Source organism: Oncorhynchus clarkii, chromosome 27 (assembly GCF_045791955.1).
Source record: "Oncorhynchus clarkii lewisi isolate Uvic-CL-2024 chromosome 27, UVic_Ocla_1.0, whole genome shotgun sequence".
Lineage (NCBI taxonomy): Eukaryota > Metazoa > Chordata > Actinopteri > Salmoniformes > Salmonidae > Oncorhynchus > Oncorhynchus clarkii.
The window spans coordinates 16537108-16609196 of NC_092173.1; the positions used below are offsets into that span (position 1 = coordinate 16537108).

The 72089-nt window shown below is 44.0% G+C and overlaps 2 protein-coding genes across 3 annotated transcripts in view; both read right to left on the reverse strand.

Moving 5' to 3' along the window:
- Window positions 1-12511: 12511 nt before the first annotated feature.
- LOC139385949 (periostin-like) lies at window positions 12512-55622 on the reverse strand. 2 transcript variants are annotated; one of them, XR_011628993.1, is made up of 23 exons: window positions 55350-55622; window positions 54077-54175; window positions 35702-35766; window positions 35087-35244; window positions 34655-34819; window positions 34209-34355; window positions 33849-33990; window positions 28853-29065; window positions 28397-28531; window positions 26301-26449; window positions 25832-25968; window positions 25037-25167; window positions 24617-24747; window positions 21445-21547; window positions 19165-19232; window positions 18691-18736; window positions 18533-18565; window positions 15272-15483; window positions 15057-15153; window positions 14647-14709; window positions 14384-14422; window positions 13615-14202; window positions 13429-13556 (listed from the first exon to the last, which is right to left on the reverse strand). XR_011628993.1 is itself a non-coding variant. In XM_071131258.1 (22 exons), the coding sequence occupies exons 1-22, from the start codon at window positions 55463-55465 to the stop codon at window positions 14159-14161; spliced, it is 2493 nt and encodes an 830-aa protein (XP_070987359.1). In that variant the 5' UTR covers window positions 55466-55622; the 3' UTR covers window positions 12512-14158. The 2 variants fall into 2 exon arrangements, 1 of the variants encoding a protein (XP_070987359.1); XM_071131258.1 differs by having other exon boundaries at window positions 12512-14202.
- Window positions 55623-62650: 7028 nt separating this feature from the next.
- Window positions 62651-72089, reverse strand: part of LOC139385645 (short transient receptor potential channel 4-like) — a 17437-nt gene continuing 7998 nt past the window's right edge. The window contains exons 8-18 of the mRNA XM_071130876.1: window positions 70841-71022; window positions 70535-70689; window positions 69240-69379; window positions 67212-67355; window positions 66744-66916; window positions 66103-66298; window positions 64918-65112; window positions 64206-64247; window positions 63785-63874; window positions 62755-63592; window positions 62651-62677 (exon numbers count right to left, since the gene is read on the reverse strand). Of these exons, the coding sequence (XP_070986977.1) occupies window positions 63008-63592; window positions 63785-63874; window positions 64206-64247; window positions 64918-65112; window positions 66103-66298; window positions 66744-66916; window positions 67212-67355; window positions 69240-69379; window positions 70535-70689; window positions 70841-71022 (1902 nt within the window). The 3' untranslated portion in view covers window positions 62651-62677; window positions 62755-63007. The remainder of the gene's footprint in view (window positions 62678-62754; window positions 63593-63784; window positions 63875-64205; window positions 64248-64917; window positions 65113-66102; window positions 66299-66743; window positions 66917-67211; window positions 67356-69239; window positions 69380-70534; window positions 70690-70840; window positions 71023-72089) is intronic.

A 72089-nucleotide genomic window follows, 5' to 3' on the forward strand; every position in this document is an offset into this window, starting at 1 on the left:
ACTGTCGCAGCTGCCCAGAGTGTCAACTCACTGCCCCGAAAGCACACTTCCGGAACCCTCTGGTCCCCCTGCCAATAATCAGGGTGCCCTTTGAACGCATCGCCATGGACATAGTGGAACCCCTGGTAAAGACTGCACGAGGACACAGGTACATCTTTGTAATAGTGTACTATGCCACTCGGTATCCCGAGGCCATTCCCCTACGGGCGGCGGTGTCCAAGGGAATCGCCAAGGTACGGAGTTTATGTCCCGCCTCATGAAAGAGTTGTGTGCCCTCCTGCAGATCAAGCAGATCCGGACCTCTGTTTTTCACCCGCAGATGGATGGGCTCGTCGAGCGCTTTAATAAAACGCTCAAGCAGATGCTGCGGCAGGTCATCGAGCAGAACAGGAAGAACTGGGACCAGCTACTACCACACCTAATCTTCTCAATCCGAGAAGTACCCCAATCCTCTACTGGGTTTTCCCCGTTTGAACTCCTCTATGGGAGGAGGCCACGCGTCCTACTGGACTTCGCCAAGGAGGTGTGAGAAGCCCAACCGACCCCCTTATGCAGCGTGGCAGGACACGTGAAGAGGATGCAGGAGCGGATGACAGCCATATGGCCAGTCGTGAGGGAACATATGGAGAAGGCCCAACGTGCCCAAGCCCAGGTCTACAATCGGGGAGCCCAGCCCCAAGAATTCCAGGTGGGAGACAGGATGTTGGCCTTGATCCCCACGGCTGAAAGTAAGTTCCTGGCAACATGGCACAGACCATACGAGGTGATCGAGAAGCTGGGACCTGTCGATTACCGTGTATGGCAACCTGGGAGATGGAACCACGTGAACCTGTTGAAGAAGTGGCATGAGAGGACAGCCTTGGCCGTGTTAGGGTCGGGACCCAGGACGCCAACGGTACCAGTGAAGGTCCCGAGCAATGAAGACCTCGGCCCGGCCAAGAAGCAAGAGCTCAGGGAGCTCGTCGATCGGAACACGGTGGTCTTCTCCGAGGTGAAACGGTACTAAAGCGGCCATGTCGGATTCCGGAGGCCCGAAGGGAGGCCGTGAAACAGGAAGTGGAGGCTATGCTGAGGATGGGGGTCGTGGAAGAGTCCCACAGTGCATGGTGCAGCCCATCGTGTTGGTGCCCAAACCGGACGGTAGCCTCCGCTTCTGTAATGATTTCCGGGGGTGAACGACATCAGCTTGTTTGACGCATATCCCATGCCGAGGGTAGACGAGCTCATCAACAGATTGGGAAAGGCCCGGTACATCAGCACCCTTGAACTGACCAAAGGTTATTGGCAGGTACCGTTGGCAGCCTCCTCCCGGGAGAAGACAGCGTTTTCTACACCAGATGGGTTGTATCAGTACCGGGTGCTCCCGTTCGGTCTCCACGGAGCCCTGCCTACATTCCAACGGCTGATGAACAGAGTGCTTCGACTCCACCAGCAGTACGCAGTGGCCTATCAGGATGATATCATCATCCACAGCCAAGGTTTGGAAGAGCACCAGGAGAGGAAGGTTCACGCGGTGTGTGACTGGCCCGTTCCACACACCAAGACACAGGTCAAGTCCTTCCTTGGACTGGCAGGATACTATAGCCAGTTTATCCCCAACTTTGCGGCTAAAGCTTCCCCCCTCACCAATCTAACCAGGGCCCGCCTCCCAAAAACAGTGAAATGAACGGACGAGACAGAAGCGGCATTCACCAGTCTGAAGGAAGAGCTGTGCTCCCATCCGATTCTCTTAACGCCCGATTTCCAGGTGCCGATGGTGGTCCTGACGGACACAAGTGATAGGTAACTAGGGGCCGTTCTGTCCCAGGTACACAAGGGGGAGGAGCACCCCATCATGTACATCAGCCAAAAGCTGATGCCTTGTGAAAAGAAATACTCTATTGTGGAGAAAGAGTGTCTAGCGGTGAAGTGGGCACTAGACACTCTCAATATTACCTGCTAGGTACCCACTTCACCCTGGTCACGGACCATGCTCCCCTGGTCTGGATGGCCAGGGGAAAGGACACAAACGATCGGGTCACCAGGTGGTTCTTGTCCCTTCAACGCTTCTCCTTTTCTGTTGTGCACAGGTCAGGGGCGAAGCATGGAAACGCGGTTGCCCTATCGAGAAGGGAGACAGACGTTGCACTGATGACCGTCCCCTCCCCGACAGAGCTAAGGGGGGGGAGGTGTACTGCAGGTCAGCCACCTGGTAACTAAGATGGAGTATACATCACGAGGCGGTGGCTCCATCTGCTGGACGTGCCAGGTCTCGACGGGCACTCCGGACAGGACTAATTGGGGCTGATTGGGAGCTGGTGAGTAATCAAGGGCAGATTGCTCACTAGCTGGGCGAGGCCCATTAAGCTGCCAGAAGGGCAGCACACAGGGAGAGGACTAGGGGAAGTGAGGTGACTTCCTTGTGGTTGGATACGGTTACCCGAGCTAAGCCGAGGGAGTTGAGTTTGTGTGCCCGACAGGATTCAGGAGGGCCCGGAGCCCAGGAGAAGGTAGAGGATCTCATGGGGGAGACCTGTTCTTTTCTTTTTGATGTATTATTTAATAAACACCCTTGAAACCGAGCTAATCATACTCTGACCTGGTCTGATCTATGTAAACGTCTTGATCAAACCCCCTCGTCTGCCACAATATATAATACTGGATTAAATAATGATGTAGTAATAACTGCTTACTGTACCTCTCTCCACTGATCTCCACAGTGACCTGCTCAAAGGGTTCCAGAACTCTGCACACTTCCTCCACCACTTCCCATTCCTCTTGGGTCAGAGCATCAACAGGTGCCTTGAAAACGGCCAGGGTAGAGATGATGGCATCCTTTGACTCAAGAAACACATAAATATATAAAATGTTGAATTCCACCTGTAGTGCAGTCTTGTTTAGGCCTCAGCTCAGGCATCCCCATCTGGCGTGGTATAAACTTTAGTTTTTCAGCATCTACTGTGCTCCTGTGGAAGTTTTCCACAGCTGCTTTCACTTTGTCCACAGTGGGCTTCATCAACTTCAGAGCATCTCTTACTATCAGGTTGATTGTGTGAGCAAGACATGGATGATGGGTCCATTTAAACATTTCATTGATTTGGTTATGTTAGCTGCATTGTCGCTAACACAACAGACAACTTTTCCATCTACTTGCCATTCTCTGGCCACTCTCAACAGTTCCTCTGCCAAGTTCTCTGCGGTATGTCTGTCGCTGAACTCAAAGTAGTCCAGAAGACAGCTAGGCATCGACAAATCTTCAATGAAGTGACATGTAACCGACATGTAAGAAGTTGTTACCCTTGATGTCCAGCAGTCAGTGGTAAGGCAAACTGCAGTAGCTTTTTGGACTCTTTCCTGCACTGAAGTCTGTGTGCTCTCGTACAGTTGTGGAATAAGTGATTTTGAAAGGGTTTTCCTGCTTGGAATTGTGTACATTGGATTTAGACTACTGCTATAATTTCTAAAACCTCTGTCCTCCATGATCGAAAAGGGCTGGAAATCGGTGGCAATCATTTTAGCCAATGCAATATCAATTTGGCATTGTTTTGCTACAGACATAGACTTTGGCATAAACTTGTCAACAGAAGACTGTGTTACTGTGGGTCGCGGAGTAGGCCTACATGACTGAGTGGATACATCTCCACTTGTGGAGGTGCTGGCTCCACCACTATCACTAGCAGGCCCTCTAGTTCCTCGAAGCTCCACTACAGCTAGCTTCACAGTTGGGTGCACAGTTAGCATATGCTTGTGCGTAGAACTGGCTTTATATGAGATTTTGTTTTGGCAAATTCTACGCTGTGCTCTAACATTGTCTACATTATTCAAATACATCCAAATGCTACTGTGCTTCCGACTCATTTTCCATCTGTATTCACAGCTGTCCTTCCTCTCTCCTCGGCTGCTAAGTGTGTGACTGTGAGTGAGTTGGCTCGGCTCTCCCTCACGCATCTTAGGTTCATTGGTTGACACTGCGTGTCTGACTGACAGGAACAACAGGTGAGGCTGTTAGTCTGAGCAGACAGTCAGAACGAATGTGTGTGCGCTTGAGCATTTAGGCCTATATTACTATTTTATTTTTTCGTTCTTTGAATTAGTTAATTCTATTCATTTAAATCTTTTGATTATTCATATCTTAATTGTTTTATATTGTTATAAATAGATTTGGCTCTTCTGATATGCACGCCGGCTCCCAACGTTCACCTACAAGAGCCGGCTCTTAGAGCCGACTCGTTCGCGAACGACTCATCACTAACACAGTCACACACAGACTCATACATAAACACTGTCCCTCTCTCCCCTTACTTTTCCCTGGCCTCTATTTCTTACATCTCTCAGAGAAAATGACAATTTTCGTGGTATTGCTTTGTGCACTGACTTTACTGAACTCTGGAGAAAACGAACATTATCGCTGGGTGAGTATATCTGACAATGTGCTCTCCCGACCATTAGACATTTTGTCTGCGGGAATTCGCTCTTTTTCACTCTGTCCACTTGTCCGAGTGCCGATGCATTTGTGACATGATGTGAACAGTACTTGGGTCACTACCAAAGTCTAATGGTTTTAAATGACTGTTTTGTATTGTCTGGAAACTCACTTGTAGAATTCGCTTGCAGTAGGTCTCTTAAAAAAGAGAAGCCGGGAAAGGTTATTAAACAGAGGTGCCTAGTTATTCTTCTTTTGTTGATATCAGGTAACGGGCAACCTAACCCTGGCCCTGATATGCAATGTCTTCAAACCCCCTCTGATTTTAAATCTAGATCTGGTTTTGGTATTTTTCATTTAAATGTACACAGCCTGTTGTCAAAAATGGATGGGGTTAGGATTTGGGCTAAATCAACTGATGCTGATATAATTGTGTTTTCTGAAACCTGGCTCAGCAAGCCTGTTGTTGATAAGGATATTTGTATAAATGTTTACAATGTGTATCGCACTGATCGGGTTAAGTAAGGTGGGGTGGTGGCTATATATGTAAAGACTAAATTCCTTGTAAGTGTGGCAAAGTCTGAAACTTTTTGTAAACAGTTGGAATTTCTTGCTTTGAATATTGAGGTTTCAAATGGGTCTCTATAACTGTGATTGGCTGTTATAGACCCCCTCTGCTCTCGGTGATGGATTTTCTTCTCTGATGCACCTCATGTCTAAACTTCTTTACAGTGTCTTGATTGGTGATCTCAACTGGTGTTGGTTAAAGCCGGTGTCTGATGAATTAAAAATGTTTTGTAATTCTATGAATCTTACCCAGTTGATTAACTCACCCACTCGCCCAAATCTCAAATGTCCAGATAAATCTACCCTGATTGATTTGATATTGTCGCGTTCTGACCTTAGTTCTTTTGTTGGGTCTTTGTTTTAGTATGGTCAGGGTGTGAGTTGGGTGGGTTGTCTATGTTAGTTTTTCTATGATTTGCTATTTCTGTGTTTGGCCTGGTATGGTTCTCAATCAGAAGCAGCTGTCCCTGATTGAGAACCATATTTAGGTAGCCGGTTTTCTATTGTGTTTTGTGGCTGATTGTTTTCTGTATGGTGTGTGTTGCACCTGACGGAGCTGTTTCGTTTGTTCTCTTTTGTTACTTTGTATTTAGTGTTCAGTTCAGTTTATTAAAAGGATGAACACTTACCACGCTGCGCATTGGTCTGACATTTCTGTTTCAAATATTTTTTATTATACACACACAAGAATGGTGTATACAAGACAGGTATACAATTCTTACAAGGACATGTAGAAAGAAAGAGGGTAGATGTCCGCCCCCCCCCCCCCCCCCCCCCCCCAACTGCTCGCAGGCAGGACCAGCACATGCTGCCCAAAGGTAAATTAAAACATTACAATTTAGAGTGCGTTAATAAGTACAAATTCACAGCGCCGACTCGTCCATGTAGGAGAGGAAAGGCTGCCAGATTTGATCAAATTATAATTTATTGTTCAGAATATATCTAATTATTTCTAAGTGTACAGTGTTTGCCAATTCACTGAGACATAATTTGGTAGAGGGCGCTTCGCTCCTTTTCCAAAACAACAAGATTTGTTTTTTGCCGAAATGAGACCGTAAGAGATGAGTTGTTTTTGGGGGTTGGTTAATCCGTTTAGGGAGTCTCCAAAACTTCAGAGAGGATCCCAAAAATTCCACACCAATAACCAAGCAAGCTAGAGCATAGGGCAAAGCAGTGGAGTAGTGTACCCTGTGCAGCCTGACATTTATCACATGTAGGGGATGTATCAGGAAATATCCTATGCAGTTTAGTTTTGGAATAGTGTAATCTGTGTAATATCTTGAATTGTATGAGACGATGTCTGGAATTAATGGAGCATGTGTGGATATACTCAGGTACCAAACAAATTGATCACATCAAGAATAGCTGGGATACTAGCCTGGGGTTCTGTTACATAGAGGAGGATATCATCTGCATATAGGGAAATCTTATTTAGAGTATCTTTAGTATTATAGCCGTGTATTGCTGCATGAGATCTAATCGTCTGAGCGAGCGGTTCGGTAATTAGGGCGAAGAGCATAGGCGACAGCGCACAACCCTGCCTTGTCCCCCTGTAAAGGTTCAATCGGGGCGACAATGATTGGTTAGTGAGTATTCTGGCACAGGGGTTCCTATATAAAAGCTGGATCCAATTTATGAACCCATGTCCAATATTACATTTCTGTAGGACCTTGAATAGATAGGGCCACTCAACTTGGTCAAAGGCATTTTCGGCGTCAAGAGATATGACGGCAAGGTCCACGTTGGGTAACCTTTGAGAATACATAATATTGAAGAGGCGCCTGAGATTGAAGAATGAGTTTCTGTTAGGGAAAAGCCGGTCTGATCCGAATGGACCAATTTGCCAATTAAAGTGCTAAGCCTGTTAGCCAGAGTTTTTGCTAAAATCTTTTGGTCTGTATTAAGGAGAGATATTGGTCTGTATGACCCTACCTCTTCTGGATCTTTACCCAGGGTATCCATCTGGGCCCGGGGTCTTGCCACTCTTTAGAGATTTAATTGTTTCTCGAATTTCATCAAAAGATATTTCCTTATTCAGGAAGTTAGAATCTTCCTGGTTCAGGGCAGGAAGATTACAGTCCTCCAAAAATGTTTGCATAATTAAGGGGTTAGGATCCGCTTTAGATGTATATAGAGTCTCATAAAACTGCCGGAATCTGTCATTGATGTTTTTGGGGGAAGAGAGCAATTCCCCAGATGCAGATTTAACTTTGTGAATCATTCGGTCACTCACATTTTTTTCGAAGTTGTCTGGCGAGTAATTTGTGTGGTTTGTCACCAAACTCAAAATATTTTTGCTTGGCATAGAGAAAGGATTTAGCAATTTTAGCTGAGAGAATATTCAAATTTTAAAGAGGTAATTTTTTTATGTTTCTCCATAGATGGATGGCTAGCATTCTCCCTATCCAGTAAGTGAATTTGTCCCTCCAGTTCTTCCAGTTTTCCTCTGTTTTGCCTACTCCTGGCAGCCTGAAATGAGATGATACAGCCTCTCAGATAAGCCTTAAGTGTTACCCACAATAATGCTGGGGAAGTCTCTGTGTTGTCGTTGGTATCAAAGAAAAATGTAATTTGGTCTTTAAGATATTCACAGAATGTTGGTTCTGTGAGGAGCTGAGGATTCAACCTCCAGACCCTCTCGTTTGGTACAATGTCACCCAATCTCAGGGAGAAGGTGAGTGGACTGTGGTCCGAGATTATAATATCATGATACCTCACATTACAGGTATAGGGGAGTAGTCTAGCATCCAACAAAAAGTAGTCAATTCGAGTGTAAACATTGTGAACATGAGAGTAAAAGGAGTATTCCCTACCCGTAGGGTTAGTGATCCTCCATATATCAAATAGGTTCAAATTTTTTATGTAGGTATTCAAGAATTCGATTGTATAGAAGATAGGGGTTCGCCGGGTAGAGGATCTATCCAAATATTGGTCTAGCACACAGTTAAGGTTCCCTCCAATGACCAGGTTAGTATGGGAGATATCTGGAATCAGGGCAAGGACTCTTTTGAAAAAAGTGGGGTTATCAATGTTTGGCCCATAGATATTTAGTAGAGTTACCGCAATAGTGGTTTTATGTAGAAAGGGAATTCCTTTCCATACCAGAATCGCTGTGCCTCTCATTTTGGCAGAGAAGTTAGAGTGATACACTTGCCCCACCCACCTACACTTAAGTCTGCTATGAGAGTTATTCTTCAGATGGGTTTCTTGCAAAAATATAATATCAGACGAGAGTGCTTTCAAGTAGGCTAGGACCTTGCCTCTCTTAATTGGTTCGTTTAAACCCTTGACATTCCATGAAGTGAATGTAAGCCCCGCCCTCCTCTCGTTTGTAGTTCCTATGGTGGCCTGCATAACATGTAACTTGATAAAAAGGTAAGAAAGCGCACCAAACCATCACGATCAGCATATGTAGCACCTACACCCGAGCAGTATCCAACCCACCCCTCCCCCTGCAAGCACCTTTACTTCCCACCCTGTTCCCCTAATTTCCACAACACTTACCCCCCCCCCCCCCCCCCCCCCGCCCATCAACCCACATTTAACAGCCATGCACAAACAGGAGAGAAAAATAACGATGTTTAGTTTCCCGAGCCACTTAGTTATCACTTTTTCCTTATGGCAAGGTGCTCCATCATGCTGGAAAGTGCATTGTTCATCACCAAACTGTTCCTGGATGGTTGGGAGAAGTTGCTCTCGGAGGATGTGTTGGTACCATTCTTTATTCATGGCTGTGTTCTTAGGCAAAATTGTGAGTGAGCACACTCCCTTGGCTGAGAAGCAACCCCACACTTGAATGGTCCCAGTATGCTTTACTGTTGACATGACACAGGACTGATGGTAGCGCTCACCTTGTCTTCTCCGGACAAGCTTTTTTCCGGATGCCCCAAACAATCGGAAAGGGAATTCATCAGAGAAAATGACTTTACCCCAGTCCTCAGCAGTCCAATCCCTGTAGCTTTTGCAGAATATCAATCTGTCCCTGATGTTTTTCCTGGAGAGAAATGGCTTCTTTGCTGCCCTTCTTGACACCAGGCCATCCTCCAAAAGTCTTCGCCTCACTGTGGGTGCAGATGCACTCACACCTGCCTGCTGCCGTTACTGAGCAAGCTCTGTACTGGTGGTGCCCCGATCCCGCAGCTGAATCAACTTTAGGAGACGGTCCTGGCACTTGCTGGACTTTTTTTGGGCACCCTGAAGTTTTCTTCACAACAATTGAACCACTCTCCTTAAAGTTCTTGATGATCTGATAAATGGTTGGTTTAGGTGCAATCTTACTGGCAGCAATATCCTTGCCTGTGAATCAAATCAAATTTCAAATCAAATGTATTTATATAGCTCTTCGTAAATCAGCTGATATCTCAAAGTGCTGCACAGAAACCCAGCCTTAAACCCCAAACAGCGCAGGTGTAGAAGCACGGTGGCTAGGAAAAACTCCCTAGAAAGGCCAAAACCTAGGAAGAAACCTAGAGAGGAACCAGGCTATGAGGGGTGGCCAGTCCTCTTCTGGCTGTGCCGGGTGGAGATTATAACAGAACATGGCCAAGATGTTCAAATGTTCATAAATGACCAGCATAGTCAAATAATAATAATCACAGTAGTTGTCGAGGGTGCAGCAAGTCAGCACCTCAGGAGTAAATGTCAGTTGGCTTTTCACAGCCAAGCATTAAGAGTATCTCTACCCCTCCTGCTGTCTCTAGAGAGTTGAAAACAGCAGGTCTGGGACAGGTAGCACGTCCGGTGAACAGGTCAGGTTTCCATAGCCGCAGGCAAAACAGTTGAACCTGGAGCAGCAGCACGGCCAGGTGGACTGGGGACAGCAAGGAGTCATCATGCCAGGTAGTCCTGACGCATGGTCCTAGGGCTCAGGTCCTCCGAGAGAAAGAAAGAAAGCCCCCGACACATAAACTACTGCAGCATAAATACTGGAGGCTGAGACAGGAGGGGTCAGGAGACACTGTGGCCCCATCCGATGATACCTCCGGACAGGGCCAAACAGGAAGGATATAACCCCACCCACTTTGCCAAAGCACAGCCCCCACACCAATAGAGGGATATCTTCAACCACCAACTTACCATCCTGAGACAAGGCCGAGTAAAGCCCACAAAGATCTCCGCCACGGCACAACCCATAACATTCTGGAGTATATGCAAATTGCCATCATACAAACTGAGGCAGCAGACTTTGTGAAAGTTAATATTTGTGTCATTCTCAAAACTTTTTGCCACGACTGTATATGACAATGATGAATTGTTTCAATGAGCACTTTGTATCATCTGGTAGGCTGTTTGATTCAGTGTTCTCTGTCTCTGTACAACCCTGTGTGGATGAACCAGCAAGAGCTGGTCAAACTTTTAGCTTTTTGCCATTCTCAGTGCAGGAGGTACATAGCCCTGAAATCCTTAGATCAGAGAAAGCCTGCAGGTCCTGATCTTCTTGATCCCTGCTTTTTAAATCTGGCAGCTGATTTCATAGCTGAACCACTTACATATCTGTTCAATCTAATCCTGGAATGTAATGACATTCCAAAGATCTGGAAATCAGCATTTGTCCTATCACTTTTAAAAGGGGGATTATAATAATTATAAGCCAATCTCAAAGCAGTCACCCCTGGTAAAAATACTTGAATCCCTTGTGAGTGAACAACTAAAAGAGTTTTTAAATACTAACTCTATTTTATCAATGTACCAATCGGGCTTCAGGAAGAAGCATAGCACAATTACAGCAGCCATGAAGGTTTTAAATGACATCACTGAAGCCCTTGACAAAAAAAACAGTGCTGTGTCTCACTTTTTATTGATCTCTCTAAGGCTTTAGATACAGTTGATCATGCTATACTGAGGCAGAGATTGTCGAGTGTAGGTCTTTCGGAACATGCAGTTGCATGGTTTGCTAACTATCTGTCTGATAGAACTCAGTGCACTCAATTTGATGGGCTCATGTCTGTCAAATTGTCTGTCTGTAATGGTGTGCCCCAGGGCGCTGTACTTGGTCCCCTCTTATTCACTATTTATATAAATAATTTAGACAACAATTTGTAAAATGTGCAACTTCACTTTTATGCTGATGATACTGTAGTTTATTGTTGTGCCTCATCTCTCACAAAAGCTTTCCAGAACTTGAAGAGTGCTTTTTATACTGTTTATACTTTTTATACTGTTCAACATACCTTTTGAAGTTTTTGAAGCTTATATTCAATACTTACAAAACTAAAATTATGGTGTTTTCTAAAGCAAAAAAATATATCTCTGAACCTTTCACCTATTACTATTCAGGGCAATGAGATTGAGACTGTAACATCATATATATATCTTGGAATTTTAATTGATGACGGACTCTCTTTTTTAAATTGCATGTTTACCAACTTACAAAAAATTTGAAGTTGCGATTTTATTTTATGAATAAGGCCTGTTTTTCTTTTGAAGCCAGAAGGAGGCTAGTATCAGCTACATTTATGCCTTTACTAGACTATGGGGATATTTTATATATGAATGCTTCTGCTCAGTGTTTGAGATCAATTGATACCCTTTACCATGGCGCATTGAGATTTATTTTAAACTGCAAAACACTTACGCACCAAAGCCATTTTGGGTTTACTGCCATTTTATTTGGTCATTTTTATTGTTCAGACTTATGGTCGGGTCACCCATAAAGTTACATATTGCAGCTAACGTCAAATGCATATGGTGGTCTGATATGGTGTATTGATGTATTTGATACCATTCCACTAACTCCGCTCCAGCCGTTACCACAAGCCCATCCTTCCCAATTAAGTTGCCACCAACCTTCTGTGGTGAGTACAGACAAATAACATTTTTTTCTAAAAGAGTGTAGGATCCAGTGAAAGGAACTATTAGTGCAACTGTTGAACCGTATAGCCATAAACACTGGCTTATTGTACACTAACACTTGGCCTCTGTTTGTAGATCTGCAGCCAGATCGAGATAATAACTTCCTGATCTGTATTCCTGCCAGAGCAATACATCTCCTGTTCTGGGATCAGCTGGTTGTGGTTATAGTCTGGATAGAAGCAGATAGTTGACGAACCAATCATATAGCAAGTACGCTATGGCCCTACAAACACAAAAATGTAAATCTGGACCTCGAAGCCAGTTCTACTTCTGATTTTCATCCTTCCCCTCTAATCAAGAATTGATTTAGAACTGGGACAGCAGGTGGGTGCAATTCATTATCAGGTAGAGCAGAAAACCAGCAGTACTCTGGACCTTCTGAATGAGACATGAGGCCCCCTAAATGCAACAGTCAGATTTTGGGGGATTTCTAAATAATGCTAATTTAACCATTCTCCTATTTTTTTTAATGCAATTTGTACTGCTACTGTACAGTGGTATATATAAAAATAAAAGCTTATTCCAAATTCAACTAATACCCCCACCTCTGTGTCATGGTTTAAAAAAAAATCTCATGTGTCTGTACATCCCGGGACAGTCCCCTATCTCAGCCCCTTTTTAGGTTTCCCAACTTTTCGTTCTACATAAAAAGTCTAAGAGTGTAGACCAAATGACAACCGCAGAATGTCATTACACTTTTTGGAGTTTAATAACAGATGTCTATTTCCATTCATCAAATGGTGCGAAGAACCCTTAAAGTCTTAAAGTCTAAACTCTTAACCCTTAAAGTCTAAACTCTTAACCCTTAAAGTCTGACATTCGGGGGTCTCTATTTTTTTTACTTTACCTCCTATGTGTGCACAAACTTCCATGACATTTTTTTATGGGCCTAATAGTAAAGACGTCATTTAATGGTGTTTTTTACTTATTTACTTTTAAGTTGGCATGACCACAACCAGTCATGATGTTTTCATCTTATTGTCAAACAAATCACTTAAAAAAGTAGGCGACCTGCGCATGTTTATCCACTCCAAAACAGTTCCAGCATCCAAACAGTGCACAGTGATTTAATAAGTTGAAAACATCATGATTGGTTGTGTTCATGCCAAGTTAAAAGGTAATAAATAAAAAATACTGTTAAATCACGTCTTTCCGTCTTTTTTTTTATGAATGCGCAAGCGAGTGCACACAGGAGGTCCGGTCAAAAGAATAGAGACCCCTGAATGTCACGGTATCAATCACACACACTGATATTTGACATTTGCTTTAGATTTAGCTTCGTTCTCACTTTATGAGTTTCTCTTTAGAGGGAGCTAGGTTAAAGTAACAATTCTAGCAATGTCAGACTCTTCTATAGTTTTTAGGAGATCTAAAAAACAGACAATCCCTTTTCCCTCCTCAAATAACTAGCGTTATACTAAGAAAATGGAATTCATTAAGTAGGCAGGGACCTACTGGCACAAATTAGATTTGCTTATCATACATCTTCTTCGCAAATTGAGTAAATGTGATTCTAAAATGTAACTTGACTTTATTTCCTTATAGTGATGAACTACTAAAAAGTTTTCCAACTAAGGTTTTTCTCCTGGCGAATGATGCACTTCATATCCAAGAATATACTTTATTGAAAAAGGTTTAAAAACTGCAGTAAAACAAGCTATTGAGAGAATAGAGTATGAGAAAAGTTAAGTTTGTCAGAATGTTGCACATTTGAAAGCAAAGACAAGATCAATATCTGAATGTTTAGCTAGGTAGAATAACAGTCAGGCAGAAAGAGAAAGCAAACACACTACTGTGACATTCAAGTCAGATCAGAGCTGAAATTACATCTGGTAGAAAAATATAAACATTTGCAGAAGTACAGTCAGAAAATAGCAATCACATTTGTATTTTATTTATTTTTATGTGAGCACCACAAACTTGATATTATGCAGAGGTAAATTTAAAAAGTTCCCAAAAATTACTAAAACTTCCCAGAAATCCTGTTGTATCACCTCAACCAATGGTCAAGGCTTCCAATAGCTTGGTTTTAAAGATTATTTTGCTACCTCTGGCTAGCTTTTAATCTTTAATCTCTAATATACCCCCAAAACCCACAAATATGTGTACACTATTTACATATATTGATGGCTTTTAGTTATCTTTAGATACATTCACCAATGATTTGTGTTTTGTTTAGCAAATGTCTTTACTGGTCTCACTAAGTTCAAGTTCTGTATGTCTACACACACACGTCATTTGGAGTGTAGCGCTTGTATGGGAGACCATTCATTGACATTATCTCTGCTGTTCCTCTCTGGTTGCTGGTGCATCTTCAGTCACCTGGTCTGTCCATGTTCATGCTCTTTGTTCCTTTGATCTGACATTCCTTCTGGGACCAGCTAGGAACAGAGACATCAGAAAGATCATCATACACTCAAACTCATAGAAATAAAGTTCCTAGAATGGACATTCCCATTCAAGTCAATGTTCTTGGTCATTCTATGTATATGGTCGCAATCACAGCTCCTCATAGGATGATATTGCCAATCATTTGAATCCCTCCAAGGAATAATGTTTTACCTGGAATTCTCCTGCTAATTACTGGTCTTGGGTTTCCCACTGTGAAGACAAATTTACGACGTCAAATATCCCAGGGTGGAAATGTGACAGTTAGTTTGAATCCTGTTCATCACTCTCTGCTTCACACTATCTGCTAAACCCAGATTCTAACATAACCTGTCACATGTCCACCCAGTGACATGCATATTCGTGATTTTCAATGAAACATTGCATTATTTCCTCTATATTAAGTTATCTTTGACCAGAGGGGTGATGTTACTGACCTTTCTGCTGGAGGTTTGCGATACCAATGCTGGAGCCACTGTTGCTGGCTGAGTACTGAGGACCTGTGGATGACATCATAATGAAACATTACATCAGTCTTCACATAGAAACATCATGTTTTCACAGAGGGGCAGCTGTAGGAGTCATGAGGGGGGTGACGTACAGTAGAGGGGATTCAGTACAAAAGACTCACATCTGCAGACCTGTGTCTCACTTCAGCAAACCAAACACACCCTTCTTTGTTTCATGCAGTGCATCAATACACTATATAGCAACTGTAGACCAAAACAGGCATAGCATACTGTAGCCTACAATACGTTTATTTTACTAGATGTTACTATGTACCCAGAGTTCTTCAGACCTCATGGACAAGAGTCAATAAAGACATGTGTGTCTGTGAGGTACGTACCTGAGACCACTCTCGTAACTTTGGTGACCTTGGGCTCTCCCTCGATGACTCGAGTGACCTTGGTGAACTTTGGCTCACCTTCAATGACCCTGGTCACCTAGTAATCATAATCATGTATTAGATTTATGTAATGCTTTTCCCGATTGCTAAAAGTGATTTGGTGGGTACATGGCTGGGTACAACAGTTGAAACATGGGTTGTTACATTGGTGTTACCTTGGTGATGGTAGGCTCTCCCTCAATCACCCTTGTCACCTTGGTGATGATAGGCTCTCCCTCAATCACCCTTGTCACCTTGGTGATGCTAGGCTCTCCCTCAATCACCCTTGTCACCTTGGTGATGGTAGGCTCTCCCCCAATCACCCTTGTCACCTTGGTGATGGTAGGGTCCCTTTCAATAACCCTAGTCACATGGGTCACATCAGGAACTTTAGAAAGAGAGAGAGGACAACAAGTTTAGCAACTGGAATAAACAACAACAAAAGCGTAATTGAAGAACATGAAGTTTGAAGGGCACACTAGTGAGATCTGAAGGATCGAATTAACTTAGAAACTCTAGACTCCACAAACTACAGACATGTAGTGTGTCAGTGGTTCCTCTACTCCTTCTTTAATAGAGATGACAGTTTATAGGTTTTATCAAATTAGACTGAATGGCAATATTTCACAGACTCTAAAAGGATTCATATGACTGGAATATTTTACATAATCAAAGGAATTGTGGATATGTGCTTTGCGGATACTTTCCAGGTAAAGGCTTTCTCCATGACATCAGTTTTCCCCTTAGAATTGCAACTACACTACCGGTCAAAAGTTTTAGAACAGCTACTCATTCAAGGGTTTTTCCTTGTTTTTACTATTTTCTGCACTGTAGAATAATAGTGAAGACATCAAAACTATGAAATAACACATATGAAAATCATGTAGTAACCAAAAAAGTGTTAAACAAATCCAAATATATTTTATATTTGAGATTCTTCAAAGTAGCCAGCCTTTGCCTTGATGACAGCTTTGCACACTCTTTGCATTCTCTCAACCAGCTTCATGAGGTAGTCACCTGGAATGCATTTCAATTAACTGGTCATCTGTTTCACCTGTCCTTATGATTGTCTCCACCCCTTCCAGGTGTTGCTGATTTTCCCCAGTGTATTTATCCCTGTGTTTCCTGTCTCTCTGTGTTTCCTGTCTCTGGTTTCAAGTTAACCAGCGGTTTTTCCCCATACTCCTGCTTTTGCTGTTCTCCTTTTCCTAGTCCTCCCGATTTTGACCCTTGCTTGTTCTGGACTCTGTACCCACCTGCCTGACCATTCTGCCTGCCTTGACCACGAGCCTTTCTGTCACTCTGTATCGCCTGGACTCGGATCTGGTTTTGATATTTTGCCTGCCCACGACCATTCTCTTGCCTTACCCTATTGGATTAATACATATTGTAAGACTCCAACCATCTGCTTCCTGTGCATGCATCTGGGTCTCGCCTTGTGTCATGATAGTACTTTCTTATGAGTTCATTTGTGGAATTTCTTCCTTCTTAATGCATTTGAGCCAATCAGTTATGTTGTGACAAGGGAGGGGGTATACAGAAGATAGCCCTATTTGGTAAAAGACCAAGTCCACATTATGGCAAAAACAGCTCAAATAAGCAAAGAGAAACAACAGTCAATATGGAAAATTTCTAGAACTTTTCTTCAAATGCAGTCGCAAAAACCATCAAGCGCTATGATGAAACTGGCTTTCATGAGGACCGCCACAGGAATGGAAGACCCAGAGTTACCTCTGTTGCAGAGGATAAGTTCATTAGAGTTACCAGCCTCAGAAATTGCAGCCCAAATAAATGCATCACAGAGTTCAAGTAACAGACACATCTCAACATCAACTGTTCAGAGGAGACTGTGTCCATCAGGCCTTCATGGTCGAATTGCTGCAAAGAAACCACTACTAAAGGACACCAATAAGAAGAAGAGACTTGCTTTGGCCAAGAAACACAAGCAATGGACATTAGATCGGTGGAAATGTGTCCTTTGGTCTGATGAGTCCAAATAGGAGATTTTTGTTTCCAACCGCCGTGTCTATGTGAGACACAGAGTAGGTGAACAGATGATCTCCGCATGTGTATTTCCCACCGTGAAGCATGGAGGAGGAGGTGTTATGGTCTGGGGGTGCTTTTCTGGTGACACTGTCAGTTATTTATTTAGAATTCAAGGCACACTTAACCAACATGGTTATCACAGCATTCTACAGCAATATACCATCCCATCTGGTTTGGGCTTAATGGGACTATCATTTGTTTTTCAACAAGACAGTGACCCAACACACCTACAGGCTGTGTAATGCCAAGAGTGTGCAAAGCTGTCATCAAGGCAAAGGGTGGCTATTTGAAGAATCTCAAATATAACACTTTTTGATTACTACATGACTCCATATGTGTTATTTCATAGTTTTTAATGTCTTCACTATTATTCTACAATGTAGAAAATAGTAAAAATAAAGAATAACCTTTGAATGAGTAGGTGTTCTAAAACTTTGGACCGGTAGTGTATCTCTTTCAGAATCTTGACTAGAGATAATTGTATAAACAGTTAACTTGAACTTCTGTGCATATTTCTCTTTGAAGTCAGGAATTAACCACACAAATCAAAGGTCAGGATTAAGCCCAATAAAGAAGGGTTATTTTACCCAGAACAGATAAAAACCTTCCCAGGTGTCTGCTACGATGGCAAGTATTTTATTGTTGCTGTCTGTACTGTAATTATCTGAACAGACATAATGGTTTTTCCTCTTGGACGTGGGTCATGAATTTCATTGAAGGCCGATATCCTCCCTATCTGAACTGTGCCAACTATTCTATCAACTCTTGTAGCACAATGTCTTCAAGTCATTCCAAGACTAAATGTGAAATATCATTTACAATTATATACACTGAGTGTACAAAACATTACATGACATAGACTAACCTGGTGAATCCAGGTGAAATATATGATCCCTTAATGATGTCACTTGTTAAATTCACTTCAATCAGTGTAGATGAAGGGGAGGAGACAAGTTAAAGAAGCATTTTTAAGTCTTGAGGCAATTGAGACATGAATTGTGCATGTGTGCCATTCAGATGGTGAATGGGCAAGACAAAATATGATATGGTATTAGGTGCCAGGCGCACCAGTTTGAGTGTGTCAAGAACTGCAATGCTGCTGGGTTTTTCATGGTCAACAGTTTCCCATGTGTATCAAGAATGGTCCACCACCCAAAGGACCTCCAGCCAACTTGATTTAACTGAAACATTGGAGTCACCATGGGCCAGCATCCCTATTGAACGCTTTCGACACCTTGTTGAGTTCATGCACTTACGAATTGAGGCTGTTCTGAGGGAAAAAGGGGGTGCAACTCAATATTAGGAAGGTGTTTCTAATGCTTTGTACACTCAGCGTATTACACAAAGCTAAGATTTATGCATGAAGAATGTTGCTTCGATCTGTAACTTACCTGACTCAATGATGCGTGTGATGATCGTCCTCTCTAGAAGAAACAGAAGACACACAGCAGTTACTCACTGGACAACAACAAAGTTACAAATAAATGTAATTTCAATGCAAAAAGGTACAGCGGACATGTAAGACTTGAACAGATATAGTTGAACTCACTCATGAATGTGAGGGGGATTTCCTTATAGCTGTATCCTGACACGAACTGCGAATGAATGGAAAGAAGGATTAGAGGCTGTAAACCATATTATTGTAGGTCTGTGTACACATCGTTCTGCTCAACTCCAATGCAGAGGGCAACAATGAACCTTCAGATGCACTGCTTGGGTTTTGTGAAGGCAGGAGAAATGCCTTCCTCTATTATGTGGTGGGTACTGTATTTGCTCAAGGCTTTACATGACGTCTTGTCATCTTAAGGTAATTTTGTAACAAACACTTAAAGGTTAATCTCATCTTGTTAGCTCAGGGTTCTCTGGCATTGTAGTCATTTTCCTAATCATAATAACCTGTCTGGCCTTGTTCAGTACTGTAAGTAATGCTGTGGCACGATAGTCATGTGGGTGTGGCCTATTGTCCTGGTTCATTATATGGGCGTGGTCTGTTCCTTTATGTGGGTGTGGCCTGGTACTGTACCTTGATCTCCATGTACTTGATGAGTCTTCTCAGCAGCCCAAGCAGGTCAGAGTTTCCAGCAGGCAGCTCTACAGGACATTAGAGTACAGGGTGTTAGACATACTGGTAACACTTTATACTAGGGTTCATACAGCACAGTACAGGGTGTTAGACATACTGGTAACACTTTATACTAGGGTTCATACAGCACAGTACAGGGTGTTAGACATACTGGTAACACTTTATACTAGGGTTCATACAGCACAGGGTGTTAAACATACTGGTAACACTTTATACTAGGGTTCATACAGCACAGGGTGTTAAACATACTGGTAACACTTTATACTAGGATACATACAACACAGTACAGGGTGTTAGACATACTGGTAACACTTTATACTAGGGTTCATACAGCACAGTACAGTACAGGGTGTTAGACATACTGGTAACACTTTATACTAGGGTACATACAACACAGCACAGTACAGTACAGGGTGTTAGACATACTGGTAACACTTTATACTAGGGTTCATACAGCACAGGGTGTTAAACATACTGGTAACACTTTATACTAGGGTTCATACAGCACAGGGTGTTAAACATACTGGTAACACTTTATACTAGGCTACATACAACACAGTACAGGGTGTTAGACATACTGGTAACACTTTATACTAGGGCACATACACCACAGCACAGTATAGGATGTTAGCCATACTGGTAACACTTTATACTAGGGTACATACAACACAGTACAGGGTGTTAGACATACTGGTAACACTTTATACTAGGGTTCATACAGCACAGTACAGTACAGGATGTTAGACATACTGGTAACACTTTATACTAGGGTTCATACAGCACAGGGTGTTAAACATACTGGTAACACTTTATACTAGGGTTCATACAGCACAGTGCAGGGTGTTAGACATACTGGTAACACTTTATACTAGGGTTCATACAGCACAGTACAGGGTGTTAGACATACTGGTAACACTTTATACTAGGCTACATACACCACAGTACAGTTACAGGGTGTTCAACATACTGGTAACACTTTATACTAGGGTACATACACCACAGTACAGTACAGGATGTTAGACATACTGTTAACACTTTATACTAGGGTTCATACAGCACAGTACAGGGTGTTAGACATACTGGTAACACTTTATACTAGGGTTCATACAGCACAGTACAGGGTGTTAGACATACTGGTAACACTTTATACTAGGGTACATACAACACAGTACAGGGTGTTAGACATACTGGTAACACTTTATACTAGGGTTCATGCAGCACAGTACAGGGTGTTAGACATAATGGTAACACTTTATACTAGGGTTCATACACCACAGTAAAGTTACAGGGTGTTAGACATTCTGGTAACACTTTATACTAGGGTACATACAACACAGTACAGGGTGTTAGACATACTGGTAACACTTTATACTAGGGTTCATACAGCACAGTACAGTACAGGGTGTTAGACATACTGGTAACACTTTATACTAGGGTTCATACACCACAGTACAGTTACAGGGTGTTAGACATACTGGTAACACTTTATACTAGGATACATACAACACAGTACAGGGTGTTAGACATACTGGTAACACTTTATACTAGGGTTCATGCAGCACAGTACAGGGTGTTAGACATAATGGTAACACTTTATACTAGGGTTCATACACCACAGTAAAGTTACAGGGTGTTAGACATTCTGGTAACACTTTATACTAGGGTACATACAACACAGTACAGGGTGTTAGACATACTGGTAACACTTTATACTAGGGTTCATACAGCACAGTACAGTACAGGGTGTTAGACATACTGGTAACACTTTATACTAGGCTACATACACCACAGTACAGGGTGTTAGACATACTGGTAACACTTTATACTAGGGTACATACAGCACAGGGTGTTAGACATACTGGTAACACTTTATACTAGGGTTCATACAGTACAGTACCGGGTGTTAGACATACTGGTAACACTTTATACTAGGGTTCATGCAGCACAGTACAGGGTGTTAGACATACTGGTAACACTTTATACTAGGGTTCATACAGCACAGGGTGTTACCCTGGCAGTTACCTCTACATACATACATTAGCATACATACAGCACAGGGTGTTAGATGTACTGAACCATTCAGCACTGCTAACTATGTGTATTATATCAATAAATGATTCACTGCACAGTGCGTCTCTCAACACATGACAATATAATCAGGGTATAATCAGTTTCTCCAACAGAGGAGATGGCAGTCTGAGACGTTTGAGTCAGTCTTACCACCAGGGTAGAGGAGGGTTTTGACAAAGTGAATGACTCCATTAGTGGCCATGATATCGTGTTCAGGGACCTCAATAGTGTTCACTCTGATTGTGTTGTTAGCCTGGAGGAGAGGAGTAGAGAGGATTAAGATCCAAACACTGATGAGCTGATGAGTACAAGCTGGCAATGCACCATATGTTTCTCATTTAGGTTGGCATTGATGACATTATATACAGAACATTTGCAACAGTTGTGGTGTTGTGGTGTGATCATAACATACAGGAACTCAAGTCCTTTTGTTCACCTGACCTAGAATTCCTTACAATCTCTCAATTCTCTTCGATTATGATGACAGTCGTGTATATCCCCCCCAAGTAGACACCTCGACGGCCCTGAAAGAACTTCATTTGACTCTATGTAAACCACATATCCTGAGGCTGCATTTATTGTAGCTGGAGATTTTAACAAGGCTAATCTGAAAACAAGGCTCCCTAAATTATATCAGCATATCGAATGTGACGGCAAAATTCTGAATCATTGTTACTCTAACTTCTGCGATGCATACAAAGCCCTCTCTCGTCCTCCTTTTGGCAATCTGACCATGACTCCATTTTGTTGCTCCCAGCCTGCAGACAGAAACTAAAACAGGAAATGCCTTGCTCAGGTCTGTTCAACGCTGGTCCGACCAATCTGATTCCACGCTTCAAGACTGCTTCGATCACGTGGACTGGGATATGTTCCGGATAGCGTCGGACAACAACATTGATGTACAGTATATGCTGATTCGGTGAGCAAGTTTATTAGCAAGTGCATCAGTGATGTTGTACCCACGGCAACTGTTAAAACCTTCCCCAACCAGAAACCGTGGATTGATGGCAGCATTTGCGCAAAACTGAAAGCGTGAACCACTGCTTTTAATCAGGGCAAGGCGACTGGAAACATGACCGAATACAAACAGTGTAGCTATTCCCTCCGCAAGGCATTCAAACAAGCGTCAGTATAGAGACAAAGTAGAGTCGCAATTCAACGGCTCAAACACGAGAGGTATGTGGTAGGGTCTACAGTCAATCACGGACTACAAAAAGAAAACCAGCCCGGTCGCGGACCCCGATGTCTTGCTCCCAGACAAACTAAACATCTTCTTTGCTCGCTTTGAGGACAATACAGTGCCACCGATACGGCCGGCTACCAAATCCCGCGGGCTCTCCTTCACCGCAGCCAATGTGAGTAAAACATTTAAACGTGTTAACCCTCGCAAGGCTGCCGGCCCAGATGGCATCACTAGCCGCGTCCTCAGAGCATGTGCAAACCAGCTGGCTGGTGTGTTTACGGACATATTCAATCAATCCCTATCCCAGCCTGATGTTCCCACATGCTTCAAGAGGGCCACCATTGTTCCTGTTCCCAAGAAAGCTAAGGTAACTGAGCTAAACGACTATCGCCCTGTAGCACTCACTTCCGTCATCATGAAGTGCTTTGAGAGACTAGTCAAGGATCATATCACCTCCACCCTACCTGACACCCTAGACCCACTCCAATTTGCTTACCGCACCAATAGGTCCACAGACGCAATCGCAATCACACTGCACACTGCCCTAATCCATCTGGACAAGAGGAATACCTATGTAAGAATGCTGTTCATCGAATACAGCTCAGCATTTAACACCATAGTACCCTCCAAACTCGTCATTAAGCTCGAGACCCTGGGTCTCGACACCGCCCTGTGCAACTGGGTCCTGGATTTCCTGACGGGCCACCCCCAGGTGGTGAGGGTAGGAAACAACATCTCCACCCCACTGATCCTCAACACTGGGGCCCCACAAGGGTGCATTCTCAGCCCTCTCCTGTACTCTCTGTTCACCCATGACTGCGTGGCCATGCACGCCTCCAAATCAATCATCAAGTTTGCAGACGACACTACAGTGGTAGACTTGATTATAGAAGTTGGATTAGCTAACACAACGTGTCATTGGAACACAGGAGTGATGGTTGCTGATAATGGGCCTCTGTACGGCTATATACGTAGATATTCCATTAAAAATCTGCAGTTTCCAGCTACAATAGTCATTTACAACATTAATAATGTCTACACTGTATTTCTGATCAATTTGATGTTATTTTAATAAACAAAAAATGTGCTTTTCTTTCAAAAACAAGGACATTTCTAAGTGAGCCCAACTTATGAACGGTAGTGTACATTTTTTAGTAACTTGGTGGTAGTTTTAAATTCATCAGTTAATAATTTTTCTGCCATGTAGCAGTGTAGCTAACTACTGGAACTAAACTCAACTTTTTTTTGCAAAAATAAGATATGGGTGAAGTTTGACCCCAAAGTGATATGTTCTTGCAGTTTGTAGTCTACGACATTTCAGATTTACATACTGTATGATCATTTATCACAAAGTAATTTGGATATAGTGAACAACATTTTCAAAGTAACTGTAGTTAAGTGAACTATATTTTTTAAGGGTATCTTTAGTGTAGCTTAACTTTTTCCAGTGTGAAGTAATTGGTAGCAATGGAATGCAACTGTCTGTTGTTAGAAGTAAAACGTAATCTAAACTAAATCATGAATAGTCTGCACTACAAACATCCAGGGACTTCACATGGCTTTATGGTTTATTTCAATAAATTATTTTTTTGAATGATCTTAGAATATGACCCTAAGGACATGCTGCAATCAAACTTAAAAGCTAAGTATAAAATTAACCCAAGGTCAAAACAGTAAATATCAAAGGTCAATGCAAGCCTTTGTGAAATCCTAAATCCTGTCAGCATGCTGAATTATGTTTGTGAAGTTGTTTCCGGGGAAGTTAATCCAATAAATACGTTTTGGTTTCTTATTCATCAGATGACCATTATTTCAGATGTCCTCTTTTTCCACGTTGAACTGTTATATATATATATATATATATATATATATATATACGTTTTCGAATAAGTAATATTTAGTCATAATTCCTACATTGAACGTTGGTTTACATTGTTGATGACAAAGGATTGCGGATGTTAGTAATACTGAGTGGATCTGGAGGAGAGGCTCTTGATTCACTGTAAAAACATTGTACAATCTCTTCAGGGTCTGTCTGATAATAGCTTTTTTCCCGGCTTTTCATACACACGTACATTGGAAAATGCCATGATTTCTTATATTTACAGTCTTGTTGAATGTTGAGAGATTTGGACTCACATGCAGCACTCGGAGGTTATTGCCCTGCAGAGACTTGAGAAGGTTGGTCACCCCAGTCTCCAGACCTCCACCGATGAACACTCCATTACTGAAGTGGTAGAGCAGGATGGTACGCAGGGCATTCATATTACCTGGCCAGGACAGACAGGACTTTAGACGGAAGACTACAGTACCATAGAACGTGTCGTACATACAACCACTAAGTCTTATGGATGTTCCTTTGACATTACAACCTTTAGGAGAAAGCTAGTAGCTATGGTAGCTATGGTTAAGGTCAGCAGTTTTTCCTGACCATCATGATGTGGCCTGACAAGAAAAACCTCTGGCTATGATTTTTTTTAGAGAGACTGACACAGACTATGAAGGATGGAGAAAATGATGGAGAGAGTGACAGAGAGACAGAGAGAGAGACAAACCAACCTCTGAGCAGAGCCAGGTCGCTGTCTCTGACGCCAGTGAAGGCCTCATCACTGGGAGCGAACAGAGTGTATTCTCCTTCCTGTTTGAGCAGGTCAGTCAGACCAGCCATCTCCATCAATGACAGGAAGATCCTGCAACCAAAACAACATTAAGGAAACAGTTACCTGCCACTCATGACAACCACTATAGACATTGTATAACCGGTAACCGGTGCCAGTGTGATAGCTTAGCATGTAGCGCTGCCTCCCTAAACTCGTCTCTGACCGGGCTTGACCAGGGTTCTCTACCTCGCCAACACACGTGATCGCCAGCTTGACAATGTACAAACCGATTGACCTATAGAACAGGATCCTCTTCAGTGATGAGATCCTATGTATTATTTAGATAATAAGATAACTTGCAAGAGGTGGACATGATTTAGAAAGAAGTTGGCCCACATGTCTGTATAAACTGTTTTCCCAGCTTGCTCCCAGGTCTGTATGAAATTGATTGAACTCTGTCTGACTAGTGAACTCTCTCTGACTCTCTGGCTGTTTGGTTAGCTAAAGAACATCCTTTCTCGAGTAGGGAGTGGGACAAGGTTGTCCAACACTGTTTAATTTACAGTATATTCGTGAATTGGCTGCAAAATCAGAACAATCTTTGTCTGTCCCTTGATCAAAATCCTTCCACTAGTCTGGTCTCAGATCTGTATGAGCTTGAGCTAACTTCTCTGACTATTTCATTTGCTGAAGCACATATAGATCTGGGACCAGGCTAAAGCACACAGAGTCTATATGTGCCCAAGCAGCTTACTTGAATCCTCCGTTGTCAGTGAGGATCTGGAACATGGTGGTCTCAGCTGGCTTCATCAGAGTCTTCATCAGGTGGAGGGCTCCGTTACTGCCCTCCTTGCTGCCACGCACCAGGCAGGAGTTCTCTATGCACACAGCCTACAGACAGACAGGACAGGTTAAAGAACCACTAGTGAAAACTCTACTTTTTTTGTTGTTGAAAACTGTTTTTCTGGGTTTTATCCTAATAATGTAACTCTAGTCCTAATATCCTAATTCTAGCAAAATGATTACATATTTGGGCATTTTGGTATGCTAGCATAAGCACCTAACTAGTTAGCTAGCCAGATAGTTAGCTAGCTAGGCTAATGGTTTCTCCAGTCACCTGACTTCTGTTTTGAGCATCTTTAAAACTGAAATTTGAGTTGGAACATCTGACACACCCCCCCCCCCCCCCCCCCCCCCCCCCCCACACACACACACAGACTCACTGTGCGGTAGATGAAGACTCTGAGGAACTTCCCGGCAATGGTCTCCAGGCGCTGTCCATTGTACAGCTGTCCCAGAGTAATCTTCTCCTTCAGGATGTGGTTCTCCAGAATCATCTTCAGAAAGCTCTGGTCAATGGCCATCACCTCATCTGGAAGACAAGATATTTCAAATAGATACATTGTAAGAGATCAAAATATGACATTAAATATGTTTGTAAACAATAACTTTTTAGAAACTATCCCCAATTCTGCAAAAATGGAGATACAAGGTTTTCCCAGGTCGCAGACGATAAAAAAGTATATAGGCTAATGATGCAGTCTGGTGGTCTAGTCAGTCATTGTAAAATGTCAACCTTATTTTCCAGGAAATCAGATTGATCAGCCACATTGTAACAGTGTCTGTGTCCCAAATGGCTCCTTATTTCCTTATTCCCATAGGGCTCCGGTCAAAAGTAGTGCACTATATAGGGAATAGGGTCCCATTTGGGACACAGCCAGGGACTGTTCCAGGCTGCATTACCCTGGGTACTGATGTCCTGTGGAAGAAGAGCTGCCTCTCCCCACACATTTTGAGGTTCCTATGTTCCTATGCGGTGTGTGTGTGTGTCTGGTTTGCATGGCAAAAAGCTCCAGCTATAAATCATTCCAGCACTCTTCCCTCGGTGACCCGTATATAGTAAGTCTAGTATATGAAGCTTACTAGTGAGTCAGCATGACAGCAAGACTAATGTCACAGTTTGGAGCTCAGTGTGCATTACCCACCTGTTGAGAGGAGAGAAACAGAAAGAAGGAGAGGAGTGATAAAGTAGTGACAGAGGAGTTAGAGAGAGGAAGAGGGAGACAGAGAGAGGAGCTAGAGAGAGGAAGAGGGAGACAGAGAGAGGAGCTAGAGAGAGGAAGAGGGGGACAGAGAGGAGCTAGAGAGAGGAAGAGGGGGACAGAGAGAGGAGCTAGAGAGAGGAAGAGGGGGACAGATAGAGGAGCTAGAGAGAGGAAGAGGGGGACAGAGAGAGGAGCTAGCGAGATGAAGAGGGGGACAGAGAGAGGAGCTAGAGAGAGGAAGAGGGGGACAGAGAGAGGAGCTAGAGAGAGGAATAGGGGGACAGAGAGAGGATCTAGAGAGAGGAAGAGGGGGACAGAGAGAGGAGTTAGAGAGAGGAAGAGGGGGACAGAGAGAGGAGCTAGTGTGTTACTCACAGTGACAACAGAATTGAGCGGGGCCAGTGGTGTGTTACTCACCAGTGAAGACAGAATTGAGCGGGGCCAGTAGTGTGTTAATCACCAGTGAAGACAGAATTGAGCCGGGCCATGATGTGTAATCACAGTGACAACAGAATTGAGCGGGGCCAGTGGTGTGTTACTCACCAGTGAAGACAGAGTTGAGCGGGGCCAGTAGTGTGTTACTCACCAGTGAAGACAGAATTGAGCGGGGCCAGTGATGTGTTACTCACCAGTGAAGACAGAATTGAGCGGGGCCAGTAGTGTGTTACTCACCAGTGAAGACAGAATTGAGCGGGGCCAGTGATGTGTTACTCACCAGTGAAGACAGAATTGAGCGGGGCCAGTAGTGTGTTACTCACCAGTGAAGACAGAATTGAGCGGGGCCAGTGGTGTGTTACTCACCAGTGAAGACAGAATTGAGCGGGGCCAGTAGTGTGTTACTCACCAGTGAAGACAGAATTGAGCGGGGCCAGTAGTGTGTTACTCACCAGTGAAGACAGAATTGAGCGGGGCCAGTAGTGTGTTACTCACCAGTGAAGACAGAATTGAGCGGGGCCAGTAGTGTGTTACTCACCAGTGAAGACAGAATTGAGCGGGGCCAGTAGTGTGTTACTCACCAGTGAAGACAGAATTGAGCGGGGCCAGTGATGTGTTACTCACCAGTGAAGACAGAATTGAGCGGGGCCAGTAGTGTGTTACTCACCAGTGAAGACAGAATTGAGCGGGGCCAGTGGTGTGTTACTCACCAGTGAAGACAGAATTGAGCGGGGCCAGTAGTGTGTTACTCACCAGTGAAGACAGAATTGAGCGGGGCCAGTAGTGTGTTACTCACCAGTGGAGACAGAATTGAGCGGGGCCAGTAGTGTGTTACTCACCAGTGAAGACAGAATTGAGCGGGGCCAGTAGTGTGTATTCTGCCTTGGCTTCCATGGCTGTAGACAGACCCAGCTCTGACACCATGTCACTGAAGGTGGACTGGGAAGGGGTGAGCAGCTCCATCACCTGCTTGGCTTAGAGGACACAGACAACACCATTAAAAGCTTTTCTAACACTGAAAGATCAACACTTCTACACTTATTCAGAGTTTTAAGATTTTATCTTAGTCTTGGTGTTATTGTGTCATTGTTTCCATCTATTTTCCTATGTGTATGGTTGACTTGTATACTAGTGTAACAGCAAAGAGGTGTTGCAAATAAAGGTGTTGTGTATTTCGTGAAACAGTTCATTTTAATTCCATTTACATTTCAACAAAGAAATGCAAATGCAAAAACATGCATATTCGGAGATGTGTGTTACAGCTCTGTAATGAAAGCACTATAGAGAGAGCTAACCTGAGTCAGGCATGAGGACCTCGTCAATGAGGTGGATGACTCCGTTGGTGGTGACTATGTCTTTCTTCAGCACCATCTTGATACCGTTCACCGTCAGGCTTTCCCCATCACAGCCAATCTCAATATTGTGGCCCTCCAGGGTCTCAAAGGTCTGGCCGGACATGATGCCCTCTGAACACTGGACAGAGTTCAGCATGTGGAAGTTCAGCAGGGCTGGAGGAAGAGGATAGAGGATAGAGGAGAGGAGAGGAGAGGAGAGGAGAGGAGAGGAGAGGAGAGGAGAGGAGAGGAGAGGAGAGGAGAGGAGAGGAGAGGAGAGGAGAGGAGAGGAGAGGAGAGGAGAAAAGTGTTAATCGGACCCACAGACTCAGATACTTCTATATATACCGTTATTGATTAACAGCATTTTTTTATTATACATGACTGGCCCAGCATCCTGAGAAAATTTGAATGCATATACTGTACTAGCAAGGCATACCTTTTATCCTTAGTAACATAATAAAAGAATCCCCAAAAATCAGTCAGTTTAAGATAGTGACTTTTTGCATGGACTGCATCTCAATCCACCACATCCTTCTATGTCGGCCTTCCGCATCTGCGATGGAAGTTAGCCAAGCTACAGTTTGTCAGACCATGAGACATGCCCAAAATGTCAACTCAGTGGCCTTGTGGTTAGAGTGTCTGCCCTGAAATTGGAAAATTGTGAGTTCAATCCCTGGCTGGGTCATAACAAAGACAGTAAAACTGGGACCTGAGTGCTTCTTCCCTTGTCACTCAGTGTTAAGAAGATAGATTGGGGGTAAAGCCATGTGATGGACTAGCATCCTGTCTTGGGGATGTACTTGTACATCAAGCTGCCTCACACTACAGATCAGGAGATAGGCTCCTTCCCTATGAGCTGTTCCACTTGTGCAAAGCTACTTATTTACCCACAAAAGCTTCCCACTAGACTTGTCTGCAGTTGATAGTGCTGATCTGCCAACTTCTGTCTGTAGCATCTGATATTGGTATAGGTTTTTATACTTTCATACGCTCTGGCACCGTATCGGATTGTAGGAGCAAATCCATGGCTACCTAGTATTATGGCTTGTATTACATGTCTGGATGAATTTGACTGAGATTTGAAAATGAACATGAGTAGGCCAGTTGGCTGCTAGAAACAGAGGCGCCTTGCATCAGATTATGCCATTTCCAGCATGGCTTCAGAATAGCGAATGAATCACAGGTTGCGTGCCAAATGGCACCCTATTAGAGGTCCAATGTAGCCATTTTTATCAAAAAATATAATAATTTCTGGGTAAAAATGTAGTACCTTACTGTGATTGTTTTAAATTAAAATGGTCAAAAAGTAACAAAAATAGCTTCTTAGCAAACAGCAATTTCTAAAGCAAGAACTTTGCTAGGATTGTCTGGGAGTGGTTTGAGTGGGGAAAACCAAAATGTGCTGTTACTGGCAGAGAGGTTTGGAACTCTCTTTCTTATTGGTCCATTAACTAATTTACCGCATGGTGTTATCGCCATAGAAGGCCAAAACCTCCGATTTGTTTTGTTTAAATAATCCAGGCCGCAATGTGGCAGCAGCTTGTTTGTCTCATGCCTGCTGTAGATAATGTAAGCTAACTAGCAAGCTGTGCTCATGGGGTCATCACAAGTTATCACAGCCACAAAGTCGTAAACCCAACCTATTTCTACCAAAAAAATATTCTAAAAATGTGATTTTAAACCTAACCTTAACCCTAACGTTAACCACACTGCTAACCTTATGCCTAACCCTAAACTCAAATTATGACTAAAAAGCACATTTTTGTTTTCATACATTTTTACTCTATAGCCAATAATGACAACTGCGCTAATGTTGTTGTCTTATCCGGTGTCCTGTGTGAATTTAAGTATGCTCTCTCTAATTCTCTCTTTCTCTCGTTCTTTCTTTCTCTCTCTGGACCTGAGCCCTAGGATCATGCCTCAGGACTACCTGGCATGATGACTCCTTGCTGTCCCCAGTCCACCTGGCCGTGCTGCTGCTCCAGTTTCAACTGTTCTGCCTGCGGCTATGGAAACCTGACCTGTTCACCGGACGTGCTACCTGTACCAGACCTGCTGTTTTCAACTCTCTAGAGACAGCAGGAGCGGTAGAGATACTCTTAATGATCGGCTATGAAAAGCCAACTGACATTTACTCCTGAGGTGCTGACTTGTTGCACCCTCGACAACTACTGTGATTATTATTATTTGACCATGCTGGTCATTTATGAACATTTGAACATCTTGGCCATGTTCTGTTATAATCTCCACCCGCCACAGCCAGAAGAGGACTGGCCACCCCTCATAGCCTGGTTCCTCTCTAGGTTTCTGACCTAGGTTTTGGCCTTTCTAGGGAGTTTTTCCTAGCCACCGTGCTTCTACACCTGCATTGCTTGCTGTTTGGGGTTTTAGGCTGGGTTTCCGTACAGCACTTTGAGATATCAGCTGATGTAAGAAGGGCTATATAAATACATTTGATTTGATTTGATTTAGCTATGTTGTGCTAAATTGCGATGCTAACCGTTTAGCTAAAGTTAGCTAGGAAGCAAACTGGTACTGGAAGTATGGGATAATGGAGAATTCATTTAAATATTTCTTCATCATCTTGCTAGATTGCTAGCTTGGTAAAGCATTTAGTGTTGTGTACATTGTGCTGCACTTACCACCCCATTTGTTTCATGTGAAGTGTGTGTGACTGCATGGCTCAGTTAGCAAGTTAAAGTAAGCTAGCTAGCTAGCTAACTAATGAGCAGGTGCACAAACTGAACCTAACAAAAAAATCCTTCTTCATGCACAAGACACCTTAGCTGGAGGTAAAATATATAAAGACCTGCGATAGAAAAATGAGTCATGTGTCCGCGGCCTGCTATATAAAGCAGGCAGACAGGCATTGAGACATTCAGTTGCTGTTCACATGAACATTAGAATGGGCAAAATGAGTGACCTAAGCGACTTTGAGCATGGTACGATCGTCGGTGCCAGGCACGACAGTTCCAGTATCTCAGAAACGGTCTAGGGTTTACCGAGCATGGTGCGATTGTCGGTGCCAGGCACGACAGTTCCAGTATCTCAGAAACGGTCTAGGGTTTACCGAGCATGGTGCGATCGTCGGTGCCAGGCACGACAGTTCCAGTATCTCAGAAACGGTCTAGGGTTTACCGAGCATGGTGCGATCGTCGGTGCCAGGCACGCCAGTTCCAGTATCTCAGGAACGGTCTAGGGTTTACCGAGCATGGTGCGACAAACAGGCAAATAACGGCGCAGTACAACAGTGGTGTGAAGAACGACATCTCCTTGTCACCTTCGGTCCTTGTCACCGATAGGCTATTGCAGCAGACGACCACACTGGGTTCCAGTCCTATAAGCTAAAAACAAGAAGAAGCAGCTCCAGTGGGCACGCGATCACCAACACTGGACAGTCGAGGAGTGGCAAACATCACCTGGTCCTACGAATCCCGGTTCCTGTTGCATTATTCTGATTGAGGATTTGGCGTAAGCAGCTTGACCCATGGCCCCATCCTGGCTGGTGTCAACGATACAGGCTAGTGGCGTAGGCAATGTTTTCCTGGCACACGTTAAGTTGCTCAATTGGTATCAAGAGACCTTTCTATGCCCGAAGAATTCAGGCTGTTCTACATTTACATTTTAGTAATGTAGCAGACACTCTTATCCAGAGCGACTTATAGGAGAACTTAGGGTTAAGTGCCTTACTCAAGGGCACATCAACATATTTTTCACCTAGTTGGCGCATGGATTCGAACAAGCAACTTTTCGGTTACTGGCCCAATGCTCTTAATAACGCTTAACGCTCTAAATGAACCACTTAACCACTAGGGGGTTCAACCTGGTACTAGATGTGTGTACCTAATAAACTGGCCACCGCGTGTATATAAAACACAGGGACTACAAGTGCTCACACTTTTTGGACTACAAGTGCTCAACTTTTGACCAGATCCCTATGGGCCCTGGTCAAAAGAAATGCTCTAAATAGGGAATCGAGTTCCATTTGGGACGCAGCCTATGAAATTCAGGAGACCTGGAGATCCCTTAGATCTCATGGGTTCTGGTGTCGGGAGACTATTGAGTGCAGGGAGATTCCTGACTGTTTTACTGCCTTGTTTGACTCTGTTCGACTGTGTGTGAAGTTGTGTGATCTCATAGCTCAGGGAAGTCCTAGGACTAATATTAGGGATCATCACACCGCTGCCAACCCTCCTAATGCTCTGAACCTTCTGAACCTTTCCAGTCTCAACCCTCTGACTGGGGTGTGTCCCAAAATGGTACCCTATTAATAGTGCTCTACTGTTGACCATAGCCGTATGATCGAAGTAGGGAATAAGGTGCACTGCCTTTGGGACACAGGCAGAGCGGGGTGCTTCCTGCTTCCTGCCCTGTGGTGTTTAGAACAGTATGAACGATACCTCTTTGGAAATGTTTTGGAACAAGTGAGAGTGTTTTATTATTGTGTGCCACCCAGACATAAATTATAGAGTGACAGTAAATGTTTAGCTCTTTAATGTGTCAAATTATCAAAAAGCTTCACCATATGAAGGTTTATGTCTGAATAGCCATTATTTCGTAGCCCATCATCTGAAACTAGAGCTCTTTTGTTTTTCATTACTCACTCACACAACTGTGGTGAACGCTCAGTTTGCCAACTGTCTGAGAATTCAAAATCCACAGCTCAGACTGTAACTAGTCGGCTCCATCTGTTTAGAGTAGGAAAAGGCGCTTACATGTAAAAAGTCTGCGGTTACTCAGCCCTGCAAACATGGCGAGCGGGAACCATTGAGTTACTTTTCCTGCACTTTCATCTCATTAAACACGGATATGGCCTGAGTTTGGAGGTTTATATAAAGTCTATATGTCTCCCCTCTGCGTTACAGTACTCTCCTGGGAGCTGCTCTCTGTATTCATAGAAAACATTCCAGAGAGGTGATAGACCATTGAAGCCTGGCCCAGCGGTTTGGTTTACCTTGGAGGACACCCTTGTCACCCATCAGTCGTTGCAGCACATCCGAGTCCAGCTTGGCGAAGGCATCGTTGGTGGGGGCAAACAGGGTGTACTGGCCGGGCTGTCCCAGCTTGTCCAGCAGGCCTGAGGCCAGGGCCACATCCTGTAGTGAAAGAACACATTATATCCTCCATCATATCCTCCGTTAATACTGTGTGTGCCACCCTGTGTAAATCGAATAGAATGAAAACAAAAAGACGAGAAGGGGAAAGGAGACAAGAGGAGAACCATAATGAAGAAAAAGGTAGGAAAGGAAGTGAAAGGAATGGAAATGAAGGGGGAAGAAGAGAGGAGAGGAGAACAGAAGAAAATAAAACTTACACTGAGAGTGGTGAGGTCATCGTCAACCTCAATGACATCCTGGATGGTGTTGCTCACGCCAGTGATGACACGATCAATGACGTGCACCACTCCGTTGGTGGCAACCTGGTTGCCATGGATAATCCTGGCACAGTTCACCGTCACGATCTTCATACATAATAACACACCGCATAGGACATGCACAGCACAGTTAGTATCTGCACACATCACACAACAGCATACTGTCCTTAACTCTCCAATGTTCACACAACACACCCTTCAACAACTACCTGCACACAATAAAGCTTTAGCTCTCCATGATGTCAACTTTCCTATCTCATGGCATGGAAACTATCGGATTTCCAATACATTCCATGGACGCTGGTCAAATTAGTGCACTGCATGTGGAGTAGTGTGCCATTTGGGATGCAGAAGATGATGGTGTGTAGGTTTAGTGGGATGCTCACCCCGTTGGAGTAGTGGTTGATGTAGAGTCCCAGGTCGTTGTACATGGAGTCGACCACCAGGCCGTTCTTCAGGTCTTTGGTCTGTAGGCGTTTGTTAGCCATGTGGTAGTGCAGGGCGTTGTACAGCTCAATGTTCACGTTGCTCACCAACGCACTACGCACTTCCTGTTGAAGAAATGCAGAATAAAAAGGCTTAAGATAACATATATACTTAACACGAAGTGATGACAGCAACTGGCTGTAGGGTTCAGGTATATCAACCATTCTGGTGATTTATGTTGTAGCTCTTTTAAATGGTCACAATGCAAGCACTGAATGGTTTTGGTTTTGGAATAGTTACTTCTATCGCTGGTGGGTTCATTTTTTCAAGGTAATTTATCTGAATTACCTGGAATTTTCCAGCCGTAAGAGATGACACTTATCCTGACTTACCCCATCTAACAAGTCCCAAGCATCGTTGCTGGGAGCGAAGAAGGTGTATGACCCAGATCCCTCTATCTCCTCCCTTAGCTTGGAGATGTGAGAGTATTCCTGGGTGGAGATGGCCTTGACCAGGCCCAAGGTACCATACACATTGTCTATAGGGGCCACTGTGGAACAGGGAAGAGAAGGTACCATAATGACTACATCTCCCTACATACCAGGAGTGATCCCAAATGGCATCCTATACCCTATATAGTATATAGTGTACTACTTTTGATTAGAGCCCTAAAATATTGCAGTACATATGGAATAGAGTACCATTTGGGACACACACAAGCCTCATTAAAACAACTAACAACTATAAAGAACCCCAAAGACAGCCAGATGATGCTGAAAGGGAACATGTATGGGTAGGATGATGTGCCAGCTGAATCTTTATGTTGGTGTGGCGTTGTGACTCGTGCATTTTATGAGAAAATGTAATACCCATTGATTTGTCTTAGTTTAACCTCTTGTTGAACCTTTGAAGTACACTATAACATTAAGTGCACTACAAACTTGAGTACACTGCGTATCCTGTACCATATAACATTACATACACTGTAACCGACCGTAGCTACATACCTGCAGGGCATCCTTTCATTCCTTCCAGCTTCATGTAACCTGGACAGCACTCATACAGCACCGTCCTATAGCCATAGAGACACAGACACACCATGTTTAGGGTCAGATCACTCACACAGCACCATCCTACAGACAGAGACACAGACACACCATGTTTAGGGTCAGATCACTCATACAGCACCATCCTACAGACAGAGACACAGACACACCATGTTTAGGGTCAGATCACTCATACAGCACCATCCTACAGACAGAGACACAGACACCCCATGTTTAGGGTCAGATCACTCACACAGCACCGTCCTACAGACATAGAGACACAGACACACCATGTTTAGGGTCAGATCACTCATACAGCACCGTCCTACAGACAGAGACACAGACACACCATGTTTAGGGACAGATCACTCATACAGCACCGTCCTACAGACAGAGACACAGACACACCATGTTTAGGGACAGATCACTCATACAGCACCGTCCTACAGACATAGAGACACAGACACACCATGTTTAGGGACAGATCACTCATACAGCACCATCCTACAGACATAGAGACACAGACACACCATGTTTAGGGTCAGATCACTCACACAGCACCATCCTACAGACATAGAGACACAGACACACCATGTTTAGGGTCAGATCACTAACACAGCACCATCCTACAGACAGAGACACAGACACACCATGTTTAGGGTCAGATCACTCACACAGCACCATCCTACAGACATAGAGACACAGACACACCATGTTTAGGGTCAGATCACTCACACAGCACCGTCCTACAGACAGAGACACAGACACACCATGTTTAGGGTCAGATCACTCACACAGCACCATCCTACAGACAGAGACACAGACACCCCATGTTTAGGGTCAGATCACTCACACAGCACCGTCCTACAGACATAGAGACACAGACACACCATGTTTAGGGTCAGATCACTCATACAGCACCGTCCTACAGACAGAGACACAGACACACCATGTTTAGGGACAGATCACTCATACAGCACCGTCCTACAGACAGAGACACAGACACACCATGTTTAGGGACAGATCACTCATACAGCACCGTCCTACAGACATAGAGACACAGACACACCATGTTTAGGGACAGATCACTCATACAGCACCATCCTACAGACATAGAGACACAGACACACCATGTTTAGGGTCAGATCACTCACACAGCACCATCCTACAGACATATAGACACAGACACACCATGTTTAGGGACAGATCACTCATACAGCACCATCCTACAGACATAGAGACACAGACACACCATGTTTAGGGTCAGATCACTAACACAGCACCATCCTACAGACAGAGACACAGACACACCATGTTTAGGGTCAGATCACTCACACAGCACCATCCTACAGACATAGAGACACAGACACACCATGTTTAGGGACAGATCACTTACACAGCACCGTCCTACAGACAGAGACACAGACACACCATGTTTAGGGTCAGATCACTCACACAGCACCATCCTACAGACAGAGACACAGACACACCATGTTTAGGGTCAGATCACTCACACAGCACCATCCTACAGACATATAGACACAGACACACCATGTTTAGGGACAGATCACTCATACAGCACCATCCTACAGACATAGAGACACAGACACACCATGTTTAGGGTCAGATCACTAACACAGCACCATCCTACAGACAGAGACACAGACACACCATGTTTAGGGTCAGATCACTCACACAGCACCATCCTACAGACATAGAGACACAGACACACCATGTTTAGGGTCAGATCACTCACACAGCACCGTCCTACAGACAGAGACACAGACACACCATGTTTAGGGTCAGATCACTCACACAGCACCATCCTACAGACAGAGACACAGACACACCATGTTTAGGGTCAGATCACTCACACAGCACCATCCTACAGACAGAGACACAGACACACCATGTTTAGGGTCAGATCACTCACACAGCACCATCCTACAGACAGAGACCAAATTTAGAGACAACACATGTACACGTCACATTTTAGAGACAGAGACAACACACAGAGATACACCATAAACAGCACTGTCCAACAGACAACATAGGGACACAAACGTTAGAGACAGAGAGGAGGGAGGGATGGAGACATCCCACAGATCACGCTTTAGAGACAGAGACGACACACAGACGGACAGATCACGAGCTAGAGAAAGAGACATACCCTATCCTCTGTTTAAATATTCAGAGTCGGGGTACATAAACAGTGATCACCACATCCCATGTAATTAGAGTGTTCTAGAACTTATTTCAGAACATCAGAGCACATCGTATATTTATCCTGGAGTTCATCCTACAGTATTTCAGCTGAATCATCACTAATGTCTGTACTGAAAGGCTGTTTCATGCTCCTGTGTGTGTGTGTGTGTGTGTGTGTGTGTGTGTGTGTGTGTGTGTGTGTGTGTGTGTGTGTGTGTGTGTGTGTGTGTGTGTGTGTGTGTGTGTGTGTGTGTGGTCAGTTGTTTCCACATGGTCCTCATCATCTGTTTTATTAACCATAGGGCTTTGTGGTCCCAGGGCCCAGGCCAGCACGCCTCCAGGGTAACGCTACCACATTGTATACTGTGGATACATAAACTGTCTGCCTCCCGAACGGCACCCTAGTCCATATATAATGCACTTTGTAGGGAATAGGGTGTCATTTACCAAGGACCCTGCCCCTTTGAAGCTAAACAAACAATTATTCTAGCCCTCTAGTCCATGATTTAGCCTTGTTTAACCTCTAAGACATTATGTTTTGGGTCTTGAAATCAAATCTGTAAGCAGTTGACAACCTTGGTTAGGAAATTGAACTTTTCAACTCCTGCATATGCCACAAACTGTTGAATGGGCTATGTGTAAACTGTAACAGACTAGCTCATTAGAAATGACTAATGGGGGAGGAATGATTTGAGGAAATGGCACTGTAATCTTTAATCTAAATCAAACAGCTTTGAACAGCAGTCGTAATCACAGGGACACAAAAACAGATCAGGCCTCTTTAATTAAACCCCATGACATTGCAATCCAGCTAACAACAAGCATTCCCACAACTTTAGAGAACGTTCCCTTGGGAGTCTCATTGGGTCATTAACTAACATTTCCATAGGAATTTTCCTGTGATATGCAAGATATTGTTTCCAAGAGACCATTCCATTAACCCTTTACAGCAGCATTTCCCCAGGACCCCAAGGGGTGCACGTTTTGTTTTTACCCTAACACTACACAGCTGATTCAAATGATCAAAGCTTGATGATTAGTTGATTACTTGAATCCGCTGTGTAGTGCTAGTGCAAAAAACTAAATGTGCACCCCTTGGGTAAGAGAAACCCTGCTCTAGAGTCTAAGCCCTGTCTAAGACTCCTTAAGGTATATAATTTAAACAAATAGATTTAATGAAACATTGAATTTGGCATTACTACTATTAGCCAAAAGAAACACATTGAATAACAGATTCACTACATGGAACAACATATAGCCCCCCAAAATCAAAGGAAATTTGTTCTGAAGTGTCTATCTTATATCTGAGAGATATAAGAAAGATCAGGAAACTATTTTTTAAAAATCTACATGTATTTAACCCCTTATTTTAGGCACTAAACTATCTCCATATATATATTGAACAATAATATAAATGCAACATGCACCAATTTCAAAGATTTTACTGAGTTACAGTTCATATGAAGAAATCAGTCAACTGAAATAAATTAAATAGGCCCCAATCTATGGATTTCACATGGGAATGCAGATATGCATCTGTTGGTCACAGATACCTTAAAAAAAGTATGGGCGTGGATCAGAGCATCCCAAACATGCTCAATGGGTGACATGTCTGGTGAGAATGCAGGCCATGGAAAAACTGGGACATTTTCGGCTTCCATGAATTGCGTACAATCCTTGTGACATGGGGCCGTGCATTATCATGCTGAAACATGAGGTGATGGATGACACGACAAAGGGCCTTAGGATCTGGTCACGGTATCTGCATTTAAATTTCCATCAATAAAATGCAATTGTAGCCTCCCTGGTGGCGCAGTGGTTAAGGGTGCTGTACTGCAGCGCCAGCTGTGCCACCAGAGACTCTGGGTTCGCGCCCAGCCTCTGTCGTAACCGACGAGGTCCGTGGTGTGACGTACAATTGGCCTAGCGTTGTCCGGGTTAGGGAGGGTTTGGCCGCACCAGCGACTCCTGTGGCGGGCCGGGCGCAGTGCACGCTAACCAAGGTTGCCAGGTGCACGGTGTTTCCTCCGACACATTGGTGCGGCTGGCTTCTGGGTTGGATGTGCGCTGTGTTAAGAAGCAGTGCGGCTTGGTTGGGTTGTGTATCGTAGGCTACACATGGGGTTCGCATGACTTTCAACCCGAGCCTGTACGGGAGTTGTAGCGATGAGACAAGATAGTAGCTACTAAACAATTGGATACCACGAAAAAGGGGTACATATTTTTTTTTTAAATGCAATTGTGTTCATTTTCCATAGTTTATGCCTGCCCATCCCACCTCCACAATTGGACACTCGGTTCACAACATTGACATCAGCAAACCACTAGCCCACACGACACCACACATGTGGTCAGCAGATGTGAGGCCGGTTGAATGCACTGCCAAATTCTCGAAAACAAAGTTGGAGGTGGCTTATGGTAGAGAAATTAACATTCAATTCTCTGGCAACAGCTCTGGTGGACATTCCTGCAGTCAGCATGCCAATTATAATCTATCAAAACTTGAGACATATGTGGCATTGTGTTGTGTGACAAAACTGCAGATTTTAGAGTGGGCTTTTATTGTCCCCCGCACAAGGTGCACCTGTGTAATGATCATGCTTTTAATCAGCTTCTTGATACAGTTGAAGTCGGAAGTTTACATACACCTTAGCCAAATACATTTAAACTCAGTTTTTCACAATTCCTGACATTTAATCCTTGTAAAAATTCCCTGTCTTAGGTCAGTTAGGATCGCCACTTTATTTTAAGAATGTGAAATGTCAGAATAATCGTAGAGAGAATAATTTATTTCAGCTTTTGTTTCTTTCATCACATTCCCAGTGGGTCAGAAGTTTACATGCACTCAATTAGTATTTGGTAGCATTGCCTTTAAATTGTTGAACTTGGGTCAAACATTTCGCATAGCCTTCCACAAGCTTCCCACAATAAGTTGGGTGAATTTTGGCCCATTTCTCCTGACAGAGCTGGTGTAACTGTGTCAGGTTTGTAGGCCTCCTTGTTTGTGCACGCTTTTTCAGATCTGCCCACAAATGTTCTATATGATTAAGGTCAGGGCTTTGTGATGGCCACTCATACATACCTTGACTTTGTTGTCCTTAAGCCATTTTGCCACTTTGGAAGTATGCTTGGGGTCATTGTCCATTGGGAAGATCCATTTGCGACCAAGCTTTAACTTCCTGACTGATACTTGAGATGTTGCTTCAATATATCCAAATAATCTTCCATCCTCATGATGCCATCTATTTTGTGAAGTGCCCCAGTCCCTCCTGCAGCAAAGTACCCCACAACATGATGCTGACACCCCCGTGCTTCACGGTTGGGATGGTGTTCTTCAGCTTGCAAGCCTCCACCTTTTTCCTCCAAGCATAACGATGGCCATTATGGCCAAGCAGTTCTATTTTTTTTTTCATCAGACCAGAGAACATTTCTCCAAAAAGTATGATCTTTGTCCCCATGTGCAGTTGCAAGCCGTAGTGTGGCTTTTTTATGGCGGTTTTGATCAGTGGCTTCTTCCTTGCTGAGCGGCCTTTCAGGTTATGTCGATATAGGATTCATTTTACTGTGGATATAGATACTTTTGTACCTGTTTCCTCCAGCATCTTTACAAGGTCCTTTGCTGTTGTTCTGGGATAGATTTGCATTTTTCGCACCAAAGTACATTCATCTCTAGGAGACAGAACACATCTCCTTCCTGAGCGGTATGACGGCTGCGTGGTCCAATGGTGTTTATACTTGCGTACTATTGTTTGTACAGATGAACGTGGTACGTTCAGGCGTCTGGAAATTGCTCCCAAGGATGAACCAGACTTGTGGAGGTCTACAATTTTTTGAGGTCTTGGCTGTTTTCCTTTGATTTTCCCATGATGTCAAGCAAAGAGGCACTGAGTTTGAAGGTAGGCCTTGAAATACATCCACAGGTACACCTCCAATTGACTCAAATGATGTCAATTAGCCTATCAGAAGCTTCTAAAGCCATGACATAATTTTATGGAATGTTCCAAGCTGTTTAAAGGCACAGTCAATTTAGTGTTTGTAAACTTCTGACCCACTGGAATTGTGATACAGTGAATTATAAGTGAAATAATCTGTCTGTAAACAATTGTTGGAAAAATAACTTGTGTCATGCACAAAGTAGATGTCCTAACCGACTTGCCAAAACTATAGTTTGTTAACAAGACATTTGTGGAGTGGTTGAAAAACATGTTTTAATGACTTCTACCTAAGTGTATGTAAACTTCCGACTTCAACTGTATGCCACACCTGTGAGGTGTTTGGATTTTCTTGGCAAAGAAGAAATGCTCATTAACAGATCTCTAAACAACTTTGGGCACAACATTTGAGAAAAATAAGCTTTTTGTGCATTTGGAACATTTCTGGGATATTTTATTTCAGCTCATGAAACATGGGACCAACACTTTACATGTTGTGTTTATATTTTTGTTCAGTGTACTTCCATCCATCCATTCAAACTTGTACTGGGGACCTTCAGATCAGTCTTGTGAGGCTTGTGGGCGTGGTTCCAAAAGGGTTCTTCGGCTGTCCCCATAGGAAAACCCTTTTGGGTTCCATGTAGAACCCTCTGTGGAAAGGGTTCTACATGGATCCAAAATGTGTTCTTTTTTTTAATATATTTTTTTACATTTATTTAACTAGGCAAGTCAGTTAAGAACAAATTCTTATTTTCAATGACGGCCTAGGAACGGTGGGTTACCTTCCTTGTTCAGGGGCAGAACGACAGATTTGTACCTTGTCAGCTTGAGGATTCAAACTTGCAACCTTTACGGTTACTAGCCCAACGCTCTAACCACTAGGCTATCCTGCCGCCCAAAGGGTTCTCCTATGGGAACAGTCAAAGAATCCTTTTAGGTTCTAGATAGCACCTTTTTTTCTACGAGTGTAGATTAAACAGACAGATTTTGATGAGGATTTAAAAAAAAATATGATTAGAATTCCACATGCCGAACTTTGTATGTTTGGGGGGACGTCTCGGGGGACGTTGAAGGAATATTTTCACAAACCACAGAAATATAGACACGTGAATGTTCTTGCAACGTTCCCATAAAACGTGTCTAGAACATGAATATCCGATATTCTGAGCACATGGCAACCATATTCTGTGTACGTTTGGTAGGACGTTGATGGAACATTCTCCGAACCCTAAAAAAACTGGACACATGAATGTTCTTGCAACATCCAATGACTCATGTTTAGAACATTAATATTGTGCATTCTGAGAACATGGTAACCACGTTATGGGCATTTTCTGTTTTCTGTCTCCTAACTAATGCCAAAACATGCTAAAAAATGTTCTCAGAAGGTTTTTGCTAACATAGATAGAATGTTCCCCTAACTAATGGAAAACTGGACACTCAAACATTATGGCAACATTACGTGTAACATTACAAAACCCTTTTCTCTCCCTAGAATTGTAGAACTGTATCAAAGACTGATGCTTTCAGACTTGGGTTGTGTCCCATTTGGCACCCTATATCTCGTCCACCCAGCCTGCCGTCTCTCTAGCAATTGAGCCTGGGGACAAGGTTAGATGTTTTGTGACTTGTACCAACATGTGACGTGAAGTCCTGTTTAATCTAATTGAATGGGAACAGGACAGGACACCATAGCTATAAATGACTACAAATAATTATAAGATATAAAGAAGGGGAAATCCAACCTGCAGCTGTTATAAAGGGACTTATCCTGTAGATCATGTCTGAGCGTGTGTGTGTGTGTGTGTGTGAGAGAGAGAGTCTGTGTGTGCACGTCTTTGAGCGTACAGTAAAAGTCTGATTTATCCACTCAGAGAAACCGCGTCACTACTCTTCATCTCTGTCTTTAGCGGTAATCAGCTCCTACTGTATATAGGTATTTAAACTGTAAACAGTACCACATGGGCACAAAGTTGGCATCAGAGTTTAATTAATTAATTATAAGCAGAGCCCTTCCAGCTCTGTTGGATTTAATAGACAAAAACCATAGAATGACACTATCTGACTCCTGAATGGCACCCTACTCTTTATATAGTGCACTACTTTTGACCAGAACCCTATGGGCATTGATCAAAGTAGTGCACTACAAAGGGAAAAGGGTGCTATTTGGGACGCAGACTAGCTAGACAATTTCATAATCCCACACCTCATGAACCATGACATGACTCATTAAAGCAGAACAATGATGCTTCAGTTTGTGCAGAGCCAGCGGTACTGTTGAGAGAGGAGAACTCACAGACCTTGCTTTATGATATGCCAGTAAATGCCCCAGGGTGTATTCTACTGTTTAAGCCTTTTCTGAGCTAGAGACAAACGTGAGGCAGCTTGATGTACAAATACACTCCTGGACAGCAAACTATTCCACTGTTTTCGGCTGCAGAAATTCTAAACCACGACAACAAATCAGCAAATGCTGAATATACAAATAATAACGATAGATGAAGTAGGCTAGAGTGGGAGATACATGTCCAGTTTAATATGGACCAGACTGAATTGTGAAACTGAAATGTCTAGTGTGGTGAAACCCACTTCTCTAAAGAAAGCTTTATGCTTTCTGAACCCTTCCACTGGTCACACACCGGTTGAATCAACATTCTTTCCAAGTTATTTTAACAAAATTTGACGTTGAATTGACCTTTGTGCCCAGTGAGCTCACCCTGCATGATGCTGAACCTAGGTAACTCACTAACACATGTCTGGATGATGGAAGGGGATTTAGTTTCTTTTCTCCAGAGTAATGGTTTATGGTTGCTGGTTGTTCAGTCTGTGGTGGCTTGGAACTTAAGTCCAGCTGTGCTTCTTCATCAGTGGTCCCCCTGGGACGTCTGCAAACCAGAAAAACATTTCCACATGTTCTCCATGTTCCAGTGGTAGCTGGGTCCATAATAGGACAAGACAGCATTGTCTAAATCAACAGAGTTTGACTGAAGAGAGAGGGGTCGAGGGCAGGATGGAGTGAGGTTTACAGTGGCTTGTTTCCTTCAGAGCGACAGACGATGAGGCTACAGTGTGGTTGGGTGTTCAGGGCTGTCATCCACGGCTCATCCCTCAAATACACATGCATGCAAACGCGCACACACAGAGCTGACAGAAACAGAGCAGATCAAGGCCTGCTGTACGATGAGAAGGGCTACGTCCCAAATGGCACCCTATTTTCTATATAACGCATCATTTTGACCAGGGCCCATAGGGGCCCATAGGGCTCTGGTCAAAAGTATTGCACTATATAGAACAGAGGTATTCAACTCTTACCCTGATTATTAATTGCATCCACCTGGTGTCCCAACTCTAAATCCCTTCCTGATTAGAGGGCAACTATGAAAAGAACGCAGAGTAACTGGCTTTGAGGCCCAGAGTTGAGTTTGAGGGACTCGGGTGCCAATAGGGATGCAGATGAGGAAAGAAAAGGCCATGGCTCATTGCTGCCATAGTTGTCTTCCTTGAACTTAGCCCCTGGAAACACAGAGAAGAAGAGGAGTGGGGAGTCGAGCCAGGCATGAGATCACACATGCCCTGATGAGGCACAGTCAGCAAAACCTCTCCACTCTCCCACGCACATACAGGAGAACCAAGACTCCCTCTGGCCTGGCCTCGGAGTTGGAAACTTCCCTCTGTCTGGTCAGCAGTTTTAATTTATGCTGGAGATCTCTGTATGTCAGCCAGCCAAACCAATACTACTGTAGTACTGGCATGTGGTCACAGGAGAAAACTGTGCTGTTTCCAAAACACATATCATTACTAATGAGAAGGGCCAGTTGTTTTGGTAGTTTTTTGTGGGTGTTATCTATCCAGCATTATCCATTAGGTTTGCTGCAGATAGAAAATGTCAGGACATGTTATTTAATTGAAACAAGATGTCTCCAATCAATCAATTACTCAATAAATGTCTGACTGTGCGTGAATGTTTGCTGGGGGGATCGCATAAGCCAGGGAAGCGTAGCTCTACGAATCTTAATTGCACAAAATCTGTTATTTGACAGGCAATACTATTTTTAGATCAGTGATTCAACACCTCAATTTGCTCAAGCTGATCCTCTCCAACACACTCAGAAGTTACAGCTTAAAATGGGTCAATTATGGGGCAGTTTAAGGGAACAGTCAATGGAACCAACCATGGAATCCAACACATTAACCATTCCACCAAGAGGTTTGGACCTGTTAGTGTAACATTTAAGGTGTTGGCTTGACAGTCGCTGGACCAGGGTTTGACAAAGCCTATCATTTGGGAGGGAATTATATTTGTAGATCAGTGATTCTGCACATCACCTTGCTCAAGCTGGTTGTGTCCAATAGACTCAGAAGTTGTTAGGGGCAGTTTAAGGTGAGAGTTAATTGAAAACAACCATGGTAGTATGTTGTAGCCCCAACCGGGAATCGAACCCAGATCCAACAACGGTTTCATTGACTCTCCCCTTAAACTGCCCCTAATTTACCTATTTTTAGCTACCACTTCTAAGGGGTGGAGGTTTTAAAAAAATGAAGATTACAATGTTCTGTGCCTCCTGATGGTGGATACTGTGGTTTGATTGATTCCATAGAAAGAATAGACAGACAAGTAATTCAATAATTCCTCATCAACATAGATCACATTCTTTGGCTGTATGTCAGTGTTGCAGGGCATTCCTGGAATAGAGCGATACTCAGCATCCAAGAGAATAGAACACTATTCAGCATACATACAACACTACTCGGCAACCAACAACATAAAACACTACTCAGCATCCATGCGCATAGCTAGCATAGAACACTACTCATGTTCCAGGAGCATAGAACACTACTCAGGATCCAGGAGCATAGAACACTCCTCAGCATCCAGGAGCATAGAACACTACTCATGTTCCAGGAGCATAGAACACTACTCAGGATCCAGGAGAATAGAACACTACTCAGGATCCAGGAGCATAGAACACTACTCAACATCCAGGAGCATAGAACACTACTCAGCATTCAGGAGCATAGAACACTACTCAACATCCAGGAGCATAGAACACTACTCAGGATCCAGGAGCATAGAACACTACTCAGGATCCAGGAGAATAGAACACTACTCAGCATCCAGGAGCATAGAACACTACTCAGGATCCTGGAGCATAGAACACTACTCAACATCCAGGAGCATAGAACACTACTCAACATCCAGGAGCATAGAACACTACTCAACATCCAGGAGCATAGAACACTACTCAACATCCAGGAGCATGGAACACTACTCAGCATCCAGGCGCATAGCTAGCATAGAACACTACTCAGGATCCAGGAGCATAGAACACTACTCATGGTCCAGGAGCATAGAACACTACTTAGGATCCAGGAGAATAGAACACTACTCAGGATCCAGGAGCATAGAACACTACTCAACATCCAGGAGCATAGAACACTACTCAACATCCAGGAGCATAGAACACTACTCAACATCCAGGAGCATAGAACACTACTCAACATCCAGGAGCATGGAACACTACTCAGCATCCAGGCGCATAGCTAGCATAGAACACTATTCAGGATCCAGGAGCATAGAACATTACTCATGGTCCAGGAGCATAGAACACTACTTAGGATCCAGGAGAATAGAACACTACTCAGGATCCAGGAGCATAGAACACTAATCAGAATCCAGGAGCATAGAACACTACTCAGGATCCAGGAGCATAGAACACTACTCAGGATCCAAGGGCATAGATAGCATATAACACTACTCAGGATCCAGGAGCATAGAACACTACTCAGGACCCAGGAGAATAGAACACTACTCAGCATCCAGGAGCATAGAACACTACTCAGGATCCAGGAGCATAGAACACTACTCAACATCCAGGAGCATAGAACACTACTCAACATCCAGGAGCATAGAACACTACTCAACATCCAGGAGCATGGAACACTACTCAGCATCCAGGCGCATAGCTAGCATAGAACACTACTCAGGATCCAGGAGCATAGAACACTACTCATGGTCCAGGAGCATAGAACACTACTTAGGATCCAGGAGAATAGAACACTACTCAGGATCCAGGAGCATAGAACACTACTCAGGATCCAGGAGCATAGAACACTACTCAGGATCCAGGAGCATAGAACACTACTCAGGATCCAAGGGCATAGATAGCATAGAACACTACTCAGGATCCAGGAGCATAGAACACTACTCATGGTCCAGGAGCATATAACACTACTCAGCATCCAGGAGCATAGAACACTACTCAGGATCCAGGAGCATAGAACACTACTCAACATCCAGGAGCATAGAACACTACTCAACATCCAGGAGCATAGAACACTACTCAACATCCAGGAGCATAGAACACTACTCAACATCCAGGAGCATGGAACACTACTCAGCATCCAGGCGCATAGCTAGCATAGAACACTACTCATGTTCCAGGAGCATAGAACACTACTCAGGATCCAGGAGCATAGAACACTCCTCAGCATCCAGGAGCATTGAACACTACTCAGCATCCAGGTGCATAGCTAGCATAGAACACTACTCAGGATCCAGGAGCATAGAACACTACTCAGGATCCAGGAGAATAGAACACTACTCAGCATCCAGGAGCATAGAACACTACTCAGGATCCAGGAGCATAGAACACTACTCAGGATCCAAGGGCATAGATAGCATAGAACACTACTCAGGATCCAGGAGCATAGAACACTACTCAGGATCCAGGAGCACAGAACACTACTCAGGATCCAGGAGCATAGCACACTACTCAGGATCCAGGAGTATAGAATACGACTCAGGATCCAGGAGCATAGAACACTACTCAGGATCCAGGAGAATAGAACACTACTCAGGATCCAGGAGCATAGAATACTACTTAGCATCCAGGAGAATAGAACACTACTCAGGATCCAGGAGCATAGAATACTACTTAGGATCCAGGAGCATAGAACACTACTCAGGATCCAGGAGAATAGAACACTACTCAGGATCCAGGAGCATAGAATACTACTTAGGATCCAGGAGAATAGAACACTACTCAGGATCCAGGAGCATAGAACACTACTTAGGATCCAGGAGAATAGAACACTACTCAGGATCCAGGAGCATAGAACACTACTCAGGATCCAAGGGCATAGATAGCATAGAACACTACTCAGGATCCAGGAGAATAGAACATTACTCAGGATCCAGGAGCATAGAACAATACTCAACATCCAGGAGCATAGAACACTACTCAACATCCAGGAGCATAGAACACTACTCAACATCCAGGAGCATGGAACACTACTCAGCATCCAGGCGCATAGCTAGCATAGAACACTACTCAGGATCCAGGAGCATAGAACACTACTCAACATCCAGGAGCATAGAACACTACTCAACATCCAGGAGCATAGAACACTACTCAACATCCAGGAGCATAGAACACTACTCAACATCCAGGAGCATGGAACACTACTCAGCATCCAGGCGCATAGCTAGCATAGAACACTACTCATGTTCCAGGAGCATAGAACACTACTCAGGATCCAGGAGCATAGAACACTCCTCAGCATCCAGGAGCATTGAACACTACTCAGCATCCAGGTGCATAGCTAGCATAGAACACTACTCAGGATCCAGGAGCATAGAACACTACTCAGGATCCAGGAGAATAGAACACTACTCAGCATCCAGGAGCATAGAACACTACTCAGGATCCAGGAGCATAGAACACTACTCAGGATCCAAGGGCATAGATAGCATAGAACACTACTCAGGATCCAGGAGCATAGAACACTACTCAGGATCCAGGAGCACAGAACACTACTCAGGATCCAGGAGCATAGCACACTACTCAGGATCCAGGAGTATAGAATATGACTCAGGATCCAGGAGCATAGAACACTACTCAGGATCCAGGAGAATAGAACACTACTCAGGATCCAGGAGCATAGAATACTACTTAGCATCCAGGAGAATAGAACACTACTCAGGATCCAGGAGCATAGAATACTACTTAGGATCCAGGAGAATAGAACACTACTCAGGATCTAGGAGCATAGAATACTACTTAGGATCCAGGAGAATAGAACACTACTCAGGATCCAGGAGCATAGAACACTACTCAGGATCCAGGAGCATAGAACACTACTCAGGATCCAAGGGCATAGATAGCATAGAACACTACTCAGGATCCAGGAGAATAGAACATTACTCAGGATCCAGGAGCATAGAACACTACTTAGGATCCAGGAGAATAGAACACTACTCAGGATCCAGGAGCATAGAACACTACTCACGGTCCAGGAGCATAGAACACTACTTAGGATCCAGGAGAAGAGAACACTACTCAGGATCCAAGGGCATAGATAGCATAGAACACTACTCAGGATCCAGGAGCATAGAACACTACTCAGGATCCAGGAGCATAGAACACTACTCAGGATCCAAGGGCATAGATAGCATAGAACACTACTCAGGATCCAGGAGCATAGAACACTACTCAGGATCCAGGAGCATAGAACACTACTCAGGATCCAAGGGCATAGATAGCATAGAACACTATTACGATTCAGCATCAAGAGTGTAAGTTCATCACCATGCAACACAACCTAGCAGCAGTGTCCATGCTGTCAAATTGATGATAGGGAACTAGGACGTGACCCGAATCCAGCATGGATCAGAAAGTCAATAAGAGAGCTGGAACCAAGGGAACCATTCTGTTATTTGATTTGATGTATTTTTTGGTACAACAGTCCATACAGTTTAAACAATTGAAAAGTATAAATAATTCCTAGAGTACACATGAAAGTATATTGGAAATACACATTTTTCCTGTGTGGTCCTCAAAATACTATCTGGTTGTACTGAGTGTCTGTTTCGTGTGAGCAGCACTATGTGAGCAGCACTATGTGAACAGCACTATGTGGGTAGCACTATGTGGGTAGCACCATGTGGTTAGCAGCACTATGTGAGCAGCAGAACTATGTGAGCAGCAGCACTATGTGAGCAGCACTATGTGAGCAGCAGCACTATGTGAGCAGCAGCACTATGTGAGCAGCACTATGTGAGCAGCAGCACTATGTGAGCAGCACTATGCGAGCAGCAGCACTATGTGGGCAGCAGCACTATGTGGACAGCAGCACTATGTGAGCAGCAGCACTATGTGAGCAGCAGCACTATGTGGACAGCAGCACTATGTGAGCAGCAGCACTATGTGAGCAGCAGCACTATGTGGGCAGCAGCAACACTATGTGAGCAGCAGCATTTTGTGAGCAGCAGCACTATATGAGCACCAACAGAAGTATGCGAGCAGCAGGACTAATTGGGCAGCACTATGTGAGCAGCACTATGTGAGCAGCAGCAGCACTATGTGAGCAGCACTGTGTGAGCAGCACTATGTGAGCAGCAGCAGCACTATGTGGGCAGCACTATGAGAGCAGCACTATGTGAGCAGCAGCAGCACTATGTGAGCAGCAGCAGCACTATGTGAGCAGCACTATGTGAGCAGCACTATGTGAGCAGCACTATGTGAGCAGCAGCAGCACTATGTGAGCAGCACTATGTGAGCAGCAGCAGCACCATGTGAGCAGCACTATGTGAGCAGCAGCAGCACTATGTGAGCAGCACTATGTGAGCAGCAGCAGCACCATGCGAGCAGCACTATGTGGGGAAACCTCTCTGTACTATGTGGGCTCTGTCCTCTCTGTCTGTACTCACTGAGTTTCCAATGTTTCAACGTCCAACCAGTAAATATGGCTGACACATTACTGCCCTATCAGAGCCAGGATCCAGCAGTGCACCACAGTGGCGCCCCTACGGCGTCCACGCTCACCATACCATAATAACCATCATAACCATAGTAACTAGGACCTTTATAATGCATGTGGTTGTGCATTGATGTTTCGTGCAAGAGTTGAAGGCTTGTTTGGGTATAATCTTAAATCTTGTTCCTTTGACGTTCATTACTAAACCCTCTGAACTCCTCTGCTTCAGACTAGTCTTTGTTTCCCAACATACACTGGATGAAGAGAGGGTATTTGATGGTCCATCATCCTCCTAGATTAATCTTGAGTGCTGTTCATTTTTATGTTAATTTAACCTATCCTTCTTAACTGCTCTCCCTCTCAAGTTCAAATTCAGGCATAGTTCCGTTAAAGGTCTCTTTGTTTCTCAACATCCTCCTACATCCTCTGATGTTGGTGACAAATTAAGTCAAAGATAACACAGACCTTTGTTATCTTCCCTAAAACTCCCTGCTTCATTCCAAATGGCACCCTATTCCCTATATTGTGTACTACTTTTGGTTCTGGTCAAATGTAGTGCACTATATAGGGAATAGCGTGCCATTTGGGACATACCCTCAAAATTCCTGACTGGTTTTAAAGGGTGATCGTAAATCTACACACACCCGTTTAATCCGTACCATAACACATACCCCGTATAATCCGTACCATATTACATAACCCGTACCATATTACATACCCCGTACCATAACACATACCCTGTATAATCCGTACCATATTACATAACCTGTACCATATTACATAACCCATTCCATAACCCATACCCCGTATAACCCGTACCATATTACATAACCGTACCATAACACATACCCCGTATTATCAGTACCATATCACATACCCCGTACCATAACACATACCCCGTATAACCCATGACATAACACATACCCTGTATCATAACACATCCCCTGTATAACCCATGACATAACACATACCCAGTTATTTTTTTAAATATTTTTTAACTATGCAAGTCAATTCTTCACATACCCCGCATAATCCGAACCATAACACATACCCCTGTATAATCTGTACCATAACACATAGCCCATATAATACGTACCATAACACATACCCCGTACCATAACACATATTACGTATAAACCGTACCATAACACATACCCCGTATAATACGTACCATAACACATAACCTTTATAATCTGTACCATAACACATAACCTTTATAATCTGTACCATAACACATAACCTTTATAATCTGTACCATAACACATAACCCATATAATACGTACCATAACACACACCATGTATAATCTGTACCATAACACATAACCCGTATAATCTGTACCATAACACATAACCTTTATAATCTGTACCATAACACATAACCAGTATAAACCCGTACCATAACACATACCACGTACAATCTGTACCATAACACATACCACGTATAATCTGTACCATAACACATACCACGTATAATCTGTACCATAACACATAACCCATATAATACGTACCATAACACATAACCTTTATAATCTGTACCATAACACATAACCAGTATAAACCATATAATACGTACCATAACACATACTCCGTACCATAACACATATTACGTATAATCCGTACCATAACACATAACCCGTATAAATCGTACCATAACACATAACCTTTATAATCTGTACCATAACACATAACCAGTATAAACCCGTACCATAACACATACCACGTACAATCTGTACCATAACACATACCACGTATAATCTGTACCATAACACATACCACGTATAATCGGTACCATAACACATACCACGTATAATCTGTACCATAACACATAACCCGTATAATCCGTACCATATTCGGCTCTGGAACTGATTAAAAGCCTCACGAAAGACACATAAATGTGTTACATTGACTTCCAAGTGAAGGAATGTGACCCCTGGCTGTATACCAACGGGGGAGTTGGGATATGCAAAAACACACATTTCCAATTCACACGTGTATTAATACACACTTACTTGTGCATATGTGAAAAAGGACAAATATAAGCAGCCACTTAATAATTATTGTTATTGTTATTATTATTATTGCTATTATTAAGCCCTGCTCTGAGGTTCTGTGGTTTCCATGGCACTAGGGAGCATCCAGGTGTCATTCGGACATTTCTGTATGGTACATGAGACTACGTCATTCCTGGGTTCATGTCTGTCCCTAATGGCACCCTATTCTTTGTATAGTGCACTACTTTTGATCAGAAGCCTACGGACTCTGGTCAAAAGTAGTGCACTATATAGGTAACACAATGCCATTTGGGACACATCCTCTGTGGTCCACACAGTGGTCCCTATCAAAGCCCTGAAGCTAAACCTAGCAGTGTCATATTATTCCTCTTTGAACCCAGAGGAAAGAATGTGTCCAGGAGGAGCCTAAAAAAGAACTAAAAGTCACTTACGCTTTCTTTCCACAGATGGCCCCTTGATACCAGTTACGACAGGTGCTGAAGTACTTCTTCTTGGTCCCCATGACCTGCTGCAGAGCGCACACGTTGGGTCTAACGGTCGCCAGGGAAACAGAGGAGACAGAATGTTAAATGAACACAGTTGGAATAGCTAAAGTATTCTGCATGCAGCATATCATGTAGTAAATACTACAGTATATGTCTGTTTGATTTCTTATCCTTATTTCACTTTCACAGTATATTTCACTTTTGTTATTTCACTTTCACAGTATATTTCACCTTTGTTTTTCACTTTCACAGTACATTTCACTTTTGTTATTTACTTTTGTCAATTTGGTAATATTTTCTTTCATAAAAATGTATCTGACATAGCTAGTTCTTGACATGAACCCGTACCATCCAGAAGGCGAGGTCAGTACAGGTGCATCAAAGCGGGGACCGAGAGACTGAAAAACAGCTTCTATCTCAAGGCCATCAGACTGTTAAACAGCCATCACTAACATAGAGTGACTGCTGCCAACATACTGACTCAAATCTCCCTGACTCAAATCTCACTTTAAAAATATATATAAATGGATGTAATAAATGTATTACTAGTCACTTTAAATAACACAACTTCAATAATGTCTACATATCCTACATTACTCATCTCATATGCATATACTGTACTCTATACCATCTACTGCATCTTGCCTATGCCGTTCGGCCATCGCTCATCCATATATTTATATGTACATATTCTTATTCATTCCTTTACTCTTGTGTGTATAAGGTAGTTGTTGTGAATTTGTTAGGTTACTTGTTAGATACTACTGCACTGTCGGAACTAGAAGCACAATCCTTTTGCTACACTCGCATGAACATCTGCTAATCGTGTATATGTGACCAATAACATTTGATTTGATTTGATTTGACATTAGCTCTTAAATGTAGTTTGGTGAACTTTAAAGCATGATAAATTTATCATTTATGAAATAATCATATTCAGAATTAAAGTCTCTGTAAATTATTATAAAAGCAGAAAAATAGTATTGTTTCAACTCAGCAAAAGTTTGCATTAAAAATGACTTTTGCATGACACATTTGTAGAGACTGTGTATGGATCAGCATAAATCAGTGACTGCAGAGCAAGCCCTTCAGATAATAATAGTAATAATAACAACAATAATAATACAAATAATAATAGCAATCATAATAACAATACTGCTACTACAACTACTTCTATTACCAATATTAATAACAATAATAACCAAAATAATAAACTTACCCCTCTTTTCTTGCTCTGACTTTACTGTGGTAGACTATCTTATCATAAGAAGAGTCCACCATGTCAAAGTTAGACAGGACAAACACAGCAAGGAGAGCTGCAAACAGGATCTTCATGATGATATCCCAGGAAGCTCCTCCAGGTACACAGGAACACTGAGAAATGGGATCTGGCTGGGGAGAGGGAACTTATATAGTAGGAGAGACTCACTAGGCTGGCTGGTTGAGGAACTAAGAGGGAGAAATGCAACACATCAAAGTCAGAGCCACCCCTGGACCACCCAGCACCCCTCCAAGACCATGTTACTCACTCCTACGCTAATACTGTGTGGTGGACATGCTACTGTACAGTGAAATAGTTGTAGGATTGACGGAAGGTGTTGTCATCCTTGAGATTGTTATTTAGTAATCATTTTCATACTGATAATTTGCTCTCACTTCAGATTTTGTACCTCAGACTCTGTTGAGATTACGTTTAAATTGAGATTACGTTTAAATTGAGATTACGTTTAAATTGAGATTACGTTTAAATTAAGATTACGTTTAAATTGAGATTACGTTTAAATAGAGATTACGTTTAAATTGAGATTACGTTTAAATTGAGATTACGGTTAAATTAAGATAACGTTTAAATTGAGATTACGTTTAAATTGAGATTACGTTTAAATTAAGATTACGTTTAAATTAAAGGAAAAACCAAGACAAGATCATACATATGGTATTCACTTATGCTATGGAAAACACATGCCTGTGGAAACCACACTGGCATGTAGAAGCCAGAACATAGATCCACCGTTCCTGTCTGAAAACAAGTAGCTAGACAGAGAGTTATCTTGTTCTAGTCAGACAAGGTCCAGACAGACCTGGTTCCATATTGCAGCATTAGTCACCTCTGTGAACAGGCAGGCACCACTGGAGGCTGTAAGTCATTGTATTCAGAACAAAGCTGGCCTCCAGATTTAAAAAGCCACAAACACACTCCAGATGGACTTAAAGGAGCTAAGTCCTCCAGTGCCAGTCACTGATCTGTATATCAACTCCTAATTATTAAACCACACAAACAAAACTCACACTGAGGTGGGAGTGAAAAATGGATTCTGTCAGAAGTAAGTTTGTGTTTAGCCCCACCTAGGGGACTGAGGGGAGTGTGACATAGAGGAGCCTATGACTATTGGAGAGGATAAGAGTGTGTAGAGGAGAGGAGGTTCAGAGTGTGGCTGTAAATACCAGAGCCATATGAACTCTTTAATACACTAGAGATGTTAGGGAGGGAGGCCTCGCTCAGCCTGTCTGTCTACATGTCAGAGGAACAAACAATGCCACAAACACAAGCCAGTGTCTCATACATCCAAGAGCCTTTAAAAAATGGAATTCAGAATTCAAACTCAATTGTTGTGGGAGGAAATTTGAGAAATTCCCAGTGATGCATTATGGGCATAAAAAATCCAGAAAACATAACACCTTTCTAAAAACGTTTTTGTTTAAGAAAGCCCTCATTCCAGTGTTTGTGTAAGAGAGCCCTCATAACAGTGTTTGTGTAAGAGAGCCCTCATACCAGTGTTTGTGTAAGAGAGCCCTCATAACAGTGTTTGTGTAAGAGAGCCCTCATACCAGTGTTTGTGTAAGAGAGCCCTCATACCAGTGTTTGTGTAAGAGAGCCCTCATACCAGTGTTTGTGTAAGAGAGCCCTCATAACAGTGTTTGTGTAAGAGAGCCCTCATACCAGTGTTTGTGTAAGAGAGCCCTCATACCAGTGTTTGTGTAAGAGAGCCCTCATAACAGTGTTTGTGTAAGAGAGCCCTCATACCAGTGTTTGTGTAAGAGAGCCCTCATACCAGTGTTTGTGTAAGAGAGCCCTCATACCAGTGTTTGTGTAAGAGAGCCCTCATAACAGTGTTTGTGTAAGAGAGCCCTCATACCAGTGTTTGTGTAAGAGAGCCCTCATAACAGTGTTTGTGTAAGAGAGCCCTCATAACAGTGCTTGTTGGTGATATGGGTCTGTTATCACTTAACTTCTAACAGAAAAGAACAAGATCATTTATTTCTATTATCTGTTGATTGTTTGCATGTGTTTGAAATGACATTTTTAAAATGAGCTGTGCAACTTTACTGTACCTTTGGAAATGGGGCAATCGAATCAAATTCTTTCTCAGAGCTACTTGAAGAGTTGAGTCTGCACCAAACAAAACCAACTAACAAGTTAATAATTGTTTTGAGCTGCCTCACATGCGCTATGAGAGACAGCGATATGTGAGGTTGGCAGGACCATAGAGATAACCCTACCGTCAGGGAGGGCAGTCTCTCTCTCTCTCTCTCTCTCTCTCTCTCTGGTTAGATGAACAGAACACGCCTACTGTTCACTAGATTCTGCACAAACAGCGGAAACTACACAGTACACAGTACACAGCATACACACCAGAAACTACACAGTACACGTACCCTGAACCCTAACACTCACAGTTTATGATGCATGAGGTGGAGAATGCAGGCAGTTGTTTACAGCCCATAGTCCAAAGTCAGGGTTTCCCAACTCCAATTGCTGTCATTGTCAAGCCAAACATCCACCACATCCATGGTGTTTTGATACAGTTTAGAATCCTATTAAACAATCTACAATCAATTCACTCTACAATCCATAATTATGTATTTCCATTAGCCAGAGTTACCAGGCAATCTCCCGGAGCAGCATGTCCCTGTTAGATGAGAGAGTAATGACAGTGTTTTTACACCCAGACTGGTCAACTCATTTAACACATGCAGTGTGACTTTTCCCTGTAAAGGCCAGTAGACTGCTGGAACACTGAGTGACTGGGGAGAGGAGCAGCAGGGAAGACGGGCTATGTCTGACTCTGAAATGGTAACCTATTCCCTATAAAGTGCACAAATGTTGACCTCAGCCCATAGTGCGACAGGGCAACGGGGGTTTGAGTCCCGGCTCAGCTGTCTGTCTGTGCCCTTAAATCCTTTATGTCTATCTCCCAAACTATACCTATCTATCCTATCATAAAATATTTTAAAAATATGTCAGACGATTGGGGGAAAATAGTAAAAAAAAACAATGGTATCATCCATGAGAGGGTTCCTCTGTGTGACCTTAACTAGTCAGAAGTAGCAGTGAAGTACCTTCATTATAGACTTGCCTAGTTAAATAAAGGTTAAACAAATTAAAATAGTAGAAAATGATTCTTCCAATTCATGTTACCATGGAGACAGAGATCTAATGAGTAGATGAGACACTCCAGCAGATCTTTAGGTGTGAAGCTGAGAATATCCATGGAAGTGCAAAAAGCTGAATGAGGAATGGTGATATGTATGTGAGGAACTCTCACTGTCTATTGAAAGGATGGTGATACTGACTTCAAATAATTTATGTTAAAAACATATTATGTTTATTGATTCATGTTGTATAGCCCTCTGGAGCTTGAATGAATGCCAGAAATAAATACAATAAAAATACTGGCAACATTAGCACTCCCTCAGAAATTATACATATCTAACCAACTCACATATCAGAATAACAGAATACAATTCAATATTTCATATGTGAATGCAGTATTATGTCATTAAGGTTAGCAATGGGATGCTGAGAGTCCAAGTATATTAATTTAAAGGGCAACTCTGGGATTCCAAAAACAACAGTGGTAACCCTGCCACTTGTTGTAATAAAAAGCTGAGGGATGGGCCTACAGAAAAAAATACTTACATTCTTAAACAGAGCTATAAAAAGCCACCCAAAATATGCACAAATGGATGTACCAATCTCAGATTTCCCATTTAAGGTTAACAATGGGATGCTGGGAACTGAGTTAGTGTGCAGTGTTAATGTCAGTACTGAGTATAGCGTCATATGGTAAGAACGTGGGGAATTCCTCACAAAAGCTAACTGCTAAGGAATTGGATTTCACAAGCTAAGCCATGTCAACGTTCAGTTGTAGGGAAGAGTGGGGTAAGTTGAGACATTTTTTACATTCAGTATCACTCCGTCAAGGGAAATATAGTATTATTTCTAACAAAGATATCTACATATATTTCAGGATGTTGTGTATCCCTGGAAATAATCAGAATTCCAGTAAACATTACAGTTTTAAAAACATAGCTTGTCCAAAAAAAGTAGTCTCTTGGCACAACTTACTCAGAATATGGGGTAAGTTGAACCATGGGACAGGGTAAGTTAAGCCGCCTTCACATTTCTGTACTGAATGAAATATTACCACTAACTTTTTAAAACCATGTCTATATTTAACACAATTAAAATCACTTTTTTGTCTTTAAATAAGTTTAAGCATATTTTAACACAGGCTTAACACCTAAAAAACTATGTACATTTTAAAGCACTATTAAGATAGGCCAGTCCCTGTTGTTACCTCCTATCCCAGCGATAATGCCTTGCATTAGGCCTGGGAAGAAAACATTTCAATTTGCTCAACTTGCCATTGGCTCAACTTACCCCATGGCCATTGGCTCAACCTACACCAAGGCCATTGGCTCAACCTACACCAAGGCAAACATTTTGACATATTAGCCAACACAGCTACTAGGATGTACTTTCATGCTAGGTTTAGGACTTCATATTGCAGCCTATAACCTCAACTGATGTATAGAACAATCTTAAAATGATCTACTTTTGTTTAGATACAAGCATCATGAAACCTCTACTACAATACATTCATTTGACTTGGTGAAATTCCATTTTTGCTCACTAATTTTCCCATGTATCTTCCTTCACAGAATCCATAAAATTACCTCTTCCTAAACATTTGGTCCAATTATTAATTTTGTGTATGGTTCCCTAGAAACAAGGGGGGCTCAACTTATCCCACTCTCCCCTACATGTACAGTATAGCATCTCTTGTGGGATTTCACTTGAAAGAAAGCGTTGCTTCTAAAGGTCTTACTCGCTTGCATAGAAAACCAATCTTCTGTAGGCCCTACTTCTGGTCTTCTGGTGGTAGTGGAGCCCAATCCTGGATTTCCAGCTGCAGTGGCAGACAGGGCATGTGAAGGCTTGGTTGGAGGGGGGCAGGAGTAGCGCTGCAAGCATCAGGAGTAGCCCTGCGAGCTTCAGGAGTAGCCCTGCGAGCTTCAGGAGTAGCCCTGCGAGCTTCAGGAGTAGCCCTGCGAACACCTGCATACTTCTCCAGGTGTTGCCCCATAGGGCTCTGGTCAAAAGTAGTGCACTATATAGGGAATAAGGTGCCTTTTGGGAAACACCCGAGATAATAGACTAGACAGCATCATCCAACTAGTTTTGAATAATTTGCCAATGTGTGACATTGTATAGATCTACCTGCAAGATTTATTAGCGTTTTCCATTATACATTATGGCAAAGGATTGTTTTGCAAATAGCAGGGGGCTGACTGGGAGAAGCAGCAGAGACAGGGTCTGTTAATAAAATACTGATAGTTCTATCACGTACAGTATAGGTTGGCAAAACTCCAATAACTTTCCCCAAATTCCCAGGAATCCTGGTCGGAGAACAACGTCTTATCTGCTTGTTCCACATGACATCCTATTTTATTTATTTATTTTACCTTTATTTAACCAGGCAAGTCAGTTAAGAACAAATTCTTATTTTCAATGACGGCCTAGGAACAGTGGGTTAACTGCCTGTTCAGGGGCAGAACGACAGATTTGTACCTTGTCAGCTCGGGGGTTTGAACTTGCAACCTTCCGGTTACTAGTCCAACTCTCTAACCACTAGGCTACCCTGCCTATTCCCTACACAGTGCGCAACTTTTGGCCAGAGCCCTTTTGTCCCCTGGTCAAATGCAGTGCACTATATAGAGAATAGGGTGCTATTTGGGACACAAACCAAGAAACAGACTTCTTGTCTCCTGTTTTCCAGCTTATACATTCTGTCTTATAGACCAGAATATATTAGTCTGAGAGCTGAATTGGTTCTGGAGAAGCAAGGCGAGCTACTACATAGGCCTCCACCAAGACGCATCATAATGATACATTAAAATAAGTCCTTCTACGTCTCATCCTCAGCAGTCTGTTTTAACGTGGACTCTCTCTCTTCACTCTCCCCTCTCTTCGTTTTCTTCCTTCTCTGTACACGTCCTCTCCCTCGCTCCACCCTGCTCCTCCTTCTCTCTTCACTCTCCCCTCCCTTCGTTCTCTTCCTTCTCTGTACACGTCCTCTCCCTCGCTCCACCCTGCTCCTCCTTCTCTCTTCACTCTCCCCTCCCTTCGTTCTCTTCCTTCTCTGTACACGTCCTCTCCCTCGCTCCACCCTGCTCCTCCTTCTCTCTTCACTCTCCCCTCCCTTCGTTCTCTTCCTTCTCTGTACACGTCCTCTCCCTCGCTCCACCCTGCTCCTCCTTCTCTCTTCACTCTCCCCTCCCTTCGTTCTCTTCCTTCTCTGTACACGTCCTCTCCCTCGCTCCACCCTGCTCCTCCTTCTCTCTTCACTCTCCCCTCCCTTCGTTCTCTTCCTTCTCTGTACACGTCCTCTCCCTCTCTCCACCCTGCTCCTCCTTCTCTCTTCACTCTCCCCTCCCTTCGTTCTCTTCCTTCTCTGTACACGTCCTCTCCCTCGCTCCACCCTGCTCCTCCTTCTCTCTTCACTCTCCCCTCCCTTCGTTCTCTTCCTTCTCTGTACACGTCCTCTCCCTCGCTCCACCCTGTTCCTCCTTCTCTCTTCACTCTCCCCTCCCTTCGTTCTCTTCCTTCTCTGTACACGTCCTCTCCCTCGCTCCACCCTGCTCCTCCTTCTCTCTTCACTCTCCCCTCCCTTCGTTCTCTTCCTTCTCTGTACACGTCCTCTCCTTCGCTCCACCCTGCTCCTCCTTCTCTCTTCACTCTCCCCTCCCTTCGTTCTCTTCCTTCTCTGTACACGTCCTCTCCCTCGCTCCACCCTGCTCCTCCTTCTCTCTTCACTCTCCCCTCCCTTCGTTCTCTTCCTTCTCTGTACACGTCCTCTCCCTCGCTCCACCCTGCTCCTCCTTCTCTCTTCACTCTCCCCTCCCTTCGTTCTCTTCCTTCTCTGTACACGTCCTCTCCCTCGCTCCACCCTGCTCCTCCTTCTCTCTTCACTCTCCCCTCCCTTCGTTCTCTTCCTTCTCTGTACACGTCCTCTCCCTCTCTCCACCCTGCTCCTCCTTCTCTCTTCACTCTCCCCTCCCTTCGTTCTCTTCCTTCTCTGTACACGTCCTCTCCCTCGCTCCACCCTGCTCCTCCTTCTCTCTTCACTCTCCCCTCCCTTCGTTCTCTTCCTTCTCTGTACACGTCCTCTCCCTCGCTCCACCCTGTTCCTCCTTCTCTCTTCACTCTCCCCTCCCTTCGTTCTCTTCCTTCTCTGTACACGTCCTCTCCCTCGCTCCACCCTGCTCCTCCTTCTCTCTTCACTCTCCCCTCCCTTCGTTCTCTTCCTTCTCTGTACACGTCCTCTCCTTCGCTCCACCCTGCTCCTCCTTCTCTCTTCACTCTCCCCTCCCTTCGTTCTCTTCCTTCTCTGTACACGTCCTCTCCCTCGCTCCACCCTGCTCCTCCTTCTCTCTTCACTCTCCCCTCCCTTCGTTCTCTTCCTTCTCTGTACACGTCCTCTCCCTCGCTCCACCCTGCTCCTCCTTCTCTCTTCACTCTCCCCTCCCTTCGTTCTCTTCCTTCTCTGTACACGTCCTCTCCCTCGCTCCACCCTGCTCCTCCTTCTCTCTTCACTCTCCCCTCCCTTCGTTCTCTTCCTTCTCTGTACAAGTCCTCTCCCTCGCTCCACCCTGCTCCTCCTTCTCTCCATCACAGTCCAGCTCCTCCAGGTCAGCCTCTCCCATCTCCTCAGACACAGAGTAGAGCCCAAAGTCACAGATGTCTTTGGGAAAGTCTTTCCTGGCCAGCCTGTCTTTGGTGGAGGAATGGATGGGAGTGGAGGAGGAAGAGGAGATGGGAGTGGAGGAGGTGGGGTTGGAGGAGGTGTCAGTGGAGGCCCAAGAGGGTACCACAGAGCCGTTGACCAGTCGGTTCAAGCCCTGAGAGGTGGAAGGGGATGTGGAGGAGGTGGAGCAGAGGGCTGCCCTCTGCTGGAGTATGGATGTGGTGTCGGGAAACATGTTGGTCTTAGGCGTGGCTGGGGAGAACTTGGGGGAGTACTTGAAGGAGTGGTCAGGGTAGACCAGAATGGAGGCCCCTGCCTCTTCACTGGGTTTACTTTCTCCTAGAGCCACGCCCCCACCCCCGGGCCCCACCTTCCCCTTCATCATCCCCAGGACCTCATACCTAAAGCTGGAGATGTCCTGCTTCAGCTCCTGGGGAGAGAAACATACACACATACAACTTGTTTATCTATTTATGACATTTACAGTGGACAGTGCACATTAATCAACATTCATTGCTAGAGTTAGAAACAATGCTTATTGTTCTTCTGTAGTCCCTGTCTGGTGCTGGATAGAGAAACACATGTAAATACATGTGGAATGTCAGAGGAAACCAAACCTTACCTTAAAGTTCTCCTCAGTCAGTCCTTCCTCTGTCTTGGCATCTCTGATCATGGCTGCTACATATCTCTTCACCAGGTTCCTCAAAACCTCCTGAAAACAACACAGTCCACAGGTTGATAAAATCTTATCAAATACATCCACTGCTGGGCTACTAACAACTTCTGCCGATAATATGGAAAACATCATCCTGAGAGTGGACTGGTACAGCGATGTGTTCCAAATGGCATCCTATTCCCTATATACTGTAGTGCATAACTTTTGACCATGGCCATAGAGCTCTGGTCAAAAGTAGTGCATTATATAGAGAATAGGGTGCCATTTGGGGAAAAATCAAGTTCAAAATATGTGCATCTACAGAATGAAACACATTGAAAACTGAAACATAATGAATTTTATATTGAAAAAAGAAACACATAAATACCTGATACTGGTGGTTTGTTCTTACGTTTAAGGCAGCCCGTCTCTACAAACGAGGAACATTAATTTACTCCAAAAGCACGCCAGGCAGCATGACTAATCAGTTCATGTGATTTCCTGCTTGGTAGAGAGTTGGCCAGTTAGCGCTGTCATCACCTGCCCATTCTCTGTTAAAGGGATAGTTTGGGATTTGGGCAATGAAGCCCTTTATCTCCTTCTCCAGAGTCAGATGAACTCGTGGATACCATTGTAATGTCTCTGGATCCAGTATGAAGGAAGGTAGAGGTGGTTTTGTGAGCCAATGCTAACTAGCTGTATGAGAAGACTTCCCGTCTTTGGGCCACGTCTTTTTCGCTAAGCTAGCACGTATGCTAGTTAGTATTGGCTTGTGAAACTACCTCTAACTTCCTTCATACTGGACGCAGAGACATAAAAATGGTTCATTGCCAAAATCCCAAACTATCCCTTTAACTTCTAACTGCTGATGCTATCAGAACAGTTATGTCTCATGATGCACGTCTAACCATTCTGGGAAGAACAGGTCATTTCATTCATGATAATTCGTTGTGAACAACCCACTGAGACCAGAGAAGAGAAGGAGTTTCAACTGGAAGCTGGTCAGTAGAGTTGCAGAACTCCAGTAACTTCACTAGAATTTTGCAACCCTACTGTTCAGTAAAAGTGCTGTTGATGTAGACTAGAGACCACATCCTCACCCCTATGGTTCCAAATGTTTCTGTTTTCTTGGCCCTGGTGATCTTGAAGATGTGTTTCCTGATCCAGCAGATGAAGTACCAGATTGACTTGGGGCTAGGGATGATGTTGAATGGAGAAGGCAGCGTCCCCCCCTCTTCAAAGTAACTCATCCACAACTTGGTTCTTGCAAACTTCCACTCAATGTCTGCATGATCCTGAACAGAAACAACACATGCTAAGCAACTGAACAAGTGATATGAACAAAACTGTGTGATATTAAATGACAGCAGACAGGTTGTTGGACTTATAAACAAACAAGTGAATGAATGAATGATTTTGTTGGTAGGAGTTGTTCATCATGGCTGGGGTTAGTGTTAGGGTTAAGGTTAGGGTTACACTCACAGCGATGTGTTAAGTTGTTCATCATGGCTGGGGTTAGTGTTAGGGTTAAGGTTAGGGTTACACTCACAGAGATGTGTTAAGTTGTTCATCATGGCTGGGGTTAGTGTTAGGGTTAAGGTTAGGGTTACACTCACAGAGATGTGTTAAGTTGTCCATCATGGCTGGGGTTAGTGTTAGGGTTAAGGTTAGGGTTACACTCACAGCGATGTGTTGTGTTGTTCATCATGGCTGGGGTTAGTGTTAGGGTTAAGGTTAGGGTTACACTCACAGAGATGTGTTAAGTTGTTCATCATGGCTGGGGTTAGTGTTAGGGTTAAGGTTAGGGTTACACTCACAGCGATGTGTTGTGTTGTTCATCATGGCTGGGGTTAGTGTTAGGGTTAAGGTTAGGGTTACACTCACAGAGATGTGTTAAGTTGTTCATCATGGCTGGGGTTAGTGTTAGGGTTAAGGTTAGGGTTACACTCACAGCGATGTGTTAAGTTGTTCATCATGGCTGGGGTTAGTGTTAGGGTTAAGGTTAGGGTTACACTCACAGCGATGTGTTAAGTTGTTCATTATGGCTGGGGTTAGTGTTAGGGTTAAGGTTAGGGTTACACTCACAGCGATGTGTTGTGTTGTTCATCATGGCTGGGGTTAGTGTTAGGGTTAAGGTTAGGGTTACACTCACAGCGATGTGTTAAGTTGTTCATCATGGCTAGGGTTAGTGTTAGGGTTAGGGTTACACTCACAGCGATGTGTTGGTAGCAGTTGTCCATCATGGCTGGGGTTAGTGTTAGGGTTAAGGTTAGGGTTACACTCACAGCGATGTGTTGGTAGGAGTTGTTCATCATGGCGATCAGCATGTTGAGTAGAACCACCAGAGAGATGACATTATAGGTTCCAAACATGGTGGCCCCTACAAACTCTGTGAACTGGTGGTCTGCCTCCACGTTGGTCACATACAGACTGATCAACCCAAAGATAGACCAGAACAACGACTGGAGCGTCTCAAACAACCTAAAGGAGAAAGAGAGAGAGAGAGAGAGAGAGAGAGAGAGAGAGAGAGAGAGAGAGAGAGAGAGAGAGAGAGAGAGAGAGAGTAGAAAGGGATGAGAAAGAGAGAGAGAGAGAGAGAGAGAGAGAGAGAGAGAGAGAGAGAGAGAGAGAGAGAGTAGAAAGGGATATGAGAGAGAGAGAGAGAGTAGAAAGGGATGAGAGAGGGAGGGTTATATTTCTAAATATATAAGGTAAGCAGGATTTACAAGAATAGTTCATTTATCATAACAGGCTACCATTCTACTTTTGCCCTAATCCAGGTAATTGTCAAAACATACATATCCGTCTAAATTACAAAAATGATAATTGCCTCCTGATTCTGGGAATATTGGGAAAGTTACCAGAATTTTGCAGCCCAACCAAAACTTTACAAACAAGCACATTATAATGCATGGTCTTTACTAACGTTGAGAAAGCGTTGTTCTGTGTTGCGCAGCGGATGCCCTTGCATCCCTTCAGTCCCTCGTCTGTCTCGTAGTAGAAGTAGAGCTGGTTGAGCCCGTTAGCGAAGGCCAGGAGCACCAGGCAGTAGATAAACAGGAACTTAAGGATGTCCAGCAGCATCCTGCCCAGAGAGATCTGGAATCATGAGGATTATCATCATATTCATCATCATAGTCATCATCATCATAAACTAGAACCTTTCATACAATAAATTGCAGCTCAAAGTACTTTACAGATCAGGGGCCATATGTACCAATCTTATCAGAGTATGATTGCTGAGATAGGATCAGGTCCTCCCCTGACCATGTAACATTATTCATTGCGAATTAAAATGAAAAACTGATCCTCAATCAGCAATCCTACTCTAAGACGTTTAATACATATACTCCTGGACATAATGACAGAAACGCAGTTGTATGATAATCCTGACCTGTAGAGGTCCCAGGTGTGAGTTAGCAGTAAACAGAGAGATGAGGCGGATGGAGCTGAAGATGTTAGCGATGGCGAACACAGCCTCTGCTACCAGGGTAGGATGCCACATCTGCCATTCGTTCCTGGCCCTGAAGCCACTGTACTGTGGGAGAGAAGGAGACACAGAGGGGACAGGTCAGAGTCTACTGTGGGAGAGAGGGAGACACAGAGGGGACAGGTCAGAGTCTACTGTGGGAGAGAGGGAGACACAGAGGGGACAGGTCAGAGTCTACTGTGGGAGAGAAGGAGACACAGAGGGGACAGGTCAGAGTCTACTGTGGGAGAGAGGGAGAGACAGAGGGGACAGGTCAGAGTCTACTGTGGGAGAGAGGGAGACACAGAGGGGACAGGTCAGAGTCTACTGTGGGAGAGAGGGAGACACAGAGGGGACAGGTCAGAGTCTACTGTGGGAGAGAGGGAGACACAGAGGGGACAGGTCAGAGTCTACTGTGGGAGAGAGGGAGACACAGAGGGGACAGGTCAGAGTCTACTGTGGGAGAGAGGGAGACACAGAGGGGACAGGTCAGAGTCTACTGTGGGAGAGAGGGAGACACAGAGGGGACAGGTCAGAGTCTACTGTGGGAGAGAGGGAGGCACAGAGGGGACAGGTCAGAGTCTACTGTGGGAGAGAGGGAGACACAGAGGGGACAGGTCAGAGTCTACTGTGGGAGAGAGGGAGGCACAGAGGGGACAGGTCAGAGTCTACTGTGGGAGAGAGGGAGACACAGAGGGGACAGGTCAGAGTCTACTGTGGGAGAGAGGGAGAGATGGAGGGGACAGGTCAGAGTCTACTGTGGGAGAGAGGGAGAGACGGAGGGGACAGGTCAGAGTCTACTGTGGGAGAGAGGGAGAGATGGAGGGGACAGGTCAGTCTACTGTGGGAGAGAGGGAGAGACAGAGGGGACAGGTCAGAGTCTACTGTGGGAGAGAGGGAGACACAGAGGGGACAGGTCAGAGTCTACTGTGGGAGAGAGGGAGAGATGGAGGGGACAGGTCAGAGTCTACTGTGGGAGAGAGGGAGAGATGGAGGGGACAGGTCAGAGTCTACTGTGGGAGAGAGGGAGACACAGAGGGGACAGGTCAGAGTCTACTGTGGGAGAGAGGGAGAGATGGAGGGGACAGGTCAGAGTCTACTGTGGGAGAGAGGGAGAGATGGAGGGGACAGGTCAGAGTCTACTGTGGGAGAGAGGGAGAGATGGAGGGGACAGGTCAGAGTCTACTGTGGGAGAGAGGGAGAGATGGAGGGGACAGGTCAGAGTCTACTGTGGGAGAGAGGGAGAGATGGAGGGGACAGGTCAGAGTCTACTGTGGGAGAGAGGGAGACACAGAGGGGACAGGTCAGAGTCTACTGTGGGAGAGAGGGAGAGAGGGAGAGATGGAGGGAACAGGTCAGAGTCTACTGTGGGAGAGAGGGAGAGATGGAGGGGACAGGTCAGAGTCTACTGTGGGAGAGAGGGAGAGATGGAGGGGACAGGTCAGAGTCTACTGTGGGAGAGAGGGAGAGATGGAGGGGACAGGTCAGAGTCTACTGTGGGAGAGAGGGAGACAGAGGGGACAGGTCAGAGTCTACTGTGGGAGAGAGCAAGACACAGAGGGGACAGGTCAGAGTCTACTGTGGGAGAGAGGGAGAGATGGAGGGGACAGGTCAGAGTCTACTGTGGGAGAGAGGGAGAGATGGAGGGGACAGGTCAGAGTCTACTGTGGGAGAGAGCAAGACACAGAGGGGACAGGTCAGAGTCTACTGTGGGAGAGAGGGAGACACAGAGGGGACAGGTCAGAGTCTACTGTGGGAGAGAGGGAGACACAGCGAGACGGCATTCCATAGTCTGTCCAATAAGACTGCTCCACCGGACAACTTTTGACAAGCGTGAGGCGCTCCTATTCATTTAAATGAAGCCTGAGTGTAAGCTGGTTGTATTTTCAAGAACTCGTTGTGCAATTTATTCAAGCGTATTTCATATTATCTCGTACACAACAACCATCATACCTTGACATAGGCAACGAACTTCAAAGAGATGGTAGCCAGGTACAGAGAGTTCATAACAAAGTCCATGAGGTTCCACCAGTCATGGATGTAGTCCTGGAACCCTCCATCCCACATCTGTTTAATCTCTGTCCAGATGAAGCCTACAGGACGGAGAACAGACCAGCAGGTTATGATAATGTCCCAAATAGCACCTGGTCTCTTACAAAGTGCATTACTTTTGACCTGAGCCCTATGTAACTCACCCTATCCCCTACATAGTGCACTACTTTTGAAGAGGGCCTGTGAGGGCCTGGTCAAAAGTAGTGATCTAAATTGGGAAAATGGTGCCATTTGGGACGCAGTCCTAGGGTTAGGGTTGTCATTCCTGTCTGACGCCCGACAGAGCTAATTTATCATGTCTGTCTCACTTCTCTGATCTATGGCCACATTCCTCAGGTGAAGAGGGAGTGTTAAAATCAAATCAAATTGTATTTGTCACATGCGCCAAATACAAGACTTAACCTTGAAATGCTTGCTTACGAGCCCCTCCCAATAATGCAGAGTTAAACTATTATAATAATTAGTAACACAAGCAGAATAAAATACACTGAATGGAGCTATATACAGGGAGTACCAGTACCAGATCATACCAGTATTTCAGGTAGATACAGTATGTACAAGGCAGGGTAAAGTGACTCAGTATGCATGTGTGTGTTCAGATGTAGGATCTTCATTGTATCACTTTTTTGTTTTCTGAGGATGTTCCTGCATAGCAGGAAATGCAAACTTGTAGTGTATTTGAGTTTTAACAAGGCTTCTAAAGTTTGCCCTAATGAAAAATGTATCAACCCCTATCAAAATGTCCATTAATTATAATCCACATAATAATTCACATTTCCTGGTGCTGCAGGACTTGTTTCCTGCTGTAGCAAACTGGCTCAAATGAAGATCCTACAGAACACCATAATGGAAGTTACATAGGACACACATGGGCTGGGTTGTCTGACAATGCAGTGTGCGTTCAATGCATGAAAACCAGGTGTAAACGGTTGATAGAGTATTTGGCTGAAACACAGGCTTGGTTACCACCATTTCCTGTCAGAATTGTCATCAACTATCATTAACATCAATAGCAGTCTACTTGGTATGTCTCAAATGACTCTATTATCAGCTGACCTTCTGTGGAGTTGACATCTTGTTTGCATCAATGAAGCACGTGTCCAAGTTTTTCCTTTGTTGATCAACCATGTTGTGCAACTCTGCGCACGTAAAACACACACACACACACACACACACACACACACATACTTTCTTACCCAGTACCCAGGGTAGTATCATCCATTCCACCACAGTAGGAGGCGGCCCCTGTCTGTTAGGGTCTGTAGAGACGATGTGCTGGGAGGCCAGCAGCAGGAGGAACAAGAAGGTGAGATACGACGTTGTGTGGCAGATAAACTTGATGAAGGGCTTCCTAATGAGGAAGAAGAAGATTACTTAATTGACCAATAGGTCCAACAGAAATTCAACTTCAGCTTCCTGACAGATTTTTCCCATCAGACCAGGGATTCAAACTGGCAACCCTTCGGTTGCTGGCCTGCCTATCTAACCTCTAGGCTACTTGCCTGATGAAGTGTCCATAGCGGCTCTTAGGAGAGACCAGGTAGCAGAGGGATAAGAGGGGAAAGAGGAGGCCGATGAAGACACAGGTTAGGAACTTCCCTGCCCAGTGACGACGCCTCCACCCAGGGAACTCATCGTACCAACGAGACGCAAGCAGCTGCTGACAGTTAGGCTGGGCTACAAACTGGAAGAGGGAGATTGAGGAAGGAAGGAGGGGAGGAAAAGAGAGAGGGCAGGAAAAGAGAGAGGGGAGGAGAAAGGGGAGGGAGGGAGCGATGGAGAGGGGGAGAGAGAAGGAGAAGGAGAGGGAGAATGGAGAGGGGAAAGAGTAGGGAGGGAGGGAGGGAGGGAGGGAGGGAGTCAGCCTTTATGATACATTACTAATTAGTTGTTATTAAAGACGTGTGTGTAATGCAACTTCACAATGTTTACATTTCTTTCTCATTTACTTTCCACTCCACATTGACAAACAACTGACACGAAAACAGGCAGATCTTAAGCAAGCCTGGGCAGTTGAGTACAGCATAGAGCATACTGACAGTTGGACAGTTGGGTACAGCAGTAAACACACTCAGCTAATGGAGCAGGTCCAAATTACACCCTATGTGCCATTTGGGCTGCAGTTAATGACTGTTTAGTCTGGTTTAGTCCAGCAGCACCTCCAGACCTTAATCATCCTGATCATTCTGGTGAGTGTTACCAGCTGTCCCTGCCCTGGTCCCAAGTGTCCCTCCTTGGCATCTTTGTTCCTCTCTAATATCCTCCTCACACACCGTACTGTGCTGCGCCGGATGCTTTCTCTTCATATTGTCCTTGTCAGCACAGTTCCAGGAACTGCGGTGGAGGTGTAACAAGACCATTACAGCTTGGCTCAACTAGGCTCAGTATTGTGAAAAGGGCATTTCTTTCAGATCTGCCTCTGCTCACAAGGTTTGATAAGGAACACTCTGACTGTCTCAGGGACCATCTAAAACACTCTCTGTCTCAGTCACTCTCTGACTGATGACCTCACTGATGACCTTATGCCCCACAATGCCCTGCTCTAAGTGACGGGGATCCATTTGGTTGTAATTTGTTCGTAATTCGGTTAGACTGAGATTAACCTCACCGTCACACAGAGCAGCGCAGATGGTTCTATCAAATCTCCCAGAAAGAAAAACATAACAATGTTTCATGAGGAACAGATTTGACTGACAGGCACTCTTTCAAACAGGAACATGGAGTTCTTATAAATGTCTCTCCCTAACCCTA

What these genes read in the sequence shown, in the direction of transcription:
- LOC139385949 (XM_071131258.1), bottom strand. Translation starts at nt 55,465, where the DNA reads ATGAAGATCCTGTTTGCAGCTCTCCTTGCTGTGTTTGTCCTGTCTAAC. An exon ending in GCTCAATTCTGTCTTCACTG is followed by an intron (nt 26,450 to 28,396) that starts GTGAGTAACACA and finishes CTTGTCTTCCAG; the next exon opens with ATGAGGTGATGGCCATTGAC. An exon ending in GAGTCTTCATCTACCGCACA is followed by an intron (nt 25,969 to 26,300) that starts GTGAGTCTGTGT and finishes GTCTGTCTGTAG; the next exon opens with GCTGTGTGCATAGAGAACTC.